This window comes from Helianthus annuus, chromosome 17 (assembly GCF_002127325.2).
Source record: "Helianthus annuus cultivar XRQ/B chromosome 17, HanXRQr2.0-SUNRISE, whole genome shotgun sequence".
Taxonomy (NCBI): Eukaryota; Viridiplantae; Streptophyta; class Magnoliopsida; order Asterales; family Asteraceae; genus Helianthus; species Helianthus annuus.
In genome coordinates, this window is record NC_035449.2 from 97,153,963 (window position 1) to 97,226,051 (window position 72,089).

The 72,089-nt window shown below is 36.8% G+C and overlaps 1 protein-coding gene and 1 non-coding gene across 2 annotated transcripts; both read right to left on the reverse strand.

Moving 5' to 3' along the window:
- Positions 1-27,782: 27,782 nt before the first annotated feature.
- On the reverse strand, positions 27,783-33,857 carry LOC110921041 (uncharacterized protein At1g03900). Its single transcript, XM_022165305.2, has 8 exons — positions 33,610-33,857; positions 32,106-32,137; positions 30,817-30,917; positions 30,399-30,471; positions 30,159-30,190; positions 29,664-29,754; positions 29,437-29,548; positions 27,783-28,266 (listed from the first exon to the last, which is right to left on the reverse strand). The coding sequence occupies exons 1-8, from the start codon at positions 33,739-33,741 to the stop codon at positions 27,973-27,975; spliced, it is 867 nt and encodes a 288-aa protein (XP_022020997.1). The 5' UTR covers positions 33,742-33,857; the 3' UTR covers positions 27,783-27,972.
- Positions 33,858-62,710: 28,853 nt separating this feature from the next.
- Positions 62,711-62,816, reverse strand: LOC118489411. Its single transcript, XR_004887430.1, has one exon. It is a non-coding gene; the product is annotated as a small nucleolar RNA R71 (small nucleolar RNA).
- Positions 62,817-72,089: the final 9,273 nt, after the last annotated feature.

Sequence of the window (72,089 nt, forward strand, 5' to 3'; positions counted from 1 at the left end):
GGCTTCGCATCCTGAAATGCTTCAAAACCTGCAACAGTTGGATAAATTCGATCAATAAGATAATCAGAACTAGAATAACTCTGTAATAATCGTCTGATTCTCTCATTCTCAATTTTCTCAGTCTCCAACTCTTGTTTCAGCTTGGCACATTCCTCAATGTAATGGTTTATAGCTTTTTGTGTCGTCATCATCGTTGCATTCATCATTGTCAAAGCGTCTTCTCTCTCAGAATTTGTCTTTTGAAGACAAGTTACTGTTCTATTCAATACATCATAAGATTCCTTCACGTAATTGAGATTGAACAGTAATTGTTCCTTCATCTTCTCAAACTCAGCCAACTTTTCATCTTTAGCTGCACATTCCTTGCAAGATTCTAGACACTTTGAGCAAGGCTTGATGACTTCCACAATTTTTTCTGCTTCACTGATTTTCTCAGCTTCAACAACTTTTTCACTTTCAATCACCTTCTCAGTTTCAACAATCTCCTCATCAACAATTTTAACTTCATCATTTGAACTGTCTCATCTTTTTGAGCAACACTTTCAGACTTCATTTTCTTTTGTTCTTTTGCAGCTCGTCTCTCCTTTAGCTTCTCCAAGCGATCTGCAAAATAAAATTGAAAACTTTCAGGAGATAGATGAGTTTTTGCAACATTAATATGTCTTTCTTCTTCATCATCACCACTGTCATCAGTTGGTGATTGATCAAACTCAATTGACTTGTCAGAACTATCATCTGAAGAACTAGAATCAAATGGTATTTGATCAAAAACACTTGCTTTTTCTGAACTTTCATCTGAACTTGGTGAGCTTTCTTCTGATGAAACAGACTTTTCTTCTTCATTCTTCACACTAACACCAATAGCTTTCATCCACTCGGTGAACATATCTGGTTCTTTCACAATTTTGGCAATGAAAGCTTTAAACTCCCCTTTCTCATCCACAAACATATCCCAGCTAAAACCTTCAGGTAACCTTTCATCATCTTGATTGATTAGGCATGCTTTGCTGTCGGATGAAATGTATTTATCCCAGCTAAAATTTTCTTGATTCACTAAACATGCTCTCTTTGAAGAATCCTCTATCACTTTTCTACCATGAGCCACTTGTGGTTCTTGTTGTTGTTGTTGACCAACTTGTTGATATATGGCTTTCCGGTAGTAGTCATCTTTTCCAAACGGATTCTTTGCTTCATTTTCTTCTCTATTCTTGCATTCCCTCTTGAAATGACCTTTCTCCCTGCATCAAAAACAAGTAACTTTAGATTTATCAAAACCTAAAGTAGAAACATGTGCATCAAGAAAATCATTTCTTCCAGTAATCATCTTGAACTTTTCAGCTCTTCTCAGGACACTAGCTAGACACCATTTGATGTCCATGAGCTCCATTTCTTCAGCGTCTATCTGATCGTAATCCTCCTTTGTTAGCATAGGATTTCCGATCATCCCTGCAACCAGACCTTCATAGGATTGTAGCACAGTTGCAAGTAATGACATATGATCTTTTGCAATTTCTTCAGAGAAACTTTGACCCTCTGGAAGATTCAATGCAATATTGCACTGTATCACACAACCACCACCTTTTGTACTTTGAGAATGAAAACTCGAAGTTGAACTTTTTGGATTAACACTTGGGTATGAAGAGAAACCACTGCTGATATTAGGACTCTGTTCAACATTTTCAGATGAGTTTCCAGCACAAAACGCAGTTTGAATCTTCGGATTTCTTTCAACCTCTTGAACACTGCCTTTATAATACATTTTCACGTCTTGTTGACCACTCGGATTATTCATCCTCGCAATCTTTTGCTGCTCAAGATCTTGACCCTCAATCTTATCGATGAACTGAGAAATCGTCAAACCATCATATACTCCAGTGTTCTTTAAGATCATCAAGTAAGTACCCCACTCCTTTTGAGGTAAAGCGTCAGCTAACTTGTCGACCCATTCTTCACGATCTTTGGTTATGCTTAACATTGACATAGATCTCACTAAATGGCAATATCTTTCAATTAGTTTCTTTGTATCTTCCCCTGGCAAACTTGTGAAAAGATCAAATTCTTTTTTAAGCAGTGCCTTTTTGCTCTTAATCATCTTTTCACTTCCCTCAAATTTGATTTTAAGAGCATCCCAAATTGATTTTGAAGTTTTGTCATGTTGAAGCAATACAAAGATGTCTTCTTTAATGGCTTGTTGAAGTAGACTAATCATTATTTTTTCAGCTTTGTACATGTCTCGTTCTTGGTCACTGAATTCAGATATCGTTTTTTTAACTTGCAGTTCAGTACGTGGCAGAACATACTTTTTCAATATACATTCCAACAATCTCAAATGGTTAGCTTGAACCCAATTTTCAAACCTATCTTTCCATCCGTAATACTCCTAAATGCTCATTGGTTTGGGGGTTTTTTGCATTGTTCCAGTCTCATTTTCCAAATTCATGTTTTGAGCAATGGAAATCGGAGTAGTCGGGGATGTGGCAAACGCGTTGTAAAATTCTTCACTCATGATTCGGTAGCACGTTTTTCAAAAACAGCACTTTTCAAGCGAAATCACTCTTCAAGCGAAAATAACCTGAAATAACAACTTCAAGCGAAATTAAGGTTTCAAGCGGAATAAGAAGTTCAAACGGAATCACTTGATTTCGTTTGAATTTCAAGCGAAATTACGTTTGAAGCGAAATCACTGATTTCGTTTCAAACTTTCAAGCGGAAAAACGTTTTTCAAGCGGAATAAAGTATTTCGCTTGAAATGGCCTTAGCTTTTCAAGCGGAATTAAAGAACTCGTTCAAGCGGAGTTAAGACTTTGGTCCATTTTTGTCAATTTTAAGCAGAATTTCGGTCTAATTCTCTCAAGACTTTGTTAAAACACAATTTTGCTTATGTTGTGAAAAATTCGAGCCATTTTATCTGTTAAAGGTTGTTCAATTGATAAAAGAAGTTGTAGAAGTATGAAAACACAATGATATCAAGCTGAAATCTCCAGAACTCCTCCTCCTAAGCTCTGATACCACTTGTAGGATCTGTTTGTGACCCAAACGAGTCGTTCAGAGGAGTTTTAATCTATTTCAAAGGTGGAAACAGAGAAATAGACTTCGAAACAGCTTAAATATCACTTTAAACTTCTTTTTGATTGATTTAACATTGATTACAATCACCAGATAAACCGGCAGCACCTCGGTATCCAAATCATAAACTGTTACAACTGATTTCGTTTGAAAGGTATATATAGTGATGTGATTCCGCTTGAAAGTGGCAATGTGCATTTCAAGCGTAATTAGTAATGTTGATTTCGCTTGAAACTGCACATGTTACTTTCAAGCGGAATTAGCACAAACATCACATCTAAACCCTAATTTCCTCGGACTACGAGCCCTGATCTAACACTCTAGTACAAGACTCGATACAAGACGAAGTTGACAGATGTATGCACCAACAAATTTAAACAAAATCGTATCAAAATCTGTCAAAAACCATGAATTTTCAAAAAAACTGTGCTGACATCATTGCCCATCTGATCGGATAGCCATCCGACCGGATTGAGTTGTTATTGTTTGAAGTTTGAAATTGGTTGTTCTTCATTTGTCCATTCGACCAGATAGCCATCCGAACGGTTGGCCACTCGATACATTTCATTCGGATAGGCATCTGAACGAAATCCCATCCGAACAACTAACCATCCGGACGATTGGTGATTCGAATAGTTGTGTTTGTGTTCATTCAATCAAGTTTAACCGTGTTTGATTTTTTTTCGGTAAATTGCAATCATGAGTGACGAATTTCTGAACCCATTCGGTGACATATTCGCTTACAACAGCACCAGAGCCACATCTTCAGATGCTAATCCAAAAACAGTAACAAAAGCGATTTCTGACTCGCTTAGTGTGGACAATGCTTACGGGACATATAATAAACCACCTAAGCTTATGTCTATTGAAGATTATAACCGTTGGGCTAAATGATTCGATAATTGGTTAAGAGCGTTTGCTTTTGAGAGTTGGAAGTGTATTAAAAGCAGATATAGGACTACAAGAACTGATTTTGAGAATTTACAAGATGATGAGCAAGAAGAATTCGTTGCTGAGCAAAAAGCCATAGCATTGTTACACCAATCAGCTAGAGATGACATTATTTCCCTGATCGATTACGAAAATGCAAAAGAATTGTGGATTGCGTTGGAGAAAAAGTGCACGGGAGGTGAAGAGATCGTTAAGAACAAGAAATCATTGTTGAAAAAGGAGTTTGATCTGTTTGTATGCATGAAGAATGAAACTGTTCGTCAGATGATAGAAAGATTTTGCCACCTAAAAGCTGAATTGAATAGATTTGGTATTAAAAAGGATCAAGAGGAGATAGTTGATAAGTTGTTCGAAGCGTTACCAAATGAACACAACTGGCCGTATTTCGCAATGGTACTAAAGAATACAAAGCCCATGAATGAGATTACACTTACTTGGTTGATAGAGAACCTGGAAGGGCACGAGCTGGAGATTAAGAAGCAGAGCATGGTTAATAATGTAAAATATCAACAGAACATGGACTTGTACAAGCAGGGAAGCATGATTTCCAAAGCTTCATCCCCAAAGACAGCTTTTAGTGCTGAAAGTTCGAACATTACTGCAAAAGACAACTCAGGCAGTGGGTCTTCATCAAGTGGATATGGTTATCATGGTACTGGAGCAAGCACACTAGCATCATCTGCTTCAAACAATCAACAAAGTCAAAATGCTCCGAATGCTAATGTTTTCAAAGCAATATCGCCGTCAACCTCAACAACGCTCAAAACTTCAACGAGGAGACTGCAAAACAACACATTGTTTTTCTTGCATCGATCTTAGAGTCATATGAGAGCCTTGTAGCGGGGAAGATCGGGAACACAAATCTTACAAAAGAAGACTATGATTAGATCGACCCGGAGGAAATGGAACTCATTGACATCAGATGGTGTATGGCAAGTGTGATTCGTCGGGCGCAACGATTCATGGAAATCATTGGGCGACAATCTATTGGTGGACCATCAACGGAAAGTGATTGAAATTGCATGAAAGAGTGCAAATTCTGTAATACACACGAGTATCTTTCAAGATCTCAAATCCAGGAGCTAACAAATAAAATCAACATCCTAAAAAGGGAAGTGGTTAATCGAGACAAACTGATGAAAAGTTCAACTAACAGAATTAATGAGTTAAATGAGAAAATCAAAAATGATGAAAATGATGTTGAACGTTTTAGAAAAGAAAACCAAAAGTTTGTGCTTGAAAACAGAAAAATATATGTTACGTTGCAGTACGGATTTTGTCTGTTTCTATTAGTTGTTTCAGTTCACATTTATTATTTGATAAGTTCATAGTAGCATGCAATAGACTTTAGCAGTGGTAATCATTGTTGCATGTTCCCATGAGAATCAGTTTAAGTTGCCTATATATTAATACATGGCCTAAGTTTCTGTACTCTGTCACCTGAGCTTCTCTGGCTTGCCGTTTGGGCATCAACGACATGGCATTTACGTGACAGTGCGTAATAAAAGTTCACGGCGTCTCTAGTTTGTGCTTGTGTAGCATCTGGCCCCTAGATGCGTATAGATCGATTTTAGCTCCGAGTCTGAGTTTGTTGTTTGGAGATTGGAATAATGGGTGAACGCCACACTCACCATCTCATAGGTGCATGGACTAGCTAGCTGTGTACCCGTCCGTTTAGGCTCGTGGGTGCTTCCATCTCATGTGACTTGGTTTGTTATTATTTGTAGTCACGTAGTCTGATATCTGTTTCTGATCTGGTATGTTTATAATATAGTCTGATATGCTTTGGATGTCTGATTATGTTCGATCAAGTATCGTGTTATGCCTCAGATTATTTTCAGTATTTGTTCCAGTATCAGTTTTGGTTTTGTGTTCAAGAATTTCATATTTCTTTCTTTATGTCCCTTCTTTACTTGTACTATTTGAATTTTTCTGTTACTGAGCAACCTTTGGCTCAGTCGTAGTTTTCATTGTTGTGTTTTTTTTTTCTTATTTGTTGATAGGTAATCCGGGGAATGTTAGGAACTAGTAATGATGAGATTAAAATGCAGTTTAAGAATAAAGACCTTTATTTATTTCAGTATTTTTAATTAATTAAGATTTAGGATTTCTTGGTTTGTTTCGAAACTTTTGGTTGTCTTTTGGATCATACTTTTCTTTGTTAAACGTCTTGTGTTTGGTTTTGATATCTGTAATAGTGACATGTCAGCCCTATTCGATTCGGGGTGTTACATTACTGAACATTCACGAACGTAATTGAACAAACGAGACATTTGTTCGTGTTTGTTCATTTAACTAACCGAACAAAATTTCTTGTTCATGTTCGTTCATTGATTAAATGAACGAACGTAAACGAACTTCCCGCCGAACGGTTCACGAAGTGTTCGCTGAACTTTCAATTCGTTTACAGCCCTAGTTATATTTGTAAAATTCACTAGTTTTTTCATGTGTTTTTATTTCAGTTCGACTAGTAGACTAGTAAGAGTAGGGTGCAAGGTCTGCCGCATTGGTAGCAATGGGCGCGAACACTGCGACATAATGGGCGCTAGGGGGTTGGGTGTGGAGTGGCTAGTGGGTGTGACAACACATTCGATTAAATTTTTTATTTTTTAAATATTAAATATTACCCAATCGCATAAAGTTATCTTAACCTACCACCGCACTCATCTCTCCACAACACATTTCATTAGATGTGAAATGTGAAACTCTCCGGTGTCTAAGTAGCGTCTACATCATGCGTTTTTTTTTTTTTTTTCTAGATTTCACATCCATCACAACATATTGTCTAAAGCACACTGCACACATATTGATCTTGGTAACCAACTGGGGTAGCCCAGTTGGCCACCGACACCCATCTCTTCGCAGAGGTACTGGGTTCGAGTCTTGGAAGTGGCATATGTCGCCCAGGGTAAGAACTCGGCATGGGGAAGTCACCGCGGAGCTAGCTTGGTCGGGTAGCGGCTCCCGGAGTGAGATCACCCCGGCGGTTGGGAGAACCGTGCACTATCCCCCCCCCCCCCCTCCACATATTAATCGTGGATCTAGTTAAATTTGGTATTTTTATGGTGGTTTGTATCGTTTTACAGTATATCGCGAGAGGTGGAGAGAAATGAGTCTTTCCGAGATTAACACCGTTTCTAGGGTCGAATATTTAGGCGAGTTACTCCATCATCGACGTGAAATCCGGAGATAAAATCAATCACCGACAAATTCCAAATGGAATGCGGAGTTTTGTGGCAGTTGTTCATGTTGACAGGTCAACTTGGTTGACCCACTACTATTTTAGATTTCATCCAAAAATCATTTCCTTAAATCATTTAACTTTCGTATTTCTATTCATTCCTGAACTTTATAAATTAATTCCATTTTAATGCAAAGAGTAAAAATGTTTGCCAATTTAGTTCAAGGATTTTATTTTTTGTTTGTGGGTCCAAAAAGTTTCACCGTTGTTATTTTAGTCCACTGGGTTAACTTCATCCCTTTCTTCTGTTAACAAGAAGGACAATTTGGTCATTTTATATGTAGTTCTGTTAACTAAAAGGGCAATTCGGCCATATAAAATGACCGAATTGTTCTTCTCGTTAACAGAAAAAATAGACGAAGTTAACCCAGTTGACTAAAATGACAACGGTGAAATCTTTTTGGACTAAACTGACAAAATAACTCAAACCATAGAGACTAAAATGGCATTTAACTCTAATACAAAAAAGCTATTAAAATTATGAGAATCCATTGTGGGAGTAACCCATATGATAAAGATAGCAAGTCTTTTGGACCATCTATAATGATCATTATAGGGGCTTGATAACGTCTCTAACACGTCTTTCTAGGCATCATAGAGGTATAAACAGAGAGTGACAAATCCTAGTATAGCACTAAATGTGGAGAGAAAAGTAGGAAATGATGATTGAAAGTGCATTAAGGGACATATTTAGACTAGAGGGTATGGAGAGTTCCATCCTCATGAGGATATGCTGCCACGTAGGCGTCACATCACTATCCCATGGAGGATGGGCCTCCTTGCATTTTAAGGGGGATGAAGGATGGGCCTACCCCATATTATTTTGATTGTTTAATTTATTTTATTTGTTTAATTTTTATTTGTTAACTTTTTTATTTGTTTAACCTTATAAAAATAATTCAAAATTTGAATAAAAATAAGACATAAAAGAAGATAATAAAATCTATTACATAACATAAATAAAAATTACATAACCTAAAAAAAAATTACACTACCTAAAATTTATAAAAAAGACTAGATTTAAAAATTTATAAAATTACACTACTCGCTATCATCTTCGTCATCGTCCCCGCCGTTTGCGTTGTTCCATATATGTTCTACCAAATCCTGTTGAAGGTTTGCATGCGTGAAGTCGTTGGTTAGCGAGAACGAGTTTAAATCCTGTTGCGCCGGATCTACCGGGACAGTATTCCCGATAGATGCATTCTCATCATACTCACAAATCGCCCGACCTTCGTCTCCAATAATCATGTTATGGAGCAAAATGCAAGCGTACATATAAAGGCGCAACCTCTTCGGTGTGAACTCACGTGCTGGTTGTCCAATGATGGTCAATTTTTTTGTAGAACACCAAAACAACGTTCGATGTCTTTTATTGCAGCTTCTTGACGCTTGGCGAATTTTTTCCTTTTTTCGTCCTTGGGATATGGAATAGTCTTGACAATTGTAGAGTAAGACGGATATATTCCGTCAGCAAGATAATACCCGCGTCTATAATCAACCCCAGAAACTGTAAAACTGGTGTCCGGACCGGTTCCATTAACGACATCGCTAAAGATCGCCGATTGGTATAGCACGTTGAGGTCGTTAAGTGAACCAAGGAGACCAAAGAAAGAATGTCAGATCCACAAATCTTGTGAGGCCACGGCCTCAAGTATTAAGGTTGGATGGCCCGTGATCACCTCGTGTATATTGGTCTCGCCACGCATTCGGGCAATTCTGCCACGCCCAATGCATACAATCAATGCTACCGAGCATTTCCGGAAACCCGTGTCGTGCTTCATGAGCTTGGTACAACTGTTGAACATCATACGCGTTTGGTTTTCGCAAATATTTTTTGCTATACAGTTTCACCACATTATGGCAAAACCGATACAAACATTCCCGCGTAGTTCTTGCCGACATCTGTAAGTACCCGTCCAAAGCGTCGGCCACTGTCCCGTACGCCAGTTGGCGAATGGCCGCAGTACACTTTTGTAACGTGTTGAACCCTTCATAAGCACGAGCATCGGGTCGTTGCGTGAAAAACGGGTCTAGCCCCGCCAAATCATCAGCAATGCGTGTGAATAACCGGCGACTCATTCGGAACCTGCGTCTGAATATCTCGGCATTGTACAGGGGTGCATCCGAAAAATAATCGTTCGCCAATTTCTCGTGCGCTCCTGTTGTAAAAAATATAAATACGAGGAAATAAGGAATAAGGATAATAAAATTTATTAGTGATAAACCTTGGCGGTCTCTGTTAATCCGTAGTCGCCTGGTAATAACGCTTTCAGACGAGACGTCTTCTTCTTCCTTCTCCGTAATAATCTGAGCCGCCCTTAGCACAGCGTTTGCGTAAAACATCTCCTCTTCCTCCTCCGAAGACGAGGACCACCAAGAATTAGATTGTATTGTGGGTGAAAAGATATTTTTTTTTATAAAAGAATGGTATAAAAATGAGAGTGTTTTGGGTTGAAAGTAGGGAGAAAATGGTGAAATAATGGTATAAAATGAGAGTGTTTTATAGAAAAGGGGGTATTTTTTATTAAATGCACTAGCCGTTCAACGGCTATAATTGGAAATTTAGCCCCGTCGAGCACGTCGTGTGGGAGCCGGTTTGGACGAGCCGGGCCAGAGGGTGGCGGTGTGGGGGTCCGGCGCCAGGCCTATGCCAGCCTTCCAGTCTTATAATACTGATGTGACGGAAAATGCTTCTTAAGAGTCATTAAACATTACACATTCTATACAAGAATTACTTGATGTAATTTAGGAGTGGATAGGGGTAGTATAATTCGCTGTTAAAGAAAATAATCATTAGAACACAACAGTGATCAGAAATAGTCATCTTCTATCCATAAATATTAGGCTATGTGTTGAATAAGTTAGCTCTTTTAATAAGTTATATACAGTTAATTAACAACTTTTTTGTGCACAAGGGTGTTAGGGTGAGAGGGGCACTCTCTTCTTAGGGGAGTCCCCTCTCTTACGCACACACAATCCGTTTATGTCATGTCAACTCCCCTCTTAAACTCTCCTCGCACCCCAATTTGATGGCGGCACTCCCTTATTAGGTGACTTGTTTTTTAATTAAAAAAAAGGGAAATAATTGATTGGTTTGAAACGATGGTGGCCCCACACTCTCCCCCTTTCTTCTTCGGTGACTTCACCCCGACCCACCTCCCCGATTGCCCTCCATCCGCCTTCGGCGGCACCCTCCCCGCTTGGTAAAACCGGTCCCCGCATGGGGTCACCAAGGGTGCCCCGGACACCCTTATATCTCATCCTCTGAGATTTAAAAAATAATAATTTTATTTTACTTTTAACCTAAAAATTTTTCATCTTTTGTAATTTAAAGTCCATAAAATTTGTACTTTTAATTTTAACCCAAAACTTTTCATTATTTGCAATTTAACTTCACAATTTTTTTTTTACTTTCAACTTTGGTAGTCTATACTTTTTATCTTTCGCAAATTTTCGTTTTACGTTCCATTCTATATTTTGCGAGTTACTACAGCGCAACATGCGTGTGTGGTTCAATGTTTTTATGTTCGCTTTATGCTTCGTTCTAAATTTTGTTAGTTAACACAACGTAACGTGCATGTGTGGTTCAATTTTACGCCTATTTTTTGCCATTTGATAGGTTCGACGCAATGCGCTGGTCCTTGATCAACTCAGTGTTGGTGGTCGCTTGTAGTAGTGTGGCGTTGATGCTATTTGACACGGTTTTACGCTCCCGCCACAACAGAGGAGGAAGTGGCTTAGTTCTGATTGTGTATATATATTTTTTTTATTATAATCTATATTCTTTTATCTTTTAATTACTTATTATTATTTAATATATATGTATATATATTATATAATTATATATTATATAATTATATATTATATAATTATATAATTATATATTATATATTATATTATATAATTATATAATTAGAATTAGAAATTGAGCATGAATAGTAATTTAATTTTGGTAGTAATATATTTTGTTTCTTTTTTCATATTATCATCATTTCAATATTATAGTAGATTATTATTATATTGACATTTAATCTTAAACATATTTCTTTAAGTTTAAATATTAATGATTTTCAAAATGAGCAACAATAATAATTTGAGTTTTATAATAATATATATATTTTATTTTTTCCATAAATAGTAATTTTAATTTTATAATAATATATAATTTTTCCTTTTTTCCATATTTTATTATTCAATATTACAATAGATTATTATTATTATTATATTTACTTTTAACCTTAAACATATTGCTCTAGTTTTAACTTTTAATGATTTTCTTTTTTTTAATATTACTGATACTGTCTGAACAATATCGGCACCGGTACCAAATAACATCGGTATAGCTTTTTATTATTAACGTCATCATGTGCCTATTATTATGTACGATTCTATAAAAGTTCTACTCGAACGAGTCATGTATAGTTGGTTTTTTAATCATCACAAACCGAACGTATACCGACCAAACAACATCGGTATCGAACGGGTCACATATAGTTGATTTTATTTATCATCACAAACCGATCATATACCGACTAAACATCGACAAGTCATATGTAGTTGATTTTTTTGTCATCACAAACCAAACGTATACCGACTAAACAACGTATTCGTTCTTATATAATTCTCGACCGGCCAGTATAAAATTCATTGAATAGAAAGTAATATTTGCAATAAAGTATTTTTGGTATTGCAAGCTATATCGAGTGTTTGTACGATACCGGTATCGTAACGGACCAATACCGACCAAACAACACTTTATAGCTTGATGACTTGTACTTTCCTTTTCAGTCAGTTGTACTCTCGTTCTATCCCAAATTGTACTCGAGACTTGAAATCATAATGGAAATGCGTGATTTTATTCATATTTGTGTTTATATGCTATGTTATGTTATTACACGTTGAAACACTTTGAAACTATGTTAAGCACGTAAAAACAGTGAAATTCCATTTAAATCCCAGTTCTTAAATTCATCGTTGCCAAGAGATTACCCAAACCGTACGCAAATTGGGAATTCGTACGTTAATTCGGTAGTTTACCAGAAAGTTGAGTTAAATCTAATAATTACAATATTTATTAATATTAAATAATAAGTTAATACTTTAATTAAGTAAATAAATTATTTTATCGAATTTTATAAAATAAATTAATTAAATAAGAGTTTATTCTTTGTATTTTGATAAAGATAACCTAGTTAGTTATTAAAGTTAAAAAGTATATTGAACAAATATAGTTATAATTAAGTTAACAATTAACTAGGTTAGTCATTTGATGAAGGAACTACTTAACCGAGTTAAAGACCTCAGTTAGGTCTGTTAAGGCAGGTCAGCAAACCTCAGGGATCTAATTGCAAAATTTGAAAATCAAAATAACAAAAAGGGGGTTAAACCCCCTGGAACCGGCTGAAGCGGGACTCGAACTCGCGACCTCACGCTCGTGTGCACGTAGCCCGACCAACTGGGCTACGTGTCTAACCCGTTTGAATCTGTGTCTTAAATCATTATATGCGCTAAATAATCGCGTCCCATTTTCAAACCTTGCCGCCAAAAGAAAACGCGTTGACTGCTGTCTTCCTTGTTTCCTCGCTGACTTCCGACTTTCCAAAACCTTCACGTCTGATTGATTGCCAATCCATCCCAAACTGCCATCCGGTTACCATTTTACCCATCTCGTTTCCATATTTCCCGACCCCAACATCTCCTATAAAACCCGACACCCTTTCTCTCCGAAACCACACTCTCAACACCCTTCGAAACGTCGCCGGAGTAGAAACTGAACTCGCCGGAAACTTGCGTCTTCGCCGGAGCACCTCCTGATCACCACCTCTTCGCCGCCACTGTCCGGTAATCCGTTCGTTTTTATATAAATTCATTCAGTTTTTTTTCGATTTTTATAATTTCCTTCGTATATATATGAAACAGGTTACTGTTAGTTATTGTTATTATTGATATTACTATAATATAATTATTCAGATTTAATAAATTTATTATTAATATTATTAGCCGACTATTTATATAATTAATAACAGATTTATTCAAATAAATTATAAAATCTGATATAGTATTATAGATCAGATTTATTTATAAAAACACAATTATTTATATTATATTTAATAAAACAGATTCATTTATATAATTATATTTAATAAAAACAGATTTATTTACAGATTTATTTATATAATTACAATCTGAAATATGATATTAAATCAGAATTTTTATTTAAAATAATATTTTAGTCAGAATTTATATTTCATCATTATCAGAATCATTATTATTTATTTAATCCAACATTTTAGTAACAATATTTATAATACTTGGTAAACTCAGTTATAATATTTAAAAATCAGTAATATTACATTTACTTGTTTATAAAATAAGACTTATTAATATTATTTTAGCCTTATTATTTAAATAATCACTAAATTCCCTATAATTGACAAATCCTCAAACTTAATAGGGTAATTCTCTTGTGCAACGACACTTGGAACAATCCTCATATTCTCTTTCCAAGAAATACGCAACGCACTCCAAGGTGAGTATACATGACCCATTTTCGTTTTACACTTTTGGGTGCAATATGTATTACATATCAAACATCACAACACGTTAAACATTTTATGCACACTCGTTCCATACTCTATGTGACACACTTTATTCATGTTAGACATGTTATGCTACTGTAAACACCTAATGACTATGTGTTCATTAACTTCGTACAAGCCTCCCCTAACAATGGTAGCGCTATAGGTTGAGAAACGCCCCTCCTGTTCTATGAGCAGGTATTGTTAGGTTTAAACTATGTCAAACATACTCAAACTCGTTTGGGTACACTTTAATTGCGTTAAACTTTGGTTTGGGCACATAGAGTAACATCGTTTCGAGTATATACTGTTGACATGATATTGTTATTCACATTTGGAATTGGGTAAACATTTTTAAACATGTATGTACTATGTATGAAAACTTGTATACTCGCCAACATGCTTTTGTTGACATTTATTTTAATACATATTGCAGGTTGAAAGCTCAAGATTCAAGAATCAAGCTAGGATGAACTCTAGAAACCCACATAACATTTGAATTATTGTTGAACAATATGTTGTATTGTTTGGAACTATGTATTTCACTTTAGAGTTTATGAAATGAATTAAATAAATTATTGTCACATTTAGTGTTATGTTGTTTTGAGCAATTTGTACTATATCAGATTTTATAATTTATTTGAATAAATCTGTTATTAATTATATAAATAGTCGGCTAATAATATTAATAATAAATTTATTAAATCTGAATAATTATATTATAGTAATATCAATAATAACAATAACTAACAGTAACCTGTTTCATATATATACGAAGGAAATTATAAAAATCGAAAAAAAACTGAATGAATTTATATAAAAACGAACGGATTACCGGACAGTGGCGGCGAAGAGGTGGTGATCAGGAGGTGCTCCGGCGAAGACGCAAGTTTCCGGCGAGTTCAGTTTCTACTCCGGCGACGTTTCGAAGGGTGTTGAGAGTGTGGTTTCGGAGAGAAAGGGTGTCGGGTTTTATAGGAGATGTTGGGGTCGGGAAATATGGAAACGAGATGGGTAAAATGGTAACCGGATGGCAGTTTGGGATGGATTGGCAATCAATCAGACGTGAAGGTTTTGGAAAGTCGGAAGTCAGCGAGGAAACAAGGAAGACAGCAGTCAACGCGTTTTCTTTTGGCGGCAAGGTTTGAAAATGGGACGCGATTATTTAGCGCATATAATGATTTAAGACACAGATTCAAACGGGTTAGACACGTAGCCCAGTTGGTCGGGCTACGTGCACACGAGCGTGAGGTCGCGAGTTCGAGTCCCGCTTCAGCCGGTTCCAGGGGGTTTAACCCCCTTTTTGTTATTTTGATTTTCAAATTTTGCAATTAGATCCCTGAGGTTTGCTGACCTGCCTTAACAGACCTAACTGAGGTCTTTAACTCGGTTAAGTAGTTCCTTCATCAAATGACTAACCTAGTTAATTGTTAACTTAATTATAACTATATTAGTTCAATATACTTTTTAACTTTAATAACTAACTAGGTTATCTTTATCAAAATACAAAGAATAAACTCTTATTTAATTAATTTATTTTATAAAATTTGATAAAATAATTTATTTACTTAATTAAAGTATTAACTTATTATTTAATATTAATAAATATTGTAATTATTAGATTTAACTCAACTTTCTGGTAAACTACCGAATTAACGTACGAATTCCCAATTTGCGTACGGTTTGGGTAATCTCTTGGCAACGATGAATTTAAGAACTGGGATTTAAATGGAATTTCACTGTTTTTACGTGCTTAACATAGTTTCAAAGTGTTTCAACGTGTAATAACATAACATAGCATATAAACACAAATATGAATAAAATCACGCATTTCCATTATGATTTCAAGTCTCGAGTACAATTTGGGATAGAACGAGAGTACAACTGACTGAAAAGGAAAGTACAAGTCATCAAGCTATAAATAGAAAGTTCAAAAACGCGAGGCGTTACAGTCTCCCCTACTTTAGGAGATTTCGTCCTCGAAATCAAGATGAAACTTTTTGAAAAGATTATATCTAAAGGTTTATAAAATGAGACTTTGATCATAAGGTTTTTATTTAGGAAAATTGGTTTCATGAATGCATCACATAGCACATTGTCTTTCACATTGTTGTTCACATAAAATGAATGAAATGTCATATATTTTCACATAGTATAACATGTATAATGAAAGCATAATAAATTTAATTTGTTCACGAGGGAGTATCATTAATTGTTTTAGGTTACGACAATAGTGCGAAATGTGTCTCCTAGACAGAAGTGAATGAAACGCTCAAACGTAAAACACATAATAATTGAGATAACATAAAAGAGATTTAACGTAAAACATGGATTGTCACGGAACGTAACATACGACAATTCCAAAGTGAATCGAAGTCCTTTTCGAATTAAGGAAACGTGCTTTGGCCTAATGGACAAATACTCTCATCGAGGAGCGACTAACGATATTTGTCCTTCCAGTTACTACACGTCCTTAATCGATTGGGAAAATCGAAACTTTGGCGAGAATGAAAATCGAGGAGTGGGACTAGTTAAACAAGATGCGAGTATCACCTCTAACTTGATAACATCATACCCTAATGTGGTTGGTACTTATCAAAAGATAAGGGTCCACTAGAATATGAAATGGAAAACTCCCAACAAGGTTTGGATATCACTTCTAACTTGAGGGTAGATTTCGTGCAAAAATCAAAGTATAGCTGAGTGAAAATCATCACCAAGTGTGGGAATCACCCCTATCTTGATGAATCATTTCGTTTGTGTTGTAAGAGTGTCTTCCAATCCTCCAAGTGTGTATTGTGTTAGCCTTAGGAAAGGCATGTATATTAAGAGTCCAAAAGAAAGTAGAGGGAAGCAAAGGAGATAGAAGGGAAGTTGTTTTAAGCAACACATAATGAGAAGGCTCCTAAACTATAGACTAGGCAAGGCATTCCTAATTCCCTATAGTTATGGCTCTGATACCAATCTGGTATCAGAGTACTCCTACTATAGACTAGGGAAAGTATAGCAATCCTACCTAATTCCCTATAGTTATGGCTCTGATACCAATCTGTCACACCCCAACCGATGGCGGAAACATCGGGATGAGACGTACAAATTGCTCAAAACAACATAACACTAAATGTGACAATAATTTATTTAATTCATTTCATAAACTCTAAAGTGAAATACATAGTTCCAAACAATACAACATATTGTTCAACAATAATTCAAATGTTATGTGGGTTTCTAGAGTTCATCCTAGCTTGATTCTTGAATCTTGAGCTTTCAACCTGCAATATGTATTAAAATAAATGTCAACAAAAGCATGTTGGCGAGTATACAAGTTTTCATACATAGTACATACATGTTTAAAAATGTTTACTCAATTCCAAATGTGAATAACAATATCATGTCAACAGTATATACTCGAAACGATGTTACTCTATGTGCCCAAACCAAAGTTTAACGCAATTAAAGTGTACCCAAACGAGTTTGAGTATGTTTGACATAGTTTAAACCTAACAATACCTGCTCATAGAACAGGAGGGGCGTTTCTCAACCTATAGCGCTACCATTGTTAGGGGAGGCTTGTACGAAGTTAATGAACACATAGTCATTAGGTGTTTACAGTAGCATAACATGTCTAACATGAATAAAGTGTGTCACATAGAGTATGGAACGAGTGTGCATAAAATGTTTAACGTGTTGTGATGTTTGATATGTAATACATATTGCACCCAAAAGTGTAAAACGAAAATGGGTCATGTATACTCACCTTGGAGTGCGTTGCGTATTTCTTGGAAAGAGAATATGAGGATTGTTCCAAGTGTCGTTGCACAAGAGAATTACCCTATTAAGTTTGAGGATTTGTCAATTATAGGGAATTTAGTGATTATTTAAATAATAAGGCTAAAATAATATTAATAAGTCTTATTTTATAAACAAGTAAATGTAATATTACTGATTTTTAAATATTATAACTGAGTTTACCAAGTATTATAAATATTGTTACTAAAATGTTGGATTAAATAAATAATAATGATTCTGATAATGATGAAATATAAATTCTGACTAAAATATTATTTTAAATAAAAATTCTGATTTAATATCATATTTCAGATTGTAATTATATAAATAAATCTGTAAATAAATCTGTTTTTATTAAATATAATTATATAAATGAATCTGTTTTATTAAATATAATATAAATAATTGTGTTTTTATAAATAAATCTGATCTATAATACTATATCAGATTTTATAATTTATTTGAATAAATCTGTTATTAATTATATAAATAGTCGGCTAATAATATTAATAATAAATTTATTAAATCTGAATAATTATATTATAGTAATATCAATAATAACAATAACTAACAGTAACCTGTTTCATATATATACGAAGGAAATTATAAAAATCGAAAAAAAACTGAATGAATTTATATAAAAACGAACGGATTACCGGACAGTGGCGGCGAAGAGGTGGTGATCAGGAGGTGCTCCGGCGAAGACGCAAGTTTCCGGCGAGTTCAGTTTCTACTCCGGCGACGTTTCGAAGGGTGTTGAGAGTGTGGTTTCGGAGAGAAAGGGTGTCGGGTTTTATAGGAGATGTTGGGGTCGGGAAATATGGAAACGAGATGGGTAAAATGGTAACCGGATGGCAGTTTGGGATGGATTGGCAATCAATCAGACGTGAAGGTTTTGGAAAGTCGGAAGTCAGCGAGGAAACAAGGAAGACAGCAGTCAACGCGTTTTCTTTTGGCGGCAAGGTTTGAAAATGGGACGCGATTATTTAGCGCATATAATGATTTAAGACACAGATTCAAACGGGTTAGACACGTAGCCCAGTTGGTCGGGCTACGTGCACACGAGCGTGAGGTCGCGAGTTCGAGTCCCGCTTCAGCCGGTTCCAGGGGGTTTAACCCCCTTTTTGTTATTTTGATTTTCAAATTTTGCAATTAGATCCCTGAGGTTTGCTGACCTGCCTTAACAGACCTAACTGAGGTCTTTAACTCGGTTAAGTAGTTCCTTCATCAAATGACTAACCTAGTTAATTGTTAACTTAATTATAACTATATTAGTTCAATATACTTTTTAACTTTAATAACTAACTAGGTTATCTTTATCAAAATACAAAGAATAAACTCTTATTTAATTAATTTATTTTATAAAATTTGATAAAATAATTTATTTACTTAATTAAAGTATTAACTTATTATTTAATATTAATAAATATTGTAATTATTAGATTTAACTCAACTTTCTGGTAAACTACCGAATTAACGTACGAATTCCCAATTTGCGTACGGTTTGGGTAATCTCTTGGCAACGATGAATTTAAGAACTGGGATTTAAATGGAATTTCACTGTTTTTACGTGCTTAACATAGTTTCAAAGTGTTTCAACGTGTAATAACATAACATAGCATATAAACACAAATATGAATAAAATCACGCATTTCCATTATGATTTCAAGTCTCGAGTACAATTTGGGATAGAACGAGAGTACAACTGACTGAAAAGGAAAGTACAAGTCATCAAGCTATAAATAGAAAGTTCAAAAACGCGAGGCGTTACAGTACCGGTACGGGTATTTATTTTTATGGGTATCCAATCGATGTAAAAAGTCTGTCGGTAGGCAACGATTGCCATACTGAGTGTTGGTATCGTACTGGTACTGTAATGAACTAGACCGATAATGATCAAAGGCTCACAGCGAAGTGTGCGGGAATCTCATTATATTATATTATTATATTATACATTTCATGAATATATATATATATATATATATATGGGAGGGTTTAAATGAGAACACTAAATATTGTGAGAACCGTGAGAACAAATAAAAAATCGTGAGAACTTGGTCAAAAACGATTCAAATTCAAAATTTTTTTCTACACTTATCATTATTATTCAAATACAATGTTAGAAATTTAATTTACACGTTTAAATTTATGAGAATTCGTAAATAAAGAAAATTTACACATGTGTAAGCTTGCCATTTACACATGTGTAAATCTGTTATATTTACACATGTGTAAAAAGTCTAAAAAGAGTGATTTTGAAAGGAGAAATGAATTGTTTGATGTTGTAAAAAATTTTTTTTTGATGTTGTGTCTTAATTACAATGAGGCTTGTATTAAAAAAATTGGTTTTGATTGGTTTTTTCATTCGTTCTCACGGTTCTCGCAATATTTAGCGTTCTCAAGATAACCCTCCCCTATATATATAAAGGGGAAGGTTCATTGGGGAACACTAAAAAAGTGGGGAACAGCGGGGAACCGACTCAAACGAACTCCGATTGGACTCATTCCAGTGTCGTTGGAATCGGCTCATTGAACCCTACCTAAGATCTCTTAACCCTAAACCCTAAATCGTAACTCCTAAACTCTAAACCCTAAAGCTAAAAAAATAAGGCTAAAACCTAAGCTAAACCGTAAAATCTAAACTATAAACCCTAAAAGCTAAACCTTAAAGGCTAAACCTAAAGCTAAACCCTAAAGCTAAACCCTAAACCCTACAGCTAAACCCTAAACACTAAAACTAAACCCAAAAACTAAACCAAAAGCTAAACCCTAAAATCCAAACCCTAATATATTTAGGGTTTAGGGGTTATGATTTAGAGTTTAGGGTTAAGAGATCTTAGTTAGGGTTCGACGAGCCGGTTCCAACGCCGCTGGAATGAGTCCAATCGGAGTTCGTTTGAGTCGGTTCCCCACTGTTCCCCACTTTTTTAGTGTTCCCCAATGAACCTCACACTATATATATACAGGGAGAGGATCATGAGAAAACTATATATAAATGAGAAAACTAGAAAACTAACTAAAAAGCCTAAAAATCCTAAAAAAACATACCAAATTTTTTTTTTACAATTTTTTTATAAAAAGATCACTATTTTTTATATATAAAAAAATTCAAAAAAAAAAAATTGAACTGCACATGTGCATTATATGTGTACTACACATGTGCATTACATGCTTAAAATTAGCTTGTAAGTTTAGTTTAGATTTTAGGGTTAGGTTTTTTGAAGGTTTAGGATTAGTATTAGGTTTTTTTTTTTTTTTTTTTTGGGGGGGGGGGGGTGGGGGGTGGGGGGTTAGGTTTTTGGGGGGTGGGGAGGGGGGTTAGGTTTTTGGGGGTGTCGGTGGGGGTGGGTTAAGTGTTTTAAGCTTTCCGTATTAGTGCACATGTGCAGTAATTTTTTTTTTAATTTCTTTTATATACAAAAAATAGCGATTTTTTTTATAAAAAAATCTAAAAAAAATTGTTATGTTTTTTAGGTTTTTTAGTTAGTTTTTTGTTTTCTCATTTAAACTAGTTTTCTCATGATCCATCATATATATATATATATATATATATATATATATATATATATATATATATATATATATATATATATATATATATATATAGGGAGGGGCTCATGCGATAACCACCCTTATTGTGAGAACCTTGAGAACCAATGTGAACACAACCTAAAATAGCTAAAAAAACCTAAAAAAACCTAAACCCCCCCCCCAAAGCTAAATGCTAAAAACTCAAACCCCCAAAAACCCTAAAAAAACCTAAACCCCCCCCCCCCCCAAGCTAAAATGCTAAAAACTAAACCCCCAAAAAAACTAAAAAAAATCTAAAAGAATCTAAAAAAATCAAAAAAAAATCTAAAAATTTTTTTTAATATTTTTTATGCTCAAATCGCTACTTTTAGTTAGGGATGGCAAAAAAGCCCAAGCCCGTTGGGTATACCCGAAGCCCGAAACATACGGGTCGGGTATACCCGAAGCCCAATAGGTATGGGCCGGGTACGGGCTTAAAAAAGAAAAAAATCGGGTACGGGTATGGGATTTAGTGACACCCGCCCAATACCCGGCCCATTTACCCGAATAATACCCGAAAGTATCATATTATAGATTTCCATATATATAAACTTAGTACATGTACTTATTACCTTCTCTATAGTCATATGTGAATATGTATTTGACAGGTGTTTAGTGAACAAATAACTTATTATTGAGCATCTATATTGGATATGGAAGCTATCACCCTTTATTATGTGAAGGTTTATGCAATTAGGTGGTCGTGATATAATTACTTAATTAAGTAATCGTTTCGATTTAGTTTGGTATATGTGATCTGAATATGATATGCAAGTTATTAATCATATTTTCATTTATTATAGTCATTAAAATAGTAAATTATATAAATATCAAAGTAAAAATTGCACATTTGTCCCAACGGGTATTTTTATGAAATTAACGGGTATACCCGATACCCGTGGGTATGCCCGATACCCGACGGGTAATTACCCAACAAATACCCGACGGGTAACGGGCCGGGTATGGGACAAAAAATTATAACCGGGTACGGGCCTGGGATTACCAATACCCGGCCCATTGCCATTCCTATTTTTAGTGGCCAAAAAAAATTTTTTTTTTTTTTGCTTCGAAAAGTAGCGATTTTTATATAAAAAATATTAAAAAAAATTGTGTGATTTTTAGCTATTTTTATGCATTTTTTGTGTGTTCACATTGGTTCTCGTGGTTCTCACAATAAGAGGTGGTTCTAGCATGATCTTCTCCCTATATATATATATATATATATAGGGGACCGCTAAAATGAAAACCACCTCCAGTTGTAAGAACCATGAGAACTACACCGTACGGGGCGAGTAAAAAAATGTCGTGTGTGTAGTTTTGAGCACCACAAACTTGTGGTGCTCAAAACTACACACACGACATTTTTTTTGAATTCTTTTTTACAAATGTGTTTATAATACACGCATCTACGTTTATGAAAAAAATTTTGGTCCAACTCGCCCCGGAGCAAAAAGCTCTCATGGTTCTTAGAACTAGAGGTGGTTTTTATTTTAGCGGTCCCCTACATATATATATATATATATATATATATATATATATATATAGGTAAAGTGTAGGATACAAATCCCCTAATCGTACATTACATACGCGACTTGATTGGTCGTACACGTGTCCTGATTCGTTTTTCTCTAATAAGGTTAAATCAGGCAATTAATTCAAGCACCTGAGGGCAAATTCGTCTCTTCATTCAATCAGCGAGAAGTTCATTACACTAATATCCTGGTAATTATTATTCGAATCAGTTTCAAATTTTTCATAATTCTCAAATTGCAGTTTTCGTTCTTCTGCGTTAGGGTTTGATTCAATTGTTTTTTTTTTTGATGGATCCACAGAGCAACACCGGACGAAATACAGATGTTGATTTTGAAGAAGCTCGACCGATCGGTGATCATGCTCAATTATCTGCTTATCAGAGAGTTTCAATTGAGGATGTTTTAAATCTGGAACCTGCAAATCCAAATCGAAATGCAAGTACAAGTGGTGTAAATGAGTGTTCTAATGGTAATTATGTTAATTCAGATATTTAAATTGTTCGTAGACTTGTTTTGTTTGATCGTAGCAATGATTTTGCATTGTTGTATCTGTTTTTGAAGTTTGAATGTTGAGTATATTTGATATGAAAGCAACATGTATAAGTTCGCATGTTATGAGTCTTTGCAATTCGCATGTGATGTTTATTCAAAATACAGGTTTTCGCATGTTATGATATAATAAATTGCATGTGTAAAACATATTTATCAAAATCATCATTTTTGCATGTTATGGTTCATACAATTCGCACGTGTTGTGTGTTCTTATGATGAAATTATGCAGTTATTAATATATCGCATGTAACGAGTCCGATAATTCGCATGTGTTTTTCTTTTTTTGATTTGATTTATGTAGATGAAAGGGTTTACACTCCGGAGGTTCAAGCATTAGCTACACCTGTGGTTGGAATGCAATTTATCTCTATTGAACAAGCATATGCGTTTTACCAATCATATGCTAAGTTAGCTAGTTTTTCTACTCGGAAAGGTGATGAAGTACACAGTGGTGGTATAATCAAAACTAAGTATTTTGTTTGTTCTAAAGAGGGACATAAGCCATTGTGTATTGACAATCGTTATTCGAAGTCAAAAAAGCCATTCAAATCAAGGAACAGGGGGCCATTAGAACTGGATGCAAAGCTCAACTTATGATTTGCACGGTTGATGGTAGATTATATACAGTAAATGTGACAACCCGAGATTTCAAGTCCCTTCATTTACGTATCTACTGTGTGACAATTCTGTTTTGATAAATTATCTTGTGTTATGTGATGTGTTACTGTTTGTAAGACTAGAGTTGTGTTGATTATCAAATTGTTATGATTTCGGTGAATGAACAAATTAAACTGTTTACAATTAAAACCATGCATGACGAAACACTTGAGTGTTTCGCCATAAACTATCTCCATGAAACCTAGGAGTTTCGCCACAACCCTCACTCGACGAAACATAAGTGTTTCGCCATGTGGGCCTGTGGCCCAGATGAGGCCCAGTTGCGAACTAGTTATATTAACCTCATAACACCCTGTAGCATCACAAACGGCGAAATCCTAATACTCTTTTCCTCTCCCTTGCACTGGACAGCAATCTTCATCCCTCACGAAGCTATTCCCAGTTTCATCCTACATTCGGTTAGTATGTGATTACCTGACTTAAATTACTTGATGCATTGATTGATGATTATTATGCGAAGGTCGTGATCTGTTATGAATATAGAGATTTGTTAGACACCAATCTCTTATGCTATGACCATTAGGGTTTTGATGTTTCATTATTAGTCGATTTGATTAGCATATGCAGGATGAGGACTCGATGAATTGTACTCATTCATGTTCACTGCTTGGGGTCAATGTTCTATTTGGTGTTGTATGTTTCTATTTGATGTTTGTATTATGTGTCATCAGTTGTTTATGAATGATAAGTGAATATGTGATTTGGATTTGGATTTGCACATGATGATGATTTTGTATTATAGAGTTCACAATTAATTGAGGATTTGGAATGATTAAGCGATGATTGCAACTGGTCGTTTTGACATGAATGGAACGACGACAGTTAGGGTTTCTGTGTGAACATGGTTATCTTGCAACATGACGAAACCACCCTGCAGACGAAACACTGGATGTTTCGTTGCTCGCATTATTGACGAAACTCCTTAGAGTTCCGCCACCCATCATATCGACGAAACTCCTTAGAGTTTCGCCACTTATCATATCGACGAAACTCCTTAGAGTTTCGCCATTGGAAGTTTCGCCGCCCAGGAGTAGTGCACAACAGACTGTAGTTTTGAGCATGTAACTTAATGGATAACTGTGTCACTGTCTGTTGATAATGCTAGTAAAGACTAAGAAACATGGAATTAACTTTGATGGATGGCACAAGTAACTGTTATGTGTTGTTATGATCATATATGTGCAGTATAGTTTTGCATAGGCTTGAATAACTGTTGTGTGTTATTTAGTGAATGTGATTCTAAATGCACACTGTGACTATAAACTTATACGTGTACCATGCGAACATAAACTGATTTTGTATACATGAATACCATAGGCTTGATTGATAAACTATGAACAAGTAACTAATCAAACCGAGCAAACCAAGGTGAGTTCACTGCTCTTTTTCCAAGCATGCGTCCCGGGGAGGGACATCTGGTAAACGTTCCGGGGAGGAATGCTGGGTTATTGGGATGTTTATTAATACTCGCATATCTATCGCCTAAGTCCCATCTACCGATCGTTGCCGGGTAGGCAACGGGATATTAGTTAATAGCGACATGTAGTGTATGCAACGAAAAAGGTCATGATATTCGAACTTGCGAGATACTGAAAGGCAAACAACAAAAGAAGATGAAGGGAATCCAGATTGAAAAAAAATCCCAGCCACAAAGTCAACGAGGTCGAAGACGATGAAGAGGAAGATGAGTTTGAAGATTACAGTGGAGGGAGTGATGATGGCAGTGAAGAAGATGAGTGGGAAGAGGTTTCAGATGAGGAAGATTAAAGTTTTAATTGTACATGCGATTTATACGAGAAACATGCGATTTAATACAAATGAGTTTTTATTATAGACACATGCGATTTAGTATATAAACATGCGATTTCATATGCATCAGTCTATAAGCAGTTTAACATACGATTTCATTGTGTTTTCATTTTATGACATGCGATTTTGAGTTATCTTGTATTTTTGTTACAAACATGTGTAATTCATTCATGCGATTAATATAATATCATGCGATTAATATAATACTTAAGCATAAGATGTTTTCAAAACATGTACACAAAACATAAATATAAAGTATTTGTTATTGTCTAACACAACTAAAACCATAAAACGATAAACAGAAATCTAGTTACTTGAAGCAAAGATTTTGTCACGTTCAGCCGAGCTGAACTCCAACTTCTCTTTCACTGTGTTTAGAGCATCTTTCAGGAAAGAGAAGGCTAAGTCATCAGCTCGAGACTGTTCCTTTATTTGATCCAATGTTGCGTCTCTGAAGCTTAATGGTGGTTCTTCAAGTAGTCTCTCCCACATCCCTTGATTTTTCTTGATTTCTGCAAGAATCTTCCCCTGCACATCAAGAATCAAATGAGAAGAGTTGACATCGGTGCTTATTTCTGTGTGTGTTTTGTGTTCAGTGTCTTAATATGGAAGGTTGTTATCCCTGGGTATTTTATATTAAAATAGTAAATTTATTATGTAGGTAGGGTGGTAAGTTCAGTAGTATTTATGGTAAAATTGATCATTACAAGTCACATTACAGTCAAATCGGTATTAAATTCATTTTTTTTATATAAAATAGTAAATTTATATTTATTTTAATTATCAATTCATAATTTCTTGTTTGTGCATTTCAATCAACGTGGACAAAGTTACATGAAATCATCAGCAACATTTTTTTAAAAGCGCATGCGATTCGAAAAAGAATTCGCACACTTTAAGAAACCACAAACAAGATCATTTTTTAAAATCGCATGTGATTAAAACAAGAATTCACTCACTATAACAAACCTCAAACAATATCACCTTTTGTTAAAATCGCATGTGTCTAAGACAAGAATTCGCATACTATAACAAACCTCAAACAATATCACCTTTTTTTAAAATCGCATGTGCCTAAAACAAGAATTCACACACTATAACAAAACACAACCGTTCTTTTTGTTTTTCAATTGTTTTCGCATGTTCAATATGTATTTCGCATATTATAATGTTCATCCTGCATCATCTTCTTCGATAGACGGTCGATCGATGTTGTTACAGTTCAGAACTTCCAGAATCGGCAGATATGAAATCGCAGAAGGGGGAAGGAGGTTTGTGAATCTTACGTTGTTGTATTTGATTTAGGGTTCGATTTTTGATTCATGGTTGGATTTTGAATACGGTTTTTGAATATAAGATTCCAATCTCCGTCAGTTACAGAGATTAAGATATCGTAATGACGATTTTAACCTTTTTTATAAGATTTGAATACATTAATATGATTAATTTAATGATTTAAATTAGTTTGATAGATTGAAGATCCTACGGCTGAGAATACCGCGTACGTAATGTAGAATAAGTGGTATTGTACGTCAACCGGCCTATATATATATATATATATATATATATATATATATATATATATATATATATATATATATATATATATATATATATATATATATATATACATATATATAGGGTAAGGTTCATGCGAGAACCACCTTTATTGCGAGAACCGCGAGAACCAATGTGAACACAACCTAAAATAGCTAAAAAACATAAAAAAAACCTAACCCCCCCCCCCCAAGCTAAAAACTAAAACCCTCAAAAAACCTAAAAAAAAACTAACCACCACCCCCCCCCCCCCAACCCCCAAATGTTGTCTTTTTGTTTTTCGTTAGTGTCAGTCAACTCATTATAGTCTTCTACAATTCATTGTAGTCTTTTACAATTAGATATAGAACGTAAGCTCTTCAAATAATTCAATTCTTTATATATTTTCAAAACAATCACAAATTATAGTATTGGATTTTCGGCATGTATTGACTCCAAAGCAAAACACACTGCCTATAATAATAGAGAAGAAGAAAAAACTGGATGACACATGTTTTGTAGATAAACAGAAAAAAAAATCAAAACAAATGATATATAAGAAAATGCGATATTTACCAACCCATTATATTATAGTAATAATAAAAAAAAAGACATGGAGATCTGTGGCAACTTTGAGTTCAAACCAAACATTCATAAAACAGCAGCATTATGCTGCTTGAAAATCTCCAAAATCATCATCTGGCAGGTCTTGAGCAGAATGAGGTTCATTTGGTTGCTGGTCAACTGAGGTCAAAGACTTATCTTTTGGACTTTCATCAAGAGCCAACCTTGAGGGTGCCAGAGGGTTGTTTACGGCATTAACTGGTGGTGAAAGTGGTGAAGGCGGTGGTGGTGGTGGTATACTAGTAATTGCAACCTCCTTCTTACCCTTTTCTTTTTGATCTGCGGGATTATTTAGTCCCTGCTCGAAGAACTTGGACCTCATGCTGCTACCACCTTTCTATAATCATAATGCATGCCAACCACAATTACAAAATACTATATTGTTAAAAGGCAGTTAGACAGGTTGGGTATGGGGTATGATGGGTAATTTTGGTACGAGTGGTAATAGGTCCGGTTGAGTTGACCCGTAACACTTTTCAATCAAATTATTATTTTAAATATTTATATATGATTACAAAAACTCTTTTCCATTAATTATCTAATATTTTAAATAAAAAGATTTAAGAGGTTTACGTTGGGCGTCTTTGAACCCACCAAACTATTTAGTAATATGGATACAAAATAAAGGGATCTTGTGGCTGAAGTTGAGAATATTTTACTTGTAAATATTCTTTTCATATGAGAAGTTGCCTGTAAAGAAAATGTTGCAAGTTTAATGGAGGGGATACTGAACCACATAATTTTAAATGTGTTTATTTTGGTTGTAGTTAATCTTAAACGGGTCAAATAAAAGAATGGGTTAAATGAGACATACAGGTCAAACAAGTTGCAAGTCCGCTATTGTTAATGCATACAACCTTTTAAATCGTTTTTATTTCAATAATTCAGATTATTTTTGTAAGGGTTATTGGATTTTATCACTATCAACTATTGGGTATTAGCCGTTGTCACTCCCAACTATCACTTTAACTCCCACCACTCCCAACTTAACACTTTGTGTGTTGTGTCACTCTGCAGATGCACATTTCTTAGTGTTTAACTTGTGTTATTGGTGATATTAGGCTAACACTTTGTGAATTTCTAATGATTGCAGGTGAATCAGCTCCTAAAAGACAAAATGGGAGCCAAAACCCACTCAACCGGAGTGACACAACATACAAATTGTTAAGTTGGGAGTCAAAGTGATAGTTGGGAGTGAAAGCGGCCAATACCCAATAGTCGGTAGTGATAAAATCCAATAACCCTTTTTGTAAGAATTTGGTTAATGTGCTTGTAATTATTCATGAATATATTTATAAAATGGATAAAAAGACATCTCTTCCGGTCAACCCAAACCAACCAAGCCCACCCGTTGCCAAAAATGGCATGCTTCAACCATACCCGTTTTGACTCATTACCAAACCCCACACAACTTGTCAGGCCTACTTTTATGTGCAGTTTGTAGTAGTCTCTAGAATTAAAAATTTACTTTCAAATAGCAGGCAAAAAAAGTTATAAATTAACTTACATTTTTTAGTTGAAGCACCAGAGTTTCTCCATCTTTTAAACTGTAATCAACTGAAGAAGTCTGTTGGAACTGCTGTTCCATCTCTTCGGCAGTTTTCTTCTTGTTAAGGTACCTTCACGTGGTATATTAATTCATTTTTAATGATAGATCAGTCAATATAAAACATTATAATCTTGTATAATTGAAGTAGACAAATGTTTATTTATAAAAAGATTTTAGAGTAATACTTCATATGATCATGAAGAGCGGCTTGGAAATCATATGCTTGAGGTCTTTCTCTAAAGCCTATACCAATAAAAGCATGGCGAAGACGACCACCTGCATAATTTAAGGAATCATAATTTAGAGAAAAAACGGGTAGTTATTTTTGTGCGAGTAAAAAAAGGTTGGTTAGATTGGGCTGACCGTAAAAACCATCTTATTCCTCTGTCCAAACATTATATATAATTTGTGTTAATAAGATTACAAAACTATATTATTACTATAATAACCTATCTATTTTAACCAAGCAACAATCTTTTTTATGCACTTGAAGGTTCTGGTGACTTTCGGCTCGTTTGAACTGTTTTCCTTTAAGTTGAATCTTTTAACTCTAACTCGCTTGACTCATTAAAGACTAAACAACCCTTGTCAACCGAGTTGTAGGTAAATGGGTTAAAACAGGCACGTCTAGCATTCAATAAAGAATATATATCTATAAATCATTAAAGCATGAAGATTACCAATGTTCTCTTCCACACGTAAAACAAAATATCTGCAGATAATAAAGAATGTTTGTTAGAAACAGTAGTGATGTGGCATTGATACACGACAATATTCAGCAGCATTACGTATGCAAGACAATTTCTTCGATAAAATTATCATGGACATTATGTATGTCATAATTTGATCTATTATTAAACACATTCTGTGAACTAATAAAGATACTTCCTAAATTCGTCAAGAATTAGAGAATGATTTACCGGCTGCTATCAATTACAGGCTCCACAGGATGAGGCTCTCCATCTCTTAAAAATGCCCGGGCATACAGTTCACCTACATATCATAAATACTATATAGAGGTCGCAATTTCAAGACGTTTATATGAATATGGGTCAATTTGGACCGTATTTGATTGATAACCCGTCAAAGAAGTTTAAGTATTAATAACTGCAAAAAAGAAGAGGGGTCTAACGGGTAATATGGGTCAAGGAATTTATACAATTATTTGTTAAAATAGTCAAACGGTGTAGTTGGATCTGCCCACATGAACCTGGTTTTGACCCGCAAAAAAAATTTGCTCGTTTTAACGGGACAGACATTAATCAGTTACCCAACCGGTGCAGACCGCCGGCTTTTTCGCCTCAAGTAGTAAACACTAAACAATGAAAATGTCGTCACCTGTTGTCTTATCTTCAAGTTTGATAATACACTCTTCTCCCTTGCTTACTACTTTCATTGTTCCCTCCCAAGCCCATTTGTTTATATCCCATTCATCAGCCCTATAAAAACCCATAAACCGATAAGTCCAACATATGCAAATCATAGTTTATAATGTTTATGATACTAACTTTGTTAGATTAGAACTGCCTTTGATAGGCTTTTATTATGCATTATATAGCAAGAAATTGAGTACAAGTCAACACTAGAAAGTGGTCAAATGGGTGAAGCAAAAAAATGTAGGCCAACTAAGAAAAAGAAACAAATAAAATGAGTCAAAAGTTTCTCAAAGTGTATATTGAATGCATACAGCCTTTTAATTTTTTTTTTTATTACAAACATTAGATAACTATTGTATATTTTGTAATTATATGTAACGCACCATAAATTTATTAAAGAGTTAATTACTGTTTTCGTCCCTGTGGTTTGTCAAAAATCACAATTTCAGTCCATTAGTTTAAAATTGCGATTTCAGTCCCTGTGGTTTCACTTTCGTAACCATTTCAATCCATTATTCTGTTAAGTACAGGGACTGAAATGGTTACGAGGTGGACTGAAATGGTTACGAAAGTGAAACCACAGGGACTGAAATCGCAATTTTTAAACTAATGGACTGAAATAGTGATTTTTGACAAACCACATGGACGAAAACAGTAATTAACTCTTTATTAAAAAATTTAAAAAAGTGTTGGGATATCGAACAAATGTAGACACAAAACAACCGAAATGGATTGAACGGATAAACAACAATTGATGATAACAAATGCCGAAATCTAGGTAAATTGTTCCCGAACCGACGACATGTTTATATACATGCTTACAAGACGGTTGGTTGACAGTTAAAGTTGGCGCCAAATACTGTATATAACGTTTTTTGGATAACAACCATTAACCACCAACATATGTCTACCTAATTAATACATATCATAAGTTAATGTAATATACAAATATAATACAGCATATACAAACATTCGAAATTAAGTTAAATACTTGTAACAAAAAGTAGTACAAAGAATGCATCATGTCAACCCAACGTAACCTGTTTGGAACCGTACCAAAATTACATCACCCAATCTGTCTCCAATTATGTAACAACTAAACTACATTCAACAACACAGAAGACGGCACTTTGTTTAGCAGACACATTATTGGAGACGTATATCAAGTCTAAACAACAGAGAAAAAGATTCATATTCAATACAGATTTATCATGCAGAGAAAAACAGAAGTTCAGAAATTCTGATAGGAACCTGTAGGAAGCTGCAGTCTTCCTTGGAGGTATCTGCACAAAAACAATCATATGTAAATAGCTAAGTAGTTAATGCGGTAAAATATCGGATATCGGTCAAGGACCGATATTTGAGATATCGGTTATCGCGGTGGATATCGGAAATTTTAATATCATGCTAAATTTATATATATATATAGCAATTTAACACTAACAATTCAGTATACTCTCCAACCATTAACAAATTAACCTTTTGCAACTTGCAAAACACTAACAATTGTAGCAAGTGGGAACTGACTAAGACTTAAAACACTAACATTTAACATTAACAACTAACAATTAAGAATAAAACAGTATTAGCCGCAATAAGAAGATGACGAATGGTAGAAATAAGAAGAAAAGTACTGATATCAGGAAAATCGATGATACATTGGTAAAATATCGGTCCAATATCGCCGATATTATCGGCACCGACATTTTGCACCATTATCTCGGTTGGGGACCGATAAGCGATATATCACTGATATATCGGTGATATATCGGGATATTAAACACATAGGTAAATAGTAATTAACAGCGTAAGTCCCAAGTCAAAGATGACATCAGAAAGAGTACTGAATGTTATCAATGGTACAAATGTTCATCACCTATTTTATGATTAAAAACATTTATCAAAGTGCAGACTACATGAGTGACACAACCAGTTATATTCTATAATGATGCTATAAAAGAGTATTACTAAATAAAGGTAAATGTAAACTACCACATGGTTATGATTATGAGAATTTGGATAAAGAGAAAAAAAAGACATACAAAGAATTAAGGATACATGTTGTTTCCTGCGAATCCAATAATGATGCTATAAAAGAGTGTTACAAAATAAAGGTAAATGTAAACTAAAAAAATATGTCACATTATTGAACAATCTAGATCTCTTAAGAATGCAAACATAATTGAACCAAATGAGGGTGTTGGTGAATATGGTGTACCATTTGCTAACAAATTGAATTGTTTACAACTCTAAGCGTTTATTTAAAAACTAAACCAAGATACATATTTAATTATTGAAATTGTTTTCACTAAATGCATAAAATACATAGGCAATGTTACTTGAGTCCAAAAAGTAGACTACAAAACGCATAATCACTTCAAACGCAAACCCGAATGCCCTCGGAATGTTGGTCAAGATGACTAGAAATTGAAAAAGAGAATTGCAGCATTACATCACTAGTTAAAAAAACACAAACTTATCCTTGCCATCTTCCCTCTTAAGACCAAATTAGCTAACTCCAAAAGGCTCAATGCAGTTTAACATAAAACCAAAGATAGGCAGGCCATCAACTACCCTTAGTAAAAATTGGAGTCATTCAAAACAACCAGTCATATAACAGTTCCAAATCAAGTCAAAATTCCTAATACAATAAGCAAGAAACAGAACTGATGCACCAAACCTAGAACCTAAGTTTCCAAATTAAGACTAATGCATGATTCAATTTGTAAAGAAAGGAAGGAAATAGATCAATTACCAAATAGACGTAACATTCAGAGACTTGAAAGAGAATGAGTTCAGCGGGTTCAATGTCGCCGGAATCATCTAAAATTGGGGGATTGTGATCCTTGTTGGTATTACTGTTCGATGGATTCTGGTTTTTGTCCATGATCTACACTAGAATACAGCGGATTAATGGGGGTTTAATGGAGGAAAAGGATGATCTGTGTAGATGAAAATCCAAGAGATGGTGGGATTGTTCAATCTGGTACTGTTTGATCTGATCGACCTTTGATATAAATTTATTTATATTTATATTTTTTTTACATTTATCAAATGGGCTATTCACACACCCCCTTGTCTATTTGGCCAAAGCGGGAAGCTTTATGGCTGAGCATGTCAGTTCTTGTCTGGTGATCCTGTACCAAAGCGGCTCGCTTTGGCCAAAGCGGGGCGTTTTGGTCTGGCGGTTTATTTTTGGGGCAAAAAGCAGGGTTTTGGTAAAAAATGGGTTGTTTGTTTGTTGTTTGATCGTATTTGGTTGTGTTTTATTGTTGAAAGGTTGTAGATTTTGTTTTATTTTTATAAAACATATATAATTTAAAGTTGATTTAAAGTTATTTTATTTTTATAAAACATATATATATATATATATATATTAGTGTTATTAATTTATCAAGTAATAAGTTACTTTTTTTTTGTCAGTTTATATTTATATGATATCTTTGACTAATTTATGTTGTTATGTTCTTTTAGTTTTCCTGATGAAACCGGAGCTGTTATCTCCTTTGTTCAGCACTTTCGCTATAAATACAATGTTCATATTCGTTATCCAGTGCAAAAAATGTGGTTTCTGTATCGATTATTCAGATCTCTATGTGACATCTGTGCTTGTAATCATTGTACAAACCCTGAATAGTTCAATTATCAATAAAACAATATTATTTGATCCCAATGTTTGTTTATTTATGTTTTACTTTTTGCACGTTTTGATTTTTGTTCAATTTCAAACTCTATATCGCTTTCTTGAAAGTTATACGCAAACTGATGCGTAAACGTAATCAGTCTAACGCGACAAAACTCTGGAACCTCAACTTATGCTTAACATACCTTAAATAAGCTTTACATAACTTATAAATAAGTTTTAAAGGGTTTGGTATGGAAAAAACAAGTTTATTCGATCGCAGGGACTATTTGCGACAAACTGCGAAAGTCTGCCGATTCGTATACTAACGTACACTCCGGAACATGATCATAAGTTAAACATACCATAAATATCCTTTACATAGCTTAGAAATAGGCTTAGAGGGGTTCGGTATGAGAAAATAAACTTATTTGGTCAATCAGGGACTAAAAGCGTCAAAAAGTGCATAAGTTTGCATTTACGCGCATATCTTACGTTCTGAACATATCCGGACATCCAAAAATTTTTGTAATCATTAAAATATTTTATTTAGTGACTGGAATGCTAAACTTTCATTCGTCGCGTAATTTGGATCGTGTTTCGCGTCCGTTCGTGTTTCGTCGTAATTAACCGAATAACGTGGCCGTATGACCAAACGAACCGACATCCGAGATGTTTTCAAGCATATTTCACATTCCCTATACTTTGACATCATTATTGAGCCTTGAAAATGGGTTAACGGGTCTTATACATGTCAAAAATGGCCTTAAATACATGCAGGGACTGAAACTGTAATTATTAAAACTGTTGCTGAAACATTGATCGCTCGTGGGGCGCGTAAGACTACCCTGAGTCTTACGCGGGGCACGACAGACCCCATCTGTGCAGAAAACCAGTTTTTCTCGATCGGCAGCTGATCCATGGGTTTTATGCATGGTTTTAACACACTATGGGCTGGTTTTTAAGGTCTCATGGTATTCAAAATAGTGGGTAACACATGTATGGCCAAGATCATAGCTCTAAACACTTGGAACGATCTTAACAGTTCATGAAATTCTATATAAACCCAAGATTTTTTCACTTCCAACTTGCTCACTTCTGATTTCTCTTCTTCATCTGCTCATTTGGAGTTATCCCTTCTGGATGAAGGCTCCAATCTTCAAGTTTTCTTGTTCTTGACCCAAGCTTGGACCTCTTGTAAGCTTCTTTCATGCTTGTTCTTGTATTTCAAGCATGAAAGTCAAACAGTGTTTGACTTTCTGCTTTGACCAGGTTATGGTCAACACAAAGTTCGTTTGAACTTTGCAACGTGAGCGTAATCACGATGGTTATAGTCCCTTGTGACTATACCTACTGATTATCACGTTGATTAGGCGTAGTGACGAGTCAAAGTTTCGATCAAAATACGTATTTATGCGTATTCTGCAACGAAGCTATTTTCGGGTATCAAAACCCTTTGTTTTGATATCAAACTTGTTTTCTAACTTAGTTAAACATGTTTTAACATGTTTAACTCGTCACTCTTAGTCTAGTGCTTATATAGGGTCGTAAGTTAAGCGGTCTAAACAACCGCTTAGATTTTCGAACCCGACCCGTTTGGTCGATCATTAGGATCCGACCAAACATATTTTGTGACCATAGTTGTATAGGGAATAACCTTCCGAGGTTATACCTTATGGTCACTTCGTTTAGTTAGTTGTATGATAGGTAGTTTATATGCCTTAGGAAAATGACCAAAATGCCCTTTTTATGCATAATTTCATTTTAAGCATTTGTAACCTGAATTTTGTCACTTAAACTAATTATGCAACATATTTAAGCATGTTATGGCATATAATACTTGTCATAGGACTAGTTAGGCTACTCGTTTGCGCTTTTGCGCAAATGACGCGTTAAAGTAGCGTAAGCTACCTAAACGGGTCATAACGGGTCATAAACACTTAGGATAGGTTCTGACTTAGAATGTAGGCTTTGTTAAACCATATCACATGAGTTCCAATACTCATTTGGTTTACGAAACCTCATTTTATCCGATCATCCGATTTAGGTCCGGTTTATTAACGTAGTTACCTATATTAGGTGCCGCTTGATTCCGTGATCCTTCAGGCGTTATTTGATTGTTGTTTCAAGACTTTTAAGCAATATTAAGTGAGTACATAGTCCCGTCTTTTACTGTTTTCAAATATTTTTGGGTGATACACATGTGCCTACTTGTTACTTTCGTGCTTTTTCGTGCTTTCATGACATATACTTGCTATGTTCATTAGTACGCATATAGTACATGATTTCCATTATGCTTTGCTATGTATGTTTACTTAGCATGCTAGCACATTGATTTCATAAACATTTTTGTTGCATATGTTTACTCAGCATATGGACACATTGATTTACATCACATTTCTGATATGTATGTTTACTGAGCATGCTAGCACATTGATGTACATTACATTTCTGCTTCGTATGTTTACTTAGCCTACTTAGTACATTGTTTTCACATAACATGCTTACATTTGGTATGACATTTGGTTTGTTTAACGGAACTAAAATACGTCCATTAACACTGATCATGCCGCTCGGTAGTATGTAGTGGTACCATAGGAATTGACAACTCCCATCCCTGGAATCCTAGGTTTGTTTGGACGTAAGGGATGACTGAATCCGATATACGTAATTGATAAACCTTTAATTTGTTTGAAGGTTTGTCTGTCAGTCGTAAGGCTTGAATGTATGCGATAAACATTACCGCATAAATATTTGTATCAGTAAAGCATTGATTTTGCAAAACATAACTTTTGACTTAAACTATGATTTATTCAAATACATTGTTTTGTACATTTTACCTATGGGATTGAGTAATACTTTTATTCACCATACATTTGATTATACATTAACATTATACGTATGGTTTGAGTAGATACTTTTTACTTGCCACACATAACATTTGGATATATAAGTCACAATTTACATTTGACATTAGACATTGTTTACACATGAACATTTTAACATTGGTTTAAACAAGACATTTTGGTGGTTATTTGGTGAATGATTTAAATAACGAGGCGTGTGTAATATGATAAAAGTATGTTGGATACGCCGCTGGTACTTCCTATATAAGTGCTTTTATGATATTACATACCATAGCGTTATCTAAATCATTTCAATAAGAACATGTTACATTTTATACAAATGACATATTTTCACAAAACATTGATTTACAAACAACAAATTGTATACAAACTCATTTTACCTGGTTATTCAGTTAACCTTACACTTTTCTTTAATATCATTTGAATTTCATATCGATTTTCATATGAATTGCAAAGGAAAACATTTTACAAGATTCATGACTAACTTTTTGTTAAACATTTTCTTTTAACTTACAAGTCATGAATCCTGCATAAACAAAACCTATGTATCTCACAGGCATTTTTATGCTGACGTACCTATTTTCACATGTGTTTTCAGGAGCTGATGCATGATATGGATTGCGATACACTTAGGCGGACTCGGGCCTTAGTGACAATAAAAGATGCAAGACTAGTTTGATTTATGTTATGTTTTCTTTGTTTTAAGACAATGTAATCATGTTTAATAAATAAAATCGAACTTTAATTTACCATGGTTGTGGAACAATAATTCTGTAGCTCCACTCCTGACGTTTCCGCCGTGGTTTGTTGTTTTACGCGGTCGGGGTGTGACAGAAGAGTTGGTATTAGAGCCATTGGTTATAGGGAATTAGGTTATTAGTAATGCTTTGACCTAGACTATAACTTTTCTAGGACCCTAACACAAGTTATCTTGTGTTTAGATCTTAAAATATACACATCACCTATCTTTAGGTGATTACCAAAATAAGAACACAATTTTCCAAATCGATTTTTGAAAATCAATCATCTATTTTTAGATGATTTGTTATAAGGTTTTGAACCCTCTAAGTTTTCAAAATCTCATCAAAGTTTGGGTCTAGATAATGTGAACACGTGCAATCTGGAAGGGTGGATGCCTGTACCTCGAGTTTTCTGTCTAGGCTAGAGTGTTCATACAAATCCACATAATCGGACCAGTCACTCTTACCTGGGAACTCTTGGGGTGAGTGTCTACTTATAGGCTAATGCATATCTTCGCGATACATTATTATGACCCATTTACTTTGATTAGTCACTGTGTGTCGTTTGTTTGCTTTATGGTACGAACAAATGACCACCATCCTTGCTTTTTGTCGATATTTGCAACATCTCATTTTTCATCATGTCATCTCACTCGTTTTCTCTCATGATTCCTCTTTTAGAATGCCTCCTCGACGTGATGCTCAGCCACCTAACGCCGAACTGGCGGCTATCATTGCGTAGCAAATGGCTGCTGCACTCCCAAATCTCATTGCTCAAATTAACCAAGCCAACAATTACAATAATGCACCTGCTCCATGCAACTTTAAAAGTTTTAATTCGGCTAAACCGCTCAAGTTCAGTGGTTCTGAAGGAGCAACTGGGCTCCTACAGTGGCTTGAGAATATTGAGAGCACTTTCTGTCATGTTCAGTATCCTAATAATCGTAAGGTCGAGTTTGCTTCTAGTGTGTTTCAAAAGAGGCTCTTACTTGGTGGAATGGAGTAATGAGAGATCGTGGTGCTGATGTTGCTTTGGGTCAGACCTGGGAAGAGCTTAGGGCTCTTATGATGAGGGAATTCTGTCATCGTCAAGAACAAAGGGCATTAGAAAGGGAATTTGATAATCTGAAACAGGACAGTGGTGAACACCGTGCTTATATCGATAGGTATGAGGAACTGAGCTTACTTTGTCCCACAATGATTACCCCGCTGGATAAAGCCATTGAGAGGTACGTCGATGGTCTGCCTGACCCAGTACAAGATATCGTTACTGGTAGCAATCCTACCACCGTCCGTCAGGCCATTGAGTTAGCTATGACCTTGACCGAGTCGCAAATCAGGAAAGGTAAACTCCATAGGAAGGGTGATAAGAATCAGAAACAATCCGACAAGGGTGAGAATAAGAAGGGTAAGAAATCTGGGTCTTCAAGGAGGTCTAGGAAGCGCAAGGCTTCCCAGAATTTTGCTGTTACAGCGCAAGCAAACCAGGCAGCTCCTAATAGGCCCGCACAACCACCTGCAAAGAAACAGTATGTTGGGAATGCACCGTTGTGCAACAGATGTAACAGTCACCACCAGCCACAAGTTCAGTGTCATTTTTGTACCAACTGTGGGAGATCTGGTCATCTTGCCAACACTTGTCGTCTTCCTCCTAACCAGAACTAAGCCGCACAAAACCCTGCTCAGCAGCCTGCTCAACAACTAGCACAAGCTGCACGACCTCACTATCCTCCTGGTTCATGCTACAATTGTGGGGATCTGACCCACTACAGGAATCAGTGTCCGAGGTTGGCTAATGCGAATCAGGCGCAGGCTCGTGGTCGAGTCTTTAATATGAATGCTAATAAAGCGCATGCAGATAACGAGATGGTGAATGGTATGTTCTTTGTTAACAATCAGCCTGCTTCTGTTCTTTTTGATTCGGGTGCCGATAAGAGTTTTGCGTCATTATCTTTTGAACCTTTGCTTTGCATGACTAGAACAAAACTAGGAAAGCCCTTGACAGTAGCGGTAGCTAGTGGTGAACCCATTGTGCTCGATTATGTTCTTCGAAATTGCCAGTTGAACCTTAACAACCATCTTTTTCCTATCGACCTCACACCAATGCAACTTGGGAGTTTCGACATTATAGTGGGAATGGATTGGTTAGCCAAGTACCACGCTGAGGTAGTTTGTTTTGAAAAGATTGTTCGTGTGCCGCTTTCGACTGGTGAGATCTTAGAGGTTCATGGTGAGAAACCTGCTAGTGGTCTCAAGCTCATGTCATGTATTCAAGCTCAAAAGTACTTATGCAAGAACTATGTGGCCTTCTTGGCACATGTAGTAGAGGAGAAAGGCAAAGGTAAGTCTATTCAAGATATCCCTGTTGTTCGGGATTATCCTGAAATATTTCCTGAAGAGTTACCTGGTTTACCCCCAGCACGTCAAGTTGAGTTTCGTATTGATCTTGTACCTGGTGCTAATCCTATTGCTAGATCTCCGTATCGTCTTGCACCGTCTGAGATGCAAGAATTATCTAAACAGCTTCAGGAGCTTTCTGACAAAGGTTTCATTCGTCCTAGCTTTTCACCGTGGGGTGCTCCCGTTCTTTTTGTTAAGAAGAAAGATCGCTCTTTCAGGATGTGCATCGATTATCGTGAGCTTAACAAGCTTACCATCAAGAATCGATATCCCTACCTCGCATTGATGATCTCTTTGATAAGTTACAGGGTGCTACTTGCTTCTCAAATATTGATCTACGTTCTGGGTATCATCAGCTTCAAGTGCTCGAGGAAGATATTCCCAAGACTGCATTCCGCGCGAGATATGGTCACTATGAGTTCACTATTGTAACACCCCGTGTTTCGAAAATCAAAGTCAAAGTCAAAGTCAAATTCAAGATTTAAGTCAAAGGGAGACAAGATTGCCAATTGTGATCTGTCACTGTCACGACCCCCGTCCCGGTTTAACCCGGTCCAGGAGCCGCGGGACAGAAACCCGTGGTATTTATTATTTGATTTGACAGCGGAAGTTTAACAGGATCTTTAAACTTGAAAATGCCCAATTATTTTATTTCATAATTTGGGACGAACCCCGTAATTTACAATAGAGGAATTTCACGAGGAAATTCCTTGTTTTACAAAACATGTTTATTTATTTAACTGAGCCACCACTTCAAGCTTTATTAGTGCTCCGTAGCACTTTTCCTTGATTCACAGTAGGTCACTTGAAACATGTTTTAAAAATATTTTATCAGCGGGGAAATACTGGCGAGTCACTCAAATTTGATAAAACGACACATAGCTATAAATTACAGCATAAGAGCGATTACAATGGCTTCTATCTTATTTTTTTATCTGGCGCCGTGTCACACCCTGGTGACGATGGTCATACCACTATTGGGTCCTTGCACCCAAGTAGTGATGATTATCACTGTTAGGTTGATGAACCTAGCCGTGAGAAATTAGTAATGTGCACAATACCCCACTTGCCAGTGATTCAAGATAACCACGACTTAATCCCTATAATTATAACTTTGAAAATAATTGGAGCATTGTAAAACACTGTTAATGAAAAGAGAATGACTCACATTGCAAGTTTAGTTGGGCAGAGTTAAGCCTACTGATAAGCTTGATAACCTAATTTAAACAACAATGCACACGAAACTAGGTAAGTCACTTAATACAACATTTACGATAAGCTCACGAGATCAAAACCCTCACGACGAATGACAAAGTATGGCCCAATTACGGGCAACACTTAAACATCCATCGGATTGGTTTCAATCGATCGGACATTGTATCGTAGCAGTGATCGAGTTAATACCCTGTATCCGCGGCAGTGTTTCCCTACTTAGATTTATGATTTTGAGTAGTAAACTTCGTATTTGATTGAAATTTTCGAGCACAGAAGTTAGTCCCATGTACCAGCAATTTATAGCAGAAAAATAGGTTTTACGCGGCCCGCATAAACCTTAATAAGGACTTACGCGGCCAGCGAGGGCCCCTAGTCTACATATAGGGCTTGTGTGTCATGAGTAGGGCTGCCAAGTGTGCGCCACGTGGCCCGGCATGCTTATCTGGTCAACTTTAAGTTGACGCGGCCCGCGTAAGCCTAAGCTTACTCTTACGCGGCCCGCGTGAAACCCAGAAATCTTGATTTCTTGGTTTTTCATGCACATTAGGGTTTCAGGGGTCTGGGTTTTCACTTATGGGTTGATTTGGGACATTTTTGCAGGTCCTTACATCCTCCCCACCTTATTTAAAAGCTCGTCCTCGAGATTTACTGAAATAAGTGAGGATACTTTTGCTTCATTTCCGATTCCAGCTCCCAAGTGTATTCAGGTCCTCTTTTTGAATCCCACTTGACTTTGACCAGTACTAGTCTTTTGTGCTTGAGAAACTTGACCTTTATGTCTTCTATCTGAAGTGGTTTCTCCACAAATTTTAACTTTTCGTTTACCTCTATATCTTGAAGAGGTACTACCAGGGATTCGTCAGCTAGACATTTCTTGAGGTTAGATACATGAAATACGTCATGTACTCCGGCTAACTCTTCTGGTAGTTGTAAGCGATAAGCAACTGGTCCTATGCGTTGAATTATTGGGAATGGTCCTACATACCTTGGACTTAGCTTTCCTTTCTTACCAAAGCGGACCACCCCTTTCCAAGAGAAACTTTTAAGAGTACCTTGTCTCCAACTTGAAATTCCAGTGGCTTGCGTCGATTGTTTGCATAAATTTTCTGGTGATCTCGAGCCGTCTTTAGTCTTTCCTTGATTTGAGTGATCTTGTCGGTGGTTTCTTGTACGATTTCAGGACCTGATAATTGGCTTTCTCCTATTTCTACCCAGCAAGCTGGAGTTCTACACTTTTGTCCATACAATGCTTCGAATGGGGCAACTTCGATGCTTGAATGGTAACTATTGTTATAGGAGAATTCAATTAAGGGTAGGTGGTCATCCCAGTTTCCACCGAAATCTATTACACATGCCCTGAGCATGTCTTCCAGGGTTTGAATTGTTCTTTCACTTTGCCCGTCTGTTTGGGGATGGTAAGCTGTACTTAAATTTAACTGCGTCCCCATGGCTTCTTGGAAACTTGTCCAGAAATGCGAAATAAAACGACTATCCCTATCCGACATAATGGAGAGTGGAACTCCATGTAAGGATACTACCTCGTCTACGTATAACTTGGCTAATCTTTCCATGCTAAAGGTTTCTTTCATTGGCAGAAAGTGAGCGGATTTGGTTAATCGATCCACAATCACCCAAATCGCGTCATTACCTTTTCTGGTTTTGGGTAACTTAGTAACAAAATCCATTGTTATTAGTTCCCATTTCCACACAGGCATTTCTAACTGTTGGAGTAACCCTGAAGGTTTCTGGTGTTCTGCTTTAACTTACGAACAGGTCAGACATTTAGACACATATCCAGCCATGTCCTTTTTCATTCCTGCCCACCAGAAATTATTTCTTAAATCTTGGTACATCTTATTGTTTCCTGGGTGCATGGTATACCTAGATTTATGAGCTTCCTCTAAAATCTTATCTCTTAAGTTTCCTTGCTTAGGTACCCAAACTCTGTTCTTGTGGAATCTCCAAATTCCATCGATGCCTTGCTCTAGTTCCTTTACCCTTCCTTTCATTCCTTCAGTATCATCCTTGATTGTAGGATCGTTAGACGACCTGACGAGTCGATCAGAAGAGTGCTCAGACAGAATCAGAGGTGGAATTCATTGATTCTGTCTTTGTTCAGCTTGATTTCACTAATTTGTCTCTGTTTATTGCACTTATTAACAAGTTACAAGCTCTGGAGACGATTCAGCAGGGCTTCGCCGTTACACAACTTCACTGCTCTCCTAGTTTCGCTTCAAATGTCCCCTATTTATAGGACATAGGGTTTCGCTTATGTGTACATGACACATAAGCGGAACTTTTACAATGACTAATAAGCGAAACCTTCACTGTGTCCCTATAAGCGAAACTATTACTAAATCATGATTTCTCGATTTCCGTGCATGATACAAACAGCCCTAACCTAAGACTCGAAGTAAGATGTAGTCGACAGACAACTGCACCAACAGACTCCCCCTTGAATGTTGACGGAATCTTTAGTGAGAGTCTTCAATCATGACAGCTCTTCACTCTTAATCGGTCTTCTTCAGGAACTCTTATGTACCTGGATCTTTCTCTGGTTCTAACTTTCATCAGACTCCCCCTATCATCATGCTGGGATCGCCGTCTGGAATTCGTTATCACCATTGAAATCAATTCCTGGCTTTATCAGTTTAAACTTCTTCTCAGGTTCTGATGTATCTCCTGGCTTTCCATAGCAACAGGATCAGAAACCTGCACAACTCAAACACTCTATCACAACCAAACAAAATTGTGATTCAACTTAATGAATCAACTAATCATTTAAGAATATTCAAGAATTTTTTTCATTTAAAACCTATTCAACTTTCCAAAATCTGATTAAACACTTCAAACCAATTTAACCAAACCTCTGTTCATCATGTTTAGCCTTTGAGATCTTGAATATCAGCTCTCCAGTCATCAGTTGTCGAAAATCTTTTTGGATTTTTCAAAAAATGAAACATGAAAGCAATCACAACAATAAAAATGCAGAAATGAAATATATACAAACATATTTTTGTGAGTTCGTGCAAGAGGATCATATCAGCTATTGACAAGACACTAGCACCGTTAAGCTGTTAATTCATTTTAAGCTTTTAAACAATTCGCGTTGATTGTCGATATATTGATCCACTTAAATTTTCACAAAACGTTCAACCTGTTCGGGATACAGAATTAGTGTTTTAGAACTTAAACATCTACATGTGTCCCACCTCAGAATATACTCCCGTATTCAGACCCTAGTATTCAATCTTACAGGTGAGTATACCACAACTGATATCTGTAAAGGGGTTATGTGCGAGGGCCGTGAGAGCTCAGGTCGATACTTCCGTATACGCAAAGAGATGACGGCTTCGACTTTTGGTGTTTCCCCTTTAGAGGATCTTTTGATTACAACAGCAGCGACTTTCAATTTTACTGTTTCATCAGCTTGCTGAGGGTGAGCTTATATTTCAAAGCTTTTTGCAGAAAGTATTATTCAGGGACTAGGTCAGTACTTCCATACAGCAGAAGTCCCGGGATAATACCCCAGATATCACTGAGCATAAAGACCTAGTATCTCAGAATACGGGACCTTTCAAACAAAATTTCGGGGGTTACCCATATATCCAAGAATAGTTACCCACGAATCAAGTAAGTTTGAATTAGGTTTATATCTCATTTCAATTTACTAAATGTGCGAAAATCTACTGACACATCCGCAGTAAGATTGTTTGTCACATTTTTACTTTACATTTCTTTAGCGTGTTGTGATAGTTCACTGATGTACTATCATTTCCTCTTTTATGCAACAAAAACTCATTTTTAGATTTTATCATGTTTTTGGCTTTTTCAAATTTTCTAATGTTTTTGGATTTTCTGAAATTTTCTACTCCCCCTAAAATGCAAACACATTAAAGAAATTTGAAAAAAAATCTAAGTTCTAGACACACTTGAACACAAAACAAACTGTACAAAACTTTGACAACCGATATCAAAACACATCAATTCGCCATTCATTTGGCATAAACAATCAGAACTCCCCCTATCAACAAACTATTTTCCCATTTAGGTTTCAAAACACTTAAGTTTGTTTTAATCAAAATGATTTTTCCGGAAAATAAGTTTAATTGATTTTACCACTTGTAGGTTTATCAAACATAAGTTCGGGGATGTGGTTCATCATATTGTCTTCCAACCCGTTGTAGGAAAATACAAGTACAAATTAATGTCCTTGATTTACCATATGCAAACAAGTACAATCAACTCTCCTAACCACTTGTAATTATGATCAACACATACCACTACCATGCAAACACAAACAAACCTTTTATCGTTTGAATGATTGACGTTACCGAATAAAACTTAAGAAAGATGCCGATTCATGCTCCACGCTTACCAACCTGGGAGCTCCGGCAAGTCCTGAGACTTACTGTTCATAGTATGTTCCATCCCAGTCACAAACCAGGGATGGTTCAACCTTTACTTTCTTTGTTTTCTTCTCATAAAATTCTTTAACCCCTTTGACTTTTCGATCAATCATCTTTCCAAAGATATGTTTTACCTTGGGGTTAAAGACCTTCTCAGCATCAAATTCCTGTTTATCATTATAAAATTGGTTAGAAATTTCAGTTTTACCAATTTTCTTTTTATAATTCTCAGCCCGAAGTGATGGAAACTCTTCATCATTCACAATCGGAACTGATTTTTCATCTTTTACATCAGCTTCACATTTTGAAACAACTTGTGGCTCAACTGACTTTGTGGAATCAGTTTCATCGCCCGAAGATAGCTCCTCTGATTTTGACCTATCAGAATTATCGCTAGAGCTTTCATCAACCTTCTTAACAACCCATTTCTGGTTGTCAGATTTAGCTCTCTTCTTGTAAAACTTGTTCGAACTCTCACCAATTTCAAATGTAGAATCTTGAAACAATTTTGTTCTATCAATTGGTGGTTCAAATTCAACTACTCTTTTCTGAAGTTTACGAGATACTCCCTGTTTTGATTGTATTGCCTTAGAACAATCTCGGGCAATATGTCCAATAGTGTTGCACCGGAAACAGGTTCTCGTATCTGTATTCTCCTCAGCCATCTTCTTCAATTCATCTTGCTTCTTTGCAAGGAATTCATTATTAGACTGTCTCCAGAAATCTTTCTTTTCTTCTTCTTCTTCAGATGACGTTCCTGAAACAATTTCATTTTGGATTTAAAATCACTAACATATTTTTCATTTTTCTGTTTTTCTGTAGGAGTAAAACCAAGACCTTTCTTTTTGAAATTACCGTTATGGTTTGATTTCTTTTGGAAACCTGAACCAGAACTGTAATTCTTTTTCTTGTTTAATCTCTGTTGTACTCTTGAGGTGTATTTTTTAGGTTTTTCATTAAGACATAAGTCTTTTATTTCAGAAATATTAATTTCTGTGAGTTTGAAAACCTTGTTTATCAATTCAGTTTTGATACCTCTTATTGGAAATTCCTCATCAGAATATAATTTGTCAGAATCATTCAAAGTGTAGGCAACTTTGAACAATCCATCATCCAAATTAGATTTTGATAACAAAAATTTTCTATCATAAACTATTTTGCCCTGTTTTTCTGTTTGACATGGAGTGCTTGACTCAGACTTTGAATCTGACGCGAACTCCGACTTTGACTCCTCTATTTCATCGTTTTCTAACACATGATCCACGACTTTCTTCATCAATTGAGACTGTTGATCAGTGTCAGACGATGTAAACACAACATCAATACTATCTGGTAGATTGACTGATGACTCCGACTCCCACTGTAAATTTGTTGCCTTTTTAACTCTTTCATCGTTTGGGTATCTTGGCAAATATCCATTTTCCAGCGGGGGTGGACACTTGTTATAACTGACACCTTGTTTCTTACCAGAATCTTTCTTGTCAGTCTTTTTCTTCGTGTCATTCTTCTTCTTTTCAGAAGTCTTTTCATCAGCAATTTTTCCAGCTTCCTTCTCTTCAGTTACCTCATCATCTTCCCATGCCTTCATACTTTCAACTGTCGGATAAATCCTGTCAATGACATAAGAAGTACATGAGTAACTTTTTAACAAACAGTTAACTCTTTCAGTTTCAATTCTTTGCAACTCAAGCTTTTGTTCCAAAGCAGCACACTTCTCGATGTAATTATTCACAACTTTCTGTTTGATCATGAATGCTCCCTGAAGTGTCTTCATTGCTGTTGCTTGTTCTTCACTTGATTGATTGTATTGATTTATGGACTTGTTCAGAACATCATAAGATTCCTTTAACTGATTTATGTTATTAATCAGTTCACTGTTTTTCTTCTTGAAAATCTCACAGTTTTCACACATTACAGGAATCTTTTTAACATTAACTTCAGCATCAACTTTAAACTTTGGAACCTCTTTCATCTTTTGCCTTCTGTTTACAGAAATATCTTCATCATCACTGCTGACTGGTGTTTTTACCTTTTTCTTCTTCTTTTTAACTTTATCATCATCACTATCACTTTCAGCAATCAACTTCATATCAACTTTGAATTTTCTTGCCCAATACTCAGTATCATCATCACTATCACTTTCAACCTTTGCCATGAAAGCTGTGTAAGCTCTAGTTTGATCAGGAATATAATCATCCTAAGTAAAATTTTCCCAGCTAAAACCCTCTGGTAGCTTTTCATCTTCTTGATCAATCAAACAAGCTTTTGCATTATCTGGAATATATTTATCCCAGTTGAATGACTTCTTTCCATCTTGATTAACCACACATGCTTTCTTTCCAGAATCTTCAATTATGGGTCTTCCATGTGCAGTTTATGCTTGATGTTGATGTTGTTGTGATGGTAATTGAGCAACTTGATGGTAGATGGCTTTTCTGTAATAATCATTGTTGTTGTTGAAAGGATTTTGAGCTCCACTTGCTTCGCGATTAGTGCACTCCCTCTTGAAGTGACATTTTTCCCTGCAACAGAAACAAGTGACTTTAGATTTATCAAAACCTAAAGTAGAAACATTAGCATCACGAAGATCATCTCTCCCCGTTATCTGCTTAAATTTCTCAGCTCTCCTTAATACACTAGCCAAACACCATTTAATATCCATCAGCTCCATCTCTTCAGCATCTATCTGGTCGTAGTCTTCCTTGGTTAACATTGGATTCCCGATACGACCTGCAACAAAACAAGTATAAGATTCCAAAACCATTCCTAATAAAGACATTTGACTTTTGGCAACTTCTTCAGAATAATCTTGATCATTTTCAAGATTTAAAACAATGTTACACTGAAGTTTTCTCCCATTTTTCGTAGCAGAAATGTTTGGATCAAAAGATGAAAATGATGTAAAACTAGTTTTGCTACTTGATCCTTTAGATGTCAGATGAATTTTTGACACTGTAGGCAGTTTCAACTTTCGGAGATAGATTTGATGATTTCTCATTCACCCCTGCTTTATAGTATAACCCGATATCCTGTTCACCATCAAAATCCTTCATTCGAATAATTTTTCGTTGTTCCATTTCTTGAGCTTGATCTTTTCAATGAACTTGCTGAGTGTCAAATCACTAAAACCTTTCTTGTTTCTGAGCATCATAAGATATGTGCCCCAAGTTTCATATGGCAAAGCATCAGCAAGTTTTTCGATCAACTCTTCATTGTTTTTCTCAATACTCAATCTCTTCATGCTAGCAAGCAAATTGCAGTATCTTTCGATAATCTCTCTTGTGCTTTCATTCTTTAACCCGCGAAACAAATCAAATTCTTTCTTTAGAAGTGATTTCTTGCTTTTGACCATTTCTTCACTACCACGAAATTTTGACCTTAAAGCTTTCCAAATTGAATATGAAGTTCCATTGTGTTGCAAAAGCACCATAATATCCTCTTTCACTGCTTGTTGAAGAAGACTTAACATCATTTTCTCATCTTTGTATTTCTTTCTAGCATCAGCACCAAGATCTTTTATCAGAACAGGCTCTTCATCATCATTCATCGGTCGAACGTATTTTGTCTCGACACATTCCCAAGCATCTAGGTAATTAGCTTGTACCCAATTCTCAAAACGACCTTCCCAACCTTTAAATTCTTCTATGTTCATGAGTTTGGGTGGTTTTTGCATTGTACCCGTTTCATTCTCGAGCATTGTATTTTGTGCAAAAGTGATCGGTGTAACCGGAGTAGCGAATGCGTTGAAAAATTCCTCGCCCATTTTCAATTTTTACAAAATTCTCACAACAGCCTTAAAAGCGAAACCTTTTGTATACTGACACACGAGCGAAACTACTGAGTGTACAAATAAGCGAACCACAGACTGTTCAAATAAGCGGACCAGTCAAATATTCACAAGAGCGAAACTATAGAATTGTTCACAAAAGCGGATCTTCAGGGTTGTTTATAAAAGCGAATCTATATGGTCTTTGAAGCGGATCTACTTGGTTCAGATAAGCGAAACTATGTGATCACAGGAGCGGAACTAAATGTTGTTCACTGAAGCGGATCTACTTGTGAAGTGTACACAAAAGCGGATCAGTTTGACCTTTGAAGCGGACCTAGGATGTTTTTGGAGCGGAACCTCTTGATATGATGTAGCAATAAGCGGACCTAATATGTTCACACAAGCAGAACTATGGGATGTCCGTAAAAGCGGAACTAACACGAAAGCTAATTTGACCCATTTTTAATGCGAATTTTAACACCAAACTTTTCAGGATTTGTCTATATCTTATTACGCATAATCCTTGAACTTTTGAGATGATTTTGACCGTTGACAATTTCTGAACTGAAGAAAGAAGGTGTAGAAGTGAGAAATCTTGATGAATTCCAGCTATTCTCTGCAGAACTTCTCCTCCTGAAGCTCTGATACCACATGTAGGATCGTTAGACGACCTGACGAGTCGATCAGAAGAGTGCTCAGACAGAATCAGAGGCGGAATTCATTGATTCTGTCTTTGTTCAGCTTGATTTCACTAATTTGTCTCTGTTTATTGCACTTATTAACAAGTTACAAGCTCTGGAGACGATTCGGCAGGGCTTCGCCGTTACACAACTTCACTGCTCTCCTAGTTTCGCTTCAAATGTCCCCTATTTATAGGACATAGGGTTTCGCTTATGTATACATGACACATAAGCGGAACTTTTACAATGACTAATAAGCAAAACCTTCACTGTGTCCCTATAAGCGAAACTATTACTAAATCATGATTTCTTGATTTCCTTGCATGATACAAACAACCCTAACCTAAGACTCCAACTAAGATGTAGTCGACAGACAACTACACCAACATTGATTGCTATTGCTTGAACATCCTACAATTGTTCCATTAAATCTACTTGAATATTTAATCTGAGAGCACGAACTCGCTTTTGCTTTTCATGATACTTACTACTTAGTGCGACTGCATTTGCTTTTCCTTCTTGATATTGAATATCACAGTCGTAGTCACTTAAAATTTTCATCCATCTCCTTTGTCTCATGTTTAATTCCTTTTGCCCAAATATATATCTTAAACTCTTATGATCCGTATAGACAGTAAACTTACTTCCATACAGATAATGTCTCCAAATCTTAAGGGCAAAAATTATTGCTCCTAATTCTAAGTCATGAGTCGTATAGTTTTCCTCGTGCTTTTTCAATTGCCTTGAGGGATACGCAATTACCTTTTTGCCTTGCATTAGTACACATCCTAATCCTAGCTTAGAAGCATCACAGTAAACTTCAAAATTCTCTGTTCCTTCAGGTAAGGCAAGAATTGGGGCATTTGTTAACTTTTGCTTTAAAATCTTAAAAGCCTCTTCTTGCTTGGATCCCATTCAAACTTAACTGTTTTACATGTTAGCTTAGTTAATGGCATGGCTATCTTAGAAAAATCCTTAATGAATCGCCTATACTATCCGGCTAACCCTAGAAAACTTCTCACTTCCATAGCTGATTGTGGGACCTTCCATTTGGTGATTGCTTCTATTTTGGAGGGGTCTACGTGAATACCTTCGTGATTCACCACGTGTCCAAAAAATTGCACCTCCTAAAGCAAAATTCACACTTCGAGAATTTGGCGTAAAGCTTCTCTTTTCTTAACAAAGTTAAGAGTGCATGTAAATGTTCACAATGCTCGTCCTGGCTTTTGGAATAAATAAGTATATCGTCAATGAAGACAATTACAAATTAATCCAAATACGGTTTACAGATCCTATTCATCATATCCATAAATATCAGGAGCATTTGTTAATCCAAATGGCATAACTGTAAACTCGTAGTGACCATACCTAGTTCTGAAAGCGGTTTTAGGTATGTCTTCTTCTTGTACCTTCAGCTGATGGTATCCGGAGCGTAAATCTATCTTATAAAAATATCTAGCTCCTTGAAGTTGATCAAAAGGATCATCAATCCTAGGTAATGGGTATCGATTCTTAATTGTAACTTTATTCAATTCTCTGTAATCAATACACATTCGCATTGAACCATCTTTCTTCTTTACGAACAACATTGGTGCTCCCCAAGGGGATGAACTAGGTTGTATGAATCCTTTGCTTAATAATTCATCTAACTGCTTTTTCAATTCTAACATTTCGATGGGTGCTAACTAATAAGGTGCCTTGGCTATCGGTGTAGTTCCAGGAATTAGATGAATTCTAAATTCTACTTCTCTATCGGGTGGTAATCCATGTAGTTCTTCTGGGAATATATCCGGGTATTCTGATACTACTGGGATGTCCTTGAGTTCTTTACCTTTGGTATTAACAACTACCAAAACCATATATGCTATTCCTTGTTTTCTTGAATAACTAGCCAATTTCATTATTGAAATGAATTTCATTGGCTTTCGTGGCGTATCCCCTGTAACCATAATTATTCCTCCTGTGGGTGTATGAATTTCTATGGAATTCTTATCACAGAGCATTCGAGCATGGTTGGCTACTAACCAATCCATTCCAAACACAACATCGAATCCAGCTAAATTCATGGGTAACAAGTTTGCAGAAAATTTATGACCTGAAAGTTCTATCTTACCTTCCTGCAAAACTAGATCTATGTTAACAGAGTTACCGTCTGTTGTTTCTACTGTATAAATCTGCCTAAGTTTGGTTAAAGGAAGCTTAAGAGCTTGGCAGAATGAAGGATTTATAAAACTTTGGTTTGCACCAGAGTCAAATAATACTTTCGCATAAACGTTGTGAACTAGGAACGTACCCGCTATCACATTAGGAATCAGATCTGCTTCCTGTGTAGTCAACTGGAAGGCTCTTGCATTCCTTTTGGTAGTTCCTTCTGCTGGTTTAGCCTTGTTGTTACCTGGCTTGACCAGTTTAGGGTAGTCTGGCCTAAAATGTCTAGCTTCTCCACAATTGAAGCAAATTGTCGATTTCTTTCTTCTGCAATCTTCTTCTTGGTGCCCCGGAATTTTTCAGAAGTTACAGTACCCCTTATGTCACACCCCGACCACGATAAAACAACAAAACGTGGTGGAAACATCGGGGAGTGTTGTAATAGAATCATTGTTTCAAAACACACGAAAATTTGAAGTTTCGTTTTATTAAACATTAAACATTTACATCGTCTGGAAATCTAACAAAACAAGTTAAACATAGTCTATCATTGTTATTAAGTCACTAAGGCCTCGTCTCGTCCTATGTGAGTATGCATCCTATCAATCAACATCATTCAACAATACCTGAAACATATGTGAAAACAAAGTCAGCAAAGAAATGCTGGCGAGTATATAGGTTTTATGAGAGTATCGGATTCATGGCTAGTTTATATGTTGTAGTACCTCGTTAGACTCCAAGAGTCAAAATACATACGTTGTTTTGAAAAGTGTATTACAACATAAATAACCAACTCCAATCAAATTGGTTATAGTTTGTTATAAAATCTCGTAGCCATGATTCTTAACCCAAAACATTTAGTTAAATCAATTTGTAAAAATCTCGTAAAAACTCGTTAACAAAACTCGTATGGTTTATATCATTTCAAAAACCTCGTTGTGTGACATCGTTTTAAAATCGTTTCCCCCAGTGAACTAAATAATGACTCAAAATGTAATATGATAAGAGCATTTATATATAAGATGTACCAGCGGCGTATCTACCATGCTTTTATCATGCTACACCTATCCCATTATCTAATCACATCCCAAAACCAATCGTTTAACCAAATCGTTTATCTCGTTTAAGTCATTTCAAATCGTGTAACTTATCCCAAAATCGTTTAACTCGTTTTAATAGTGAAACTACTTTTGGTCGTCTCGCTAACAACATTCAAACCTTCGTGACTCGATTACCTCGCCTTTCGCATTAATAAACCACCAAAGGGTAAATTAACAATCACAGATTCGGTCGTTACCCACCTAACCCACACATACCAATGGGTGCAGTCTGATAACGGGATTTGTCAGATCCTATGGTACCATAACCTAATACTGGTCGGCTTGATCAGAGCTAATGAATGTCATTCGTTATGTAATTACAACCAACAAGCTTGTTCACATTATCAAAATCGTTATTAGTTTTAATATAAACCATCTTAATCGTTTTTGGAAAACATCTTTAAACATTGAAATCATTTAACACATATGGATCACCCCAAAATGATCGAAAACAATAAAATAGGGGAACTATGTACTCGCCTGAGAATGCTTAGCGGTCTTTGAACAACAACCAAGCAAAGCTAGAGGGAGCACGGAATCAATCGGCAACCTAATAACTATATAAACAAACCGGACCTAAGTTGGAAAACAAGTAATCAACATAGGAATAGCTTGCGATTTACTTTAAACTCTTTCTGTATTAATTTGACAGCAATTACAACCAGTTCTCGATCCGGCAGCACTTCGGTACGAGATTCAACACTAGTTACAAATGAAATCGCTCTTAGGCTATTTATAGGGTTCTGGGATCGCTTATTGGACAGGCCCAATAAGCGGTCCATACATGTGACACTCGAGCGGACCAACATAGTCCAAATGAGCGATCCAAACTGTTTGTCGTTCGAGCGATCCTAAGACATGACATTCGAGCGGCCCAAACACTAAAGGACCTAATGAGCGATCCAACAAGCCTAATTCTATACATTCTCACAATTTCTCGTATTTCGTGCCCAGATCTAACATCCTAAGACTATGACTCGATACAAGACGTAATCAGCAGATGTAATGCACCAACAGACTCCCCCTCAGATGTTGATGGAGTCGACTATCGAGTCACAACAATGCTATGTCTTCACATCTTCAGTCTTGATCAGTCTTTGGGCTTCTCTCTCTCTATCTTCAGACTCCCCCTCTCGATTTACTGGTATTCCTTTGTTCTTCAGTAACATCTTCAGGATCATTGTCTGGCTTTCCGTCTAACCACTTCTCATCTTATCCTGCATAAGCTCTACCTCAAAGTAAATTTCTTTCACATATATTTCAAACATATAACACTGCACCAATTTAGACTCTTCTTCAAAACAAATACAGATTTTGATGAACCATTTGAAAGGTTAGATTATGAAAACATTTAATTTCACACAAACACTCCCCCTCAAGTATTGCTCATCATGTTTAGCACTCGGAATTTTGAAAATCAGCTATTCAACATCAGTTGTCGAAAATCTTTTTGACTTTTTCAAAAAAATTATGCTAAAACACACTGAAAATCTTTTTGGATTTTCTGAAAGGAAATACATGCAGAAATAAACTATTTACAGACAATATTTTTGTGAGCTCGTGCAAGAGGATCATATCAGTTTTGAGACATATCACTGACACCGTTAAGCTTTAAACATTCTTAGTTCTAAACAATTTACCTAGATTGTCAGTATGTTTGTCCACTTAAATCTTCACACAGACTTCAATTGATTCGAGATACGATATTAATGTTTTAGAGACTTAAACTTAATTGTGTATCACTCCACTTGAATATACTCCTGTATCCAGATCCCAAATATTCAGTCTTACAGGTGAGTATACCACATGTTGGTGCACTTATGTCTGTACTTTGTCTGTATTTCGTCATGATACAAAACGATGTCTTTTGTTAGTCTGGGTTACGTCTTAGGTCTGTTATTATGTGTGTTTCAATGTAAGTTTGACCAAGTCAACCATCCTCCTGGTTTGACTTGGCCAAACAGTTAACACATAGATTGTAAGTTTGTTGTGTCGAAGGATGTCATCGAAGGATTGTTTATATCCTTCGATGAGCTCGAAAGATAACCTTTGATGGATGCATTTGGACCTCGAAGGATATACCATCCTTCGAGGTATATGTGGATCCTTCGATAGCTGTATGATCGACAGATCATCTTTCGAGCAGTCAATCTGATCCTTCGAACAGTGTATCTGTTATGGGTATATATACCCGTGTAGTGTGTTCATTTCATTTTAGACATAAGAGAGACAAGCAGATAAGGAGAGACACTTCACAGTGAACACACACACACTTAGAGAGTTTACAAAACAGATTTGTAGACATTGAGCTTGTAACCGAACCTTTCATACGTATTAATACAAGTGGTGTTAATCGTTGAATATTGTGTGTCTTGTGTTTGTGCTTGTTTCATCTCGGTTTGCACTCTAGCATGGATTCCGCACTTGCTAGTGTGTTTCACATAACAAGGTTAAGGTTTGACCTCATCCTTCGAGGGACCTACAAGTGGTATCAGAGCCGTGGCTCTCTTCCTTGTTAAAAACCGAGTTTATACAAGACTTTGGAGTGTTTGGACAAAACTCACTTGGTTTAGCACCCGTTTTTAGTGTTTTTCTTGGATTTCTTGACGTAAAAACGTGTTCTAAACTAACCGGGTGTGTTCAAGGACGGGTTGGGTAACTTAAAACTTGTTTTTAAGAAATTTGGTGATTTCCGGCCAAACTCCGGCTTGCTCCGGTGACCGGATTTTCTGGATAAAACTTTCCTTTTAAGGAATATTTTATTTGTCAAATCTGAGTTGGTAGAAAGTAGGGTCTGACCATACCTTTCTGCCAAAAGTTGACTACCAACCCATCACCTTTTTCACCAACCTGTCATCTTTCTGTCAACTGTGTCAGAAGAGATCGAAGGATATCCTTCGAAGTCGAAAGTTCATCTTTCGATCAAAGGAAGTTCGATAGATAAGCATCTTTCGAACATCCTTCGAAGTTTGTGACATATCCTTCGATCCTAGGAATCTGTTCGAAGGATATATTCGAAAGATAAGGATCCTTCGATTGGAGAATCTTTCGAAATCGTTGTTCGAAATTCAACAGTGATCTTTCGAACACTGTTGATCCTTCGAACAAGTACTATCTTTCGACCCTTATCTGTTTAAGTTTAACAATTTGTGTTTTTCAGGTCTTTCGATCAAGGATCTTTCGGCTGTTTGTTATCATTCAAGTTTTTAACATAGTTTGTGAAAATTAATTTTTCAAATTTTAAATCAATTTTCACTTAATATATTAATTTTCATAAAATGGGAACAAACGGTCAGTGGGATCCAACCGCGTGGACTACAACAACTTTAACTCCACAATCATCAGCTACGCAATCTGCGTCAGATTTTGACAAAACTGCATGGATGCGAGCTATTGCCCCACCTCAAGCTGCAATGATAACTGCAAATCAATGGGCATTGGTCACAAATCAAAGCAGCAGCATTCAAGCAATGATGCAGAACGACATTGAAACTGGTACAAGCACAAAACCGCCAAAGCTAAATCACATCAATGATTGGGGATGGTGGAAAGAAAGGCTGAAAACTTATGTTCAGGGGCAAGGTCAAGATCTATGGATGTGCTTCTTCACTCCATTTGAAAATGAGTTGGAAGTTGCAGGATCTAATCCAGAAACTTACAGCACTATGTCTGATGATGATAAGAAGAAATATGAGTTAGAAAAGAAAGCATTCATGATTCTCACACAAGCTCTTCACAGAGACATTTACCATCAGTTTGTTTACTGCACGACTACTAAAAGCTTGTGGGATATGCTCACGTTAAGATGTGAAGGAAATGCTCAATCTAGAAAGATCAAGCAAGAATTACTGAAGAAAGAGTTTGAAGGATTCACGTGTATGGAGAATGAGACTTTGGCAGAGTTATCTACAAGGTTCCATCACTTGTTGAGCGAGATGTTTGCCTTTAAAGTCACTGCCACTCCACGAGAAATGGTGCAGAGATTCGCTGATAGCTTACCAGCAAAGTGGAGCAGTTTTCTTGAAATTCTCAAAGAAAATGGTGTTCTAGACACAATCACCGTTTATGAGTTAATTCAAAAATTGGAGAACAAGGATGTGGAAGAAAAGCTTAAGGCAAAAAGAACACTAACTCCTCAAAATCCAGAGATGTACTTTGGGATTGCAGGAGGTATCAGTGGAGAAAAACCAGCCTCTCAACACGCGAAGCTTCAAACAGCTTTCATCTCAAACACCGAACCTTCCACAACAAATCAGTTTGATCCTTCAGCATACACGAAGATGTATTCAAGACCAGATTCTTCTTCTCAACAACAGTATGTGCAACCGCAACAGCAAGGGTTTTATGGAAGTTCTTCAAACTTTCAAGCCACTTCCAATCCAAACACAGTCAGATTAGACACTTCCAACTTTTCCAAAGTCACTGTCGAAATAGCCAAGGAGCATATGGAGATGTTGAATACCTTGGTTAGTGCTTATTGTGGATTAGTTGCAGGTCAGATTGGGAATATCAATCTAACCAATGAAGATTATCAGCAAGTGGATAAAGAAGAGTTTGAAATGATGGATATCAAATGGGCTCTTGCTAGTGCAATTCGAAGAGCAAAGGAGTTTATGGAAAAGACGGGGAGAACCAACTTGGAAAGCAACAACAACACCAAGTATGGTTTTGATAAGAATGCTGTTACTTGCTTTAATTGTGGTGAAAAGGGTCACTTCAAGCGGGAGTGTCAGAAGCCACCTAAGCAAGGAAATCAGAATCCCTTCAGGAATCAAGGACAGCCACAACAGCAACAGAACAACAATTCTGTCAGATCAATAGTTCCTGTTGGAGGAAATGCATCTGGATCCACAAACACTAATTCCCACAGAGGATTGGTTGTTCAAGCTGATGAAATCTGCAACTGGAATCTTCAGCTTGGAGAAGGAGGAAATGTGGAACAGCATGTTATGCTAAAGTGATTGAGAAGGTAGTAGAACCCGTGTCTGCTGGTGAATCTTCAGAAGATGAAGATAGTTCGGGTTATAGTGGGAGCATGAATGGGGAATCACGTGATGCTGGTGATTTGTCAAGTGATGCTTTGGATTTGGAAGTTGATGAGCTTTTGGCTGAAGCTGAAGCATTATGCAAGAGGAGATCTATTCTCTGCCAGAAATCTGCTGGAACTTCCAAGAAGCTTGCTAAGTTTTTCTCTGAAGATGGATCTTTTTCTTTTCATACAGCCTTTATGGCTCACGTAGAAGGTCAAACTTCTCAGGTATGTGATACTAATTCTGACTCTATTTCTATTCCTGTTGAATGTGCAAAGTGTTTAAAATATGCAGAAAAGGAAAGTCAGTTTGAAATCACACAGAAACACAATCAAGAATTGATTGTAGATCTTTCTAAAGCAACCGAAGCTAACTTATTTTTAACCAGAAATGAAAAGGAATTTAAAGCAACAATTGCGTCATTAAGATATGATGTTTCAGGATTACAAAAGGCTGTTTTGCGAAAACAACATGCTAACAATAATCTTATTGACACAATTGAAAAGCAAATGGTAGAGTTAGCAACAGCTCGATGTGAATGTGAGACAATTAAGCAGAAATTGGAAAGCTATTCCAATTCCCGCTATGTTTTGGATCACATCATTGATGTTCAAAAGAAAAAGGGGGATACAAAATGTATTGGATTCAAATCATGCCCTCCCCCAATGAATCATGACGGGTGGTCCGTTGGACAACCCTTAAATGGGTTAAAAAGATTAAAATTCCATGCTTTACTTGGTTATTTGCTTGAACTTAGTAACTACGAATGTTTGTGTGATTTGCCGGTAAATCGCTTAATTCGGTTAAATTGGATCCGTAGGCTACGGTTGGAAATTAAATGGCAATGTGACTTTGTGGTTCAAGGGATTAAAAGGATAAAAGGGGTGGCACCAAAAGTCATCACTGTGACTTTGGTTTTGTTTTGTTTAGAAACATCAAATCATCATCAGAATCATGTGGACAACAAGTCACAAAACATCATCATTGGGCTTGGACTCCATACACGTATACATTGAGACAAAAGAAGCACACGTGTAAGACTTGGAGGTAGACTTTGGTGGATGTGTTTGAGGGATATTTATTATTTTCTTTCAACAACAACAGATCATCATCAAATTGGCAGCAACATCACGTGAATCGGGGTTGGTTTTGGTCAAGTGAAAGAAGATGTCACGCAGCCAAGGTCAAATAAACAAGAGCACATGATTCATTCTTTTTATTGGGCCGATTTCAACACATGGGCTGTGACTTTGGGGGCGGCATGTATTGGATCAGGTGGATGGTAGCTCTGTTTGGATTGGGCCGCCATCACATGTGGGGACTAAATACATCAACAACAACATTAAAACTCATCATCATCTCTTGCAGAGGAGGTGGCGGCAAATTCAACAACAACATCATCAAGCACTTGTGGACTTCCTTGATTGGGCCGCATTGGGGCGGCACATGTGAAGAAAAAAAGACATCTTGGGTTCACAAACATCAACAGCACGTGACTTGGGCGGTGATACGATAAACACGCACACATTTGGCGGCTAGCATTGGTGAGGAACAAAGAAGAATATTCAAGTCACCACCGTAAATTACGGTCTCACCGTAATTTACGGTGGACCTGAAAATCACTTGGTGGCCACCGTAAATCAGTCAACTTGCACCGTAAACAAATCATGTCCACCGTAAATTACGGTGGAGCCGTAATTTACGGTGGTATCTGCGGAATTTTATGTAACTGCCTCATTTAAGTTAGTTTTATGGTGGCTTTTGATTATCTCATCATTGGACGGTTCTTGGACACCTTGGGGACGAATTTTGGCTTGTGGCTTGTTTTGTGAACAATTTCAATCATTCGGTTTGTGCTTTTGATTTGTATGAACAATAGTTTGATGTTGATGATGATTCACCGAGCCATGTCCGGCTAAACTCTTCGGTGATCATCCTAGGTGAATGTTTCTGAAACTTTTGTGTGTTTAATTTCTGCATTTCTAGAATGATATCTTGCGTTGCTTGAATGTCATGGTGTATGTTTGATTGTTTGTAGTGTGTTAATCCATATTGCAATTTCTAGTCTTAATCGTACGTTCTTGGTGCCGTTGGCAACCGAGATATCACGGGAAGGGTTAGGGTTGGTTATTGGTTAATAGGTCATCGGGAAACAACCTCGCGTTATCTAATCCGAGTACTTTGTTCCCTTTTATCACTTCAATCACGTATACACGAGTTATGTCTATGTAACTCTTTCTAGTGAAATTGCACACAACTGTTTAAAGAAACTGAAACCTAGGGTGATCATTGTTCTCTCCTAATTGTTTACAACCAACTTTGATTTGAATTAGTTCTTAATTTAGTTTTCTAAAACAACAATCCACAATTTTGAATTTTAATTTTCTGCAATTTAGTTTAATATTAGTTTAAATACAAAGCTATACAATCGACACATTTTCCACATACTCCCTGAGTTCGATACCCTTTTACTACTAACTACAGTTGTTTGGGGATTAAATTTGCGTGACCCACGACAATCACGTCAAATTTTGGCGCCGTTGCCGGGGAGTAGTGCGCAACGTGTGTTAGTTTAATAGTTTTGTTTGTTATTTTCGGGTTTACGTTGGTTGTGTTTAGTGTGCAGGTACTTCAGGTGTATGCATACTAGAGGCTCTCACAGGTCATCACCGCTATCGTTTGATCCGGAAATTGAAAGAACGCTACGACAAAACCGAGTTTTAGTGCGAGAAAACAAAATCATTGGTTCACCCACTTCACCCATTACACCGAGAAACATAATGGCTGATTCTCAAATTCCACCTACAACCTGTCAATCATCCTCATCCTTTATACCTACTTCCACCCAACCATCACCAAACACTACATTACCTAATACCACTGCTGAATTTACACCATCCAATGTCACCCAACCAATCACCACTCAAACTGAGCCTACCATCACCTACAATCCATCCACCACAATCCCACCATTATCTCACTTCTTTCCCCCAACTACGGGTCAATCATCATCCACCTTCACAATTGCACCCAATTCAACTATCGTGCATACTACTTCATCTTTTAGACCACAACAACAACAGTCGGGCTTTCAGTATTCGACCATCCCATTTGGGCAGACCTCGGGAATTCAAGGAGATGGTTATGATGAGGGATTTGAAGATTATGAGGGTTATGAAGATGATGGGTACGGTTATGGAGGTTATGGTGATCAAGGGGAGCTTGGGTATTTGCAAAGTCAATCTCAAGGGATGGCAAGTGTTGGTGGAATGCCATAACAACAAATTATACCACAACACATTCGGCCAAGACCACAAGGGCCACCAATACAACAACCTATTCCATTGCAACAAGTTCGGCCACAACATGTACAACCACAATTTCAAAGGCCGATTCAATACCCACCGATGCCCCAACAACCAATTGCACCACAAGGGCCTATACCAAGACCAATGGGTCCTATTCGTCCAAGGGGTCGATTGGGTGTTCCAAGAAGGCATCTTAGGGAACAAGCAAGGGGAATAGAGGCACATTTCAGGCCAATCATTACTCAAAACCCTTCACCGGTGGTTATCCCTCACAACAACCAAGGGAGAACTTTTGAAGTAAGAACAAACTCGTTGCAAAGTTTACCGAAGTACAAAGGGTTAGCAACGGAGGAGCCGTATTTCCATCTAGAGGCCTATGACTCAATTTGCAACACTTTTGGGAGTCAAGGTTTTTCGGCCGATGAAGTCAAGTTGGTCTTATTTCAGTTTTCTTTGGAGGATAAGGCAAAGAAGTGGTTTTACACTTTGCCTTCGGCATCTATTTACACTTGGGGGGAAATGCAACAAACTTTCTTAGACGAGTTCTATACCGCCCAAAAGACCAATGATGCTAGAAAGGGGTTGAGGAGCTTTCAACAACAACATGGTGAGATGTTCCATGAAGCGTTTGAACGATTCAATATGATGATAAAGAATTGCCCTCACCATGGAATCGAATTGTGGGAGTTGATGAATGCCTTTCACGAGGGGTTGAGTGCCGAAGATGCACGTGATTTGATGTCTATCACCGGTGGGACTTTTGGAACAAACTATGAGAACGATGATTGGGAGTTCTTGGAAAGCATGGCAACTACATCAAAAAGGAAAGCTCAAGCTTCAAGAAGAGCCCGACCGACCACTACCCGACCGCAAGTGCACGCCATAGATGATGGTAATGTTCAAACCACTAACCAAATATATGATGTTTGTGCTTTATGTAATGAAATAGGTCATGCGGCTGAAAATTGCCAAGGGATGTTGGAAGGGCAATACGAAGAAGTCCATGCGGTTCAAGGCCAAGGTCAAGGAGGGGGTGGTAGAAATTACTACAACATGAATTCTAATACCTACCACCCCGGGTTGAGGAACCATCCAAATTTTCGGTATGGGAATCCATCAAATCAAGCCAACCCGAATTTCCAAGGAAACCAAGGATTTCAAAGGCAATATCAAACGGGTCAAAGCTCTTCGGGTGGAAATGAGATGATGGAGATGTTGAAGGCGATGCAAATGGAGATGCAACGAATGAACCAACGTGATGAGGTTCGGATGCAAAATGACGAGGTTCGTGACAAAAGCATCCAATCGTTGACCACTCAAATGGGTCAACTTGCAAGTGACGTGGCGATATTAAAGAAAGCAAAAGGCCAGCTACCGAGTGATACGGTGCCAAATCCGAAGAACATAAAAAACATTAACATCAATGTGGTAAGCATCGTTCCAAATACTAAATTTAATGAAACATTGCTAACTTCTTCGTGTCAAGTGAATGCAGGTTTGGAAAAAGATGTCGAAGTCGAGAATGATAAAGAGTATGAAGCGCCAATCGTGCCTATCCGTGTGGGAAAATTAAAAATCCCTCACGCATTGTTGGACTATGGGGCAAGCATGAGTGTGCTACCAAGCGATCTATACGATATGTACGACTTTGGTCACTTGAAGGTATAGACACCATGGTGAGCTTGGCGGATGGAAGTTGGAGGCGTCCACGGGGAATGGTTAGGAATGTTAAGATTCAGTTGGGAGAATTTGAATACCCGGTGGATTTTCTAGTTTTGGACTATGCTTCTACCAACATGGCATCACAACAAAGGGTGATTTTAGGTCGACCGTTTCTTTATACGGCAAATGCTCAAATCGATTGTAGAGAAGGAATCATTACTATGATTGAAAAGAATCGTAAGTTGTCATTTGATGTTCAAACTAAGATGATTAGTTACGATTTTATTGTGGCGAAGGATAGCGGGTTTAGTGAAAATGTGTTCCAAAGAATGAGAAAAAAACACCCACTGGACCGTGAAGAAAAACATATGGGGTCAAGCAAGAGCGTATTTGATTACCCATCGAGTCAAAACAAGATGGATGCATTTTGCTCAATGGCACAATGTAGTGATGGAAGTGATAGGAACCGCTTCTTTGAACCACCATAAATGGGGGTGGTACGGTCTGGCTGAAGACCTGAAAACTTAGCGCTGCTCGGGAGGCAACCCGAGGTTTTTCACTGATCTTGTTATTTCATTAGTTTTCTTTGTTTCAGGGCCATTGCAACACTCAAGTGTGGGGAAGATGTACAGATATTTGGGTGAAGGTGGTGATAGGAAGTCGGATTATCTACAACATCTGTTGTGGCAAACTTCACCAGGTCGATGTACTCTTTCCTTAGTCTTGTTGTGTTCTTGAAATATTGGTAGTTAGTTTGTTTGGTGGTGTCATGTTTAAAAAAAAATTATAAAATGAAAAGTACAAAAAGAAATTTTTGGTTAAAGCGATCCTTTCCTCAAAGCCATACATTGGGACAATGTATCCCAAGTGTGGGGATGGGGGAAATTTTTGGGAGTTTTAAAAAATTGTGTAAATCCGAGCGAAAATTGTTAAAATTTGAAAACTTGATATTGTGCCATTTGACACACCGACACCCATTCCTAGTCTTTTCTTGGTGAGGATTTGAGCCACACATGATTGTTATTGATATTTCATTGTTTGAGTGGCGGTGTGTGTTGTGTGTTATGTGTTAATAGAACTTGTGTGTGAATACTTGTTAAATCCTAGAATTAGCATGCTTTTGAAAATGATAGGGGACTTTTAGGTAGCCTCGTCTAGACGTGTGAGAGTGTGGGATTGGTGGGTTGGACCTCATACTTTACATATATGAGCTTGGTATTGTGAGGGGTGGGGGTTTGGTCCTTAGAAAGCCATGTTGAGCCTTAGACCATTCGATTGTGACCCGAGCCTGCTTCCTACAAAAATTTTACCTTTTGAGATGACCCGGTTTAGGAGATTTAGTTTGTAGTATTGATGTCCTTGTATATATGGTTGAGTTTGATGTGTTATAAAAAAAAAACGAAATGAAAAAAAAAAAGAAAAAAAAGAAGAAGAAAAAAAAATAGGAGAAAAATATGAAAAATATGAAAAATACAAAAAGAAGAAGTATTTAGTTGCAATAGAGTTGAGAATGTCAAGAAGCTTTGTATATATTTTTTGGTGTTTGCTTCGTAGTAGTAGACATAAAATAAAAACCGGGTCAAATCAATTAGCTCTTTCATATGTATTCCACCATTTTCCTACCTTTACACCTAGCCCCGTTGCAACCCGCAAGTCCCTTTGATTATAAAGCATGTTAGATATTTGTTAGGAGGAAACTTGATTTGTATACAAGCTTATTGTGGCGCACACACACACACGCATTGAGTGGTTTAGCATTATGCTAATAATTCTTGTAACCGAGAGCTTTTCGTGAGGGGTGTGTTTTGTGGTATGATTGGAAGTTAGTAAAAGGACGGCACATTTAGCTTGGTTTACATTGATCGCATCGCTTGAGTTGAAATTGATTTAATGAGTTGCTTGGGACAAGCAACGGGTAAGTGTGGGGATGTGACGGGTGGTCCGTTGGACAACCCTTAAATGGGTTAAAAAGATTAAAATTCCATGCTTTACTTGGTTATTTGCTTGAACTTAGTAACTACGAATGTTTGTGTGATTTGCAGGTAAATCGCTTAATTCGGTTAAATTGGACCCGTAGGCTACGGTTGGAAATTAAATGGCAATGTGACTTTGTGGTTCAAGGGATTAAAAGGATAAAAGGGGTGGCACCAAAAGTCATCACTGTGACTTTGGTTTTGTTTTGTTTAGAAACATCAAATCATCATCAGAATCATGTGGACAACAAGTCACAAAACATCATCATTGGGCTTGGACTCCATACACGTATACATTGAGACAAAATAAGCACACGTGTAAGACTTGGAGGCAGACTTTGGTGGATGTGTTTGAGGGATATTTATTATTTTCTTTCAACAACAACAGATCATCATCAAATTGGCAGCAACATCACGTGAATCGGGGTTGGTTTTGGTCAAGTGAAAGAAGATGTCACGCAGCCAAGGTCAAATAAACAAGAGCACATGATTCATTCTTTTTATTGGGCCGATTTCAACACATGGGCTGTGACTTTGGGGGCGGCATGTATTGGATCAGGTGGATGGTAGCTCTGTTTGGATTGGGCCGCCATCACATGTGGGGACTAAATACATCAACAACAACATTAAAACTCATCATCATCTCTTGCAGAGGAGGTGGCGGCAAATTCAACAACAACATCATCAAGCACTTGTGGACTTCCTTGATTGGGCCGCATTGGGGCGGCACATGTGAAGAAAAAAAGACATCTTGGGTTCACAAACATCAACAGCACGTGACTTGGGCGGTGATACGATAAACACGCACACATTTGGCGGCTAGCATTGGTGAGGAACAAAGAAGAATATTCAAGTCACCACCGTAAATTACGGTCTCACCGTAATTTACGGTGGACCTGAAAATCACTTGGTGGCCACCGTAAATCAGTCAACTTGCACCGTAAACAAATCAAGTCCACCGTAAATTACGGTGGAGCCGTAATTTACGGTGGTATCTGCGGAATTTTATGTAACTGCCTCATTTAAGTTAGTTTTATGGTGGGTTTTGATTATCTCATCATTGGACGGTTCTTGGACACCTTGGGGACGAATTTTGGCTTGTGGCTTGTTTTGTGAACAATTTCAATCATTCGGTTTGTGCTTTTGATTCGTATGAACAATAGTTTGATGTTGATGATGATTCACCGAGCCATGTCCGGCTAAACTCTTCGGTGATCATCCTAGGTGAATGTTTCTGAAACTTTTGTGTGTTTAATTTCTGCATTTCTAGAATGATATCTTGCGTTGCTTGAATGTCATGGTGTATGTTTGATTGTTTGTAGTGTGTTAATCCATATTGCAATTTCTAGTCTTAATCGTACGTTCTTGGTGCCGTTGGCAACCGAGATATCACGGGAAGGGTTAGGGTTGGTTATTGGTTAATAGGTCATCGGGAAACAACCTCGCGTTATCTAATCCGAGTACTTTGTTCCCTTTTATCACTTCAATCACGTATACACGAGTTATGTCTATGTAACTCTTTCTAGTGAAATTGCACACAACTGTTTAAAGAAACTGAAACCTAGGGTGATCATTGTTCTCTCCTAATTGTTTACAACCAACTTTGATTTGAATTAGTTCTTAATTTAGTTTTCTAAAACAACAATCCACAATTTTGAATTTTAATTTTCTGCAATTTAGTTTAATATTAGTTTAAATACAAAGCTATACAATCGACACATTTTCCACATACTCCCTGAGTTCGATACCCTTTTACTACTAACTACAGTTGTTTGGGGATTAAATTTGCGTGACCCACGACAATCACGTCAAATCACAATTACTCCAAATTGCCTGATGACGAGGATATGCCCCGTTTTGAACCTACTGTGCCACTCGGTCTAGATGACTTTGCAGCAGGCCTCGGGTTCACAACTGGTACATCATCCTTGGGTCAATCAGAATCTGAGAATGTGACAGATTCATCGTGTGTTAAGGAACAGAGTCCTCCCATTATTGAGGATGCTGATTCTTCGGATGATGAATCTGAAGAAATTGTGAAACAACAGTCTAACTCGGTTACAACAGATATTCCAATCGAGAATCACATCCTGTGTGATCCACCAGTGAAACCGAGTAAGACTGAAATGTCAAAAGCAATGGAATCCCTTGTAGTTAGCCCTGAAGGGAATAACTTGTTGTATACGCTCAAAGGAGATAACAAAATCTATTCTAACAAAGATTTTCCAATTAAAAATGTAAATCAAGATTTAATTGAGCAAATTTTTGAAGGATGCACTGATAAGGTTTTGGGGAACAAAAATGGAAAAGTTACCGTCACTCAATGTGATCCAATTCCGTGTGAACAAATTAGAAAACAATACGGAAACCAAAAACTACCTATTGAGCGAAAACAACAAGTCAACTCCGGAAAGGGTAAGGTACAGGGAAAGAAGGCTCAGAACAAAAATGTTCAAGCATCTAAAGTTCAGCAGCCTAAGACTGAACAACCAAAGGTTCAACAACCTAAAGTTGAACAGTCTAAGGCTACTCAATCTAAGGCTGCACAACCTAAAATTCAACAATCTAAGGTTGAGCAACCTAAGGTTCAACAACAAAAGGTGCAAAACAAAAGAGCTTCTGTTAAGAAACGAGAACCGAAAGTGAACTTTGTTGGATCCAAGGGTACAGACAAACTTGAAACATTTCAGAATAAATCTAACGTTGATTTTGTAAACAAGTTAGAATTTTAAAACGAAATGATCAGAACAATTATACCCAACACACCAATGGATGTGACTTAGGTCCAAGCACATCTAGATCACAAAGTTCATTGTCTGGTTCTCCATCTGGTCACCAACATGTTTCTCCGAGGTTTGTAGAGCGGAGAACGTGTTTTGAATGTGGCACAGTTGGGCATATTGTAAGATGTTGCCCATACCTGCAAAAGCTGAAGTCAAAAACGAGTGCTCCCCAAGAAATCAATTACCAAAAACGACCAGTTTCCCCGAAACAAGACCCACGTATCTTGAAAGAAAGGGAAAAGAAGTTAAAGCAAAAGAATCAAAAGGTAATTGAAAAGGCCTTAAAATCAGAGGTCAAAGAAGAAAAACCTGTACAAGCAAAACCTGAAACTGTAAAACCAGTAAATGCTAAAACAATAAATTCAAATACTGGTAAACGACAAACAGCTTGGAAGCAAAAGCAGGTAATTCAATCAGGGGGAGCACCACAAGTTCTTTTTCCTAATCATCAAGTGATTGAGATCACCTTCCTTGATGATCAAGGACGACTCAAGTCCACAAAGGCTTGGGTCCCCCTCTCCAACTAATCTCTGAATGAGTGTGCAGGATGTTCCAGGAGGAACTATTGATAGTCTTAGGATTGTTGATAGTGGAGCGTCCATGCACAAGATTGGCGACATAAGCTCCGAAATATTGTTACAAACTAGGAGAATGTTGTTGCTATTGGTGGAGAAAAGGAAAAAGAAAAGAAGACAAAAATGTCTGGTGAAAGAATGTGGCTGAATGAAGTTGTAAAATTCGACCAAATGTAGAACGTGCAAAAATTTGGTTGTTATGGTTTTTGATCGGGTCCTCAGGAAAGATTCCAATGAAATGTACGCACCTGCAGAACGTCTGAAGTTCAAAATCAACAAAATGGACGTGTAGTGTACATTTCTTCGCGGTGTGATTGAAGAGAATGTGTTTGTTGAACGAACTACACCGGATGTGTAAATGTCTTGGCGTGGATTAAACAACCACACACTACTTCTCAAGAGGAAGACAAAGACCTTCGCTGGTGCAATGTGGAAGACCAGCCGGAACCAAAGGTTTCTGATCGGGTTGCTATGAAGAGATTTTTCAGTAGCTACAAAATCGATTTTGAAGTCCACACCCAGTGGATATCCAGTTTGGGAGAGTGCTCAGATTCCTTGTAATGCACGAAGCAGTTGCAGGATACGGTTTTTAAATTTCTAATCTCTCCTATACTTGTTGATTTTTAAGCTGCTATATGAATTATATCATCTCGTACAACACTCTTTGGCCTGACACGTTGATCTCGAATATCACCTTACACGTGATTGTTTCACTATGAAACTCGTCAATGTTGTCATGGTCCACACCTCTTACCGACGTGCCAACTGATTTTTCCAAAATTCGATAAATCCTTTCTGATAAAAACTTAATTTTGGTAAACGGCATTAAGGTCAAGCAAGAGTAAAACCAACGTCGGAAAATCATTTTTGTAAATACCTTTGTGTTTTAAATTTGTCTTAGTTTATTGATTTTAGGGGGAGTAAATCCAAAATCTGAAAATCCAAAAACATCGAAAATTTCAAAAACACAAAAACAATAGAAAAACAAAAATGAGTTTCCTGGCGAGCAAAAGAGAAAATGATAGTACATCAGTGGTCTATCCAAACCTCTTTAAACCTTAAATGAAAAACGATAAGCAGCTCCATATAAGATGTATCGGTAGGCTCACAATCATTTTAAAGTGTGCAGGGTGATATATACTTAAATCGACTGAAGACCAGGTGGGAACCATTCATTGGCATATGGTCTTAGTACCGAAATTTCGTTTAAGAGATTGCCGAGGTTCTGAGATATTCGGTCTTTATGCTGCTTATCATCTGGGTATCATGGTTGTTTCTTTTACCGAAAAATAACGGGGACGCAAATCTAGATCTTCCATGATACCATACATACGTGTACATATCTCATACTGCATTCGACCTCAATAAGTGATAAACAATCACATGTCCAAACCAAATAAGTGATAAAATATCACATTTATCCGGGAGTCAAGTTCGTCTCTCTGCTGTACGGAAGTACTGACCTGTTCACGGACTTGCTCCTGGGCCCTCATGCATCGAAAATCAAGTTCCTCATAAATAAGTGATTCTATCACATAGGGCTTGTTTTCAAATCAAAATAAGTGAGAATCTCACATCATATACGGTCAAACAGATGATAATCGGTATACTCACCGGTAAGATGAACCCTCGTGCATACCTTGATACGGGAATGTGTCGTGATGTGGATGAACACCGGTCGGTAAGTATAAATCATACCTTAACGTATCCCCTCGCCATGATTACATCTGATAAGTTGAGCTTATGTGGACAACAATACCGATAATTGTTATAGGATGCTTATCTTAATGTTAACTAACTGAACAAAGAGAGTGTTTTGGCTTGACCGTGCACTGATATGATTCTCTTACCCTCAAAACTCGCAAAAAGAATGTCTGTATATATTTATTTACTGCTTTCAGTCTTTACATTTCGAAATATTAAAACACACCTAAAATCTGTTTTAATATAAACTTTATAAAAGCCAAAAAGATTTTATTTCTATTTTATTTTCGATCGTACGATGTTGGATCTCGAGTCTTCGTTACCTGAAACCTGAACGAAAACCGAATTGACTAAATCTTCATAAACGGTCGAAATTTGCAAGTCTTTGAAAGTTAAATCTAAAATTGACAAATTTATTAAACTTTCAAACTGCCGGACGGTGTTTGATTGAAACATGGTCATACGTGTGTCATTTGTTTATGCTAACTATATTCCAAGCAGTTGTTCTCATTACGCGTTTAGATTTCTTGCATGTGCAGATACTAAAGGCAAGGAGAACATAGTCGATGACAAGCTTCGGAATGAAGACACGACGTGAAGGCGCTCAAAAGATGAAGATGATCGAGTTGCCGCTGACCATCATCAACACCACAAGGATCTCAAGTACTGAAGATCAAGTCATTCACGAGCATAACTCAAGGGGGAGCTTATGTTAAGGGGGAGTTTGTCAACACACTTCCTACATGATACGAGTAGTTTGTTGATACACTTTCTGCTTTCAAGACGTGAAGACTTTGAAGATCCTCCGACATTGAAAACCTTGAAAGGACGTCAGAGACTTGAAGACACGAAAATCGAGACAAAGCTACAGCCAAGGGGGAGTTTGTTGGTGCACTTATGTCTGTACTTTGTCTATATTTCGTCATGATACAAAACGATGTCTTTTGTTAGTCTGGGTTACGTCTTAGGTCTGTTATTATGTGTGTTTCAATGTAAGTTTGACCAAGTCAACCATCCTCCTGGTTTGACTTGGCCAAACAGTTAACACATAGATTGTAAGTTTGTTGTGTCGAAGGATGTCATCGAAGGATTGTTTATATCCTTCGATGAGCTCGAAAGATAACCTTCGATGGATGCATTTGGACCTCGAAGGATATACCATCCTTCGAGGTATATGTGGATCCTTCGATAGCTGTATGATCGACAGATCATCTTTCAAGCAGTCAATCTGATCCTTCGACCAGTGTATC

Bases quoted from the DNA above. Each gene is read 5' to 3' on its own strand.
- LOC110921041 (XM_022165305.2), bottom strand. From the start codon at position 33,741: ATGGACAAAAACCAGAATCCATCGAACAGTAATACCAACAAGGATCAC. The intron at 29,549-29,663 runs GTATTACTCTAA...TACCACGTGAAG, and splicing joins GCTCTTCATGATCATATGAA to GTACCTTAACAAGAAGAAAA. The intron at 28,267-29,436 runs GTAAGTTAATTT...TTATGATTATAG, and splicing joins TGGTGCTTCAACTAAAAAAT to AAAGGTGGTAGCAGCATGAG.